Source organism: Sprattus sprattus, assembly GCF_963457725.1.
Source record: "Sprattus sprattus genome assembly, chromosome: 7".
Classification (NCBI taxonomy): domain Eukaryota; kingdom Metazoa; phylum Chordata; class Actinopteri; order Clupeiformes; family Clupeidae; genus Sprattus; species Sprattus sprattus.
In genome coordinates, this window is record NC_137926.1 from 13,151,838 (window position 1) to 13,223,926 (window position 72,089).

Consider the following 72,089-nt stretch of genomic DNA (forward strand, 5'->3'; position numbering starts at 1 on the left):
CCCAGCTGCCTGGTACCCTCCCTGAATGGCAGGCGTCCGCTTTGCAAAAGCCCCCACAAAGTCAAAAGTGTTTATCAACCTGTATCAACACAGAGAAGACACTGGCCATGAAGGATAAATAATACATTAGTCATAAGTCGATGGGAAAGCAAGTTGCATTAAGTGCTCACCCCTCTTCCCCGTAGACTCCTGTGCTAGCGGTCGCAGCAGTGATCGCACCGACTATGCCCCCGATGACACCGGGCATGGCGTGAAGGTTGTGGACGCCACAGGTGTCCTGGATCTTGAGCTTACGCTCCAAGAATGGCTGCAAGCCATAAAGGCACGGTTTCATTTCTCCATCCAAACAAAGCCCACAAGCTAAACCAGGTCCTTAGGTGGCCCTCAGTTCCAAACATAGGCAGTGTAAAACCATGGAGGTTCATTGAATTAGTAAAATAAATATAAAATCACAAATTTGGGCAAAGCTGTCCTCTCCAAGTCCAAATATTTAGACTGTAAAGAAACAGAGTGCATTATCCCAGTATACAGTCATGGATGGAACAACATGAGGTTTAGATGGAGCCCTACATCAGAACTCACTGAGAGGTAGATATAACCTAGGGTGGAGATGATCCCGCAGCAGAAACCCACAATCAGAGACCCATATGGCATCAGCATGAACTCTGCTGCTGTTCCCACGGCAACTCCACCGGCCAGAGTGGAGTTCTGGATGTGTACCTGGAAGGTGGCAGAAGGAGAGGGGTTAAAGCTGTGCCCCACCTGTTCCACCCTTGGAGACAATGCTGCAAGCCAACAGCTTGGATTAAAGCTCCAGCAGTTTGTGTTGGGTACATGGTTCAGTGTTTGTTTCACATGGGTATTAAGAATCAAGGCAAATGTCTTCACCATGTCAACTTTGCCCTTTTTCTCGAAGAGGCTGGAGATGGCATACGCAGTGAGGACCGTGGAGGCCAAGGACAGGTAAGTGTTGATTGCTGCACGATGCTGCCCGTCGCCATGGTCTGTGATTGCCGAGTTAAAACTTGGCCAGAACATCCACAGAAACAGGGTTCCTGAAGAAATTGGCATATGAATGTTTGAAATTCAAGGGTTACCAGTTTAATGTACCCATGCCATTAGTATCAAGAAATAAACAGGGATGCTACAAAGGTTCTCTAGTGATGTTAAATATGCTCTTCATTTTCAGTCCAGTAATCTTACCAATCATGGCAAAGACATCGGAGTGGTACACAGATCCTTGGAGATGCTTGCTCTGTTCCAAGTTTGGCCGGTATAAGACCCATGAGATGGACAGACCATAATAAGCTCCAAACGTGTGAATCACCATGGATCCCCCAGCATCTTTGGCCTGTGCATCAAACATATCCCATTACACTTTGATCGATTTCTTTTGTAATTAAAATATAGGAAAACAAGTGGCAGTAAAATGAGACATAAGATCCATACACAGCTCTTCATGTGACATGTGAAAAGAGTAAATATTTGTACAACTTATTAAATTACTCAATGTACAGTCTATGCAAGTGCATTTGATACCTATGGCATATTGTTTATAGTCATTCTGACAATCACTATGGACTGTGTGCATAATGAATATGTAACTGTTGGCACTTACATGGATGATGTTGAGGATGATATATTCCTCTACGGCAAACAATGTCACACCAAATAATGTCATCACCAACAGTTGAACAGGGCTGACTTTTCCCAGGACGGCTCCGTAGGCAATCAAACAGCCCGCCACACAGAAGTCAGCATTGATCAGGCTTCATAAAACACACAATTTAAATGAAAACAAGCTATTATCCTTGTAAACATTCTTAGAAATGTTTTATAACCAGCTAGAAATATTTCAAATGAGCTGTTACCAATAGCTGGAGATCAGAAAGAGGGAAGGGCATCTTTTATATTTACATTTGAAAAGCTATATGCTCTTTCCCCTTTAGCCAGAGTCTTCGCTCAACAACTGTTGGGATAAGGCTTAATATTAGGACTCCGATCCTTATGGCCCAATGCTGACTTTAGTTAAATGTCCTATTGTATAATGTTCATCTTTCCATGGCTGTGTCAACACAGATCATAACATGGCATTGTGTTGTGGTACAGAATGGACTGGAACAGCCTTCTGCATAATAAAAGAGAAACTAAACCCTGATGGCTCTGATACACCACAAAACAACAGGTATATACCCGCCCTAGCTATCAATCATTCCCTTATTGTCCCCTCTTAGTGTTTCAGGTGTCAAACTAAACGTACCTTTCTACTCCAATTTTGATCTTGCCATCCGTGGGGTCGAGCGCGTGAAACCAGCCCTGCATCAACAGCGCCCACTGGATGCCAAATGCTGCGATGAGGAAGTTGAAGCCCACAGCGCTGAAGCTGTAGCGCTTCAGGAAGGTCATGAGGAAGCCGAAACCTACAAAGATCATCACATGCACGTCCTGGAAGCCTGTGGACAAGTCAAACAACCAGCTGTCATTTCCACCCTGAGCTATCATGAGTAGCGTCAGTGCAGGGGTGTGTGACAACATGCTGGTCATTCATCTAACCAGCAAGGACACATGGACCTAGCTTGACATAAACTATTCTTAACAATCAAACGCCATCACAGATATCATTATTTGGATGCAAGATAAGTTGGAAATCCATTCACTGTTAGCAAACCATCTAGATAAGCATTTGTTTAACCATATAAGGAATACAGATGACTTAAGTGATGTTTTAGTGTGCAGTTGCTGACTTATCACCACAGTACTCTTCTGGGCACTGAACACTGAGTGTTTCAGTGAGAGGGTTTGAACCTCCAGAGAAACGGAAGGCAACATAACTTAATCAGACTAATTCTATATTACATAGCACTTGTCACAGGGTTACTATGCAGTGTTACAAACTAAAAGTAGGCATCCTGTCAGACGTTGTTCTTACCTAGGGTTATAGTTACAATTAGAGTGGTGTTAGAGAAACATAAGTAGGCCTAAGGACATTGCATTTGGGTCACGTTGTCTCTGAAAACCCATGTTAATTAATAAACAAAACACAAAGAATGAACATAGGCCTACTGTAATACAAGGTTATTCCATCTTATTAGTCTTTCTTTACATTTTTTTTCATTATAGTTGGACAAGAAACATGTTAGTTTTCACAACAAACTACATGTTGCAGTTTTAATGCGCAACAAGAGCTTTGTCACAAAGACATTAACCTCCAATACGCACCCCTATCAGTTACTACAAGCAGTCACCTGATTCAGAACACCACATACAGTACGTACACACAAAAGACCACCTGTTGGGTCATGTATTCATCTAAGCATGAATGGTCTTCAGCTTTGAGAGCTTTGACTGTTTTTAACCATGTCAGTTGTGGTTAAACTTACTTCACCATATAGGATTTTTGTTTTGTTTTGCTAGGAGAATGAAGACATAAGACTCTTATATTAGGAGGTTTACCACTTACTCTGAGTTAACATACCCAAGTTTGCCAGTAAGCCATGCACTTGGAATCTCCCCCCGGATCAAATCAAATTCTGATTCTGTCAATGGGGGTATGTGTCATGTATCTGATGCCAACTCTCCATGGTCACATTCATCTTCAAACATTTGTGTGATATGGAAAGACATGATCAGTATTATTACCATTATTCTCACTATCGCATTATCAACAATCTGACCTGTTGACATAATACTCACAGGTCTAGCAGTCCCTGTCTGCGACTGACACATGAGGGAGTGGCTGCATTTCACCTTTGTAAGGTGAAAGCTATACCTCAGCATTAAATTCAGTCCCACAGACAGGTAGTTATTTAAAGTGATCCAAATAGCCTGCAGTGACCTGATGCCATATCTGAGATAGAATCATGATAATCTGACACCAGAAGATACGTTGTGGTAGAGCATAGCCCCACACCCAGTTAGATCTCGAAGAAAGGGAAAATAACACCGGCCCTCATGCGAGTGAATACACAACCAGACAGTCAAGTTCTCTTGTGTACTGCAAGCACATCATGTTTACGCCACAGTGGACTAGAATAAGCAGCCTGCGTTAAGTTTGGATAGAGGTTACTATTGGACTCATACGGCCATTTTTTTTCTGCGCGCATTATCCACCCTGAACTAACAGTTGTTAATATTGGCAATATGATCGCAGACGAGGTCTAATATAAAACATACATTTTTAAAGATAGAAATATACCATTTAGTCAGTTCATTTTCAGTTTAAAGGAATGATTGTTTTCATAAAGCTGCGTTGTCCTGTAGATAACGATCGAAGATGGTTAGGACAAATCAAGGGTCCATCGGAACAGCCTTTATCCATCATATGACCAGAGTGAAATAAATGACTACACTGAATTAAACTTTGGATTTAATAAAAATGATTTGCTTGATATGGGTGATAATTGTAGTTTACCCCAAATTCAATAACATCAAAGTGCAATTCGTGTGACTAAAAAGAAACCATAAACAAATACATTCACTTCACCTTTTAAATGAATTTATTCACATTCTGTCAACAGTTTGTTGTTGTTGTTCTCGTACATTTTTGTAGATATTTGTCTCATTGTGTTTTTATGTTTAATAAAAACTATTTAAAAATTATATATTCACATTTTAGGTATTTAATACTGTAAAATAATAACAAGGTACTCACTTGGATATCTGAAGTAGAAGTCATTCTCAGCATCACTGGTGATATTGTGTGACTTTTTATGTTCTACCCAGTGAGTGTCGGATTCTTCATCATAACGAATGAAAACTCCAAAGAGAATAATCATGGCAATTTGCCAAACGAAGCAAACAGCAGGGAAACTGGCTCTAATATTCGTATTTTTCGGCCGGTCACAACATTCTGTCGCGCTGTACAAACAATTCCCCATCGCTAATAGGTTTGAGGTACCTAGAGCAGCCACGAAAGTCCAGTGTGGGCACAGAACATCCGCACTGGCGAGTCAGGTGAAGTCTTATCACTAATGAACTCGTCAACCTTGATTGGGGCGTGGTGTCATCTTCGGGAGTTCCAGTGGTGGCGGGATGATTATAGGCGTGAGTTGTGTGAGTATCATTGTTCACTAGTAAGACTCGTGTTACCATTCATTTTCATTTTCATGATCTGATATTTACATGGCTGTTTTTAATAGCAATGGTAACGATACTAGGAGTTTATTTACTGTGGTGTATCGTTCGAGTATTAGTCTATCTACACATTTATGATATTGTTTGTTTGGGCTGTGTACAACATGCTTCTTTGCAATAATGAGAACTTGGTGCAATGCTGATCAGAGCTCTCCTTAATAATCTTTCTGCTGTCTGAATTGTGTTCAGGCCCTGGTGTGAATATAGTTTATAATTAGCCTAAAGATAAATTATTAAGCAGTTACATTTATCCAAAGCAATTGATCTCATTTTAAACCTCTTAATCTGCAAGAGTGTTCCCATGAAATGAAAAAAAAAAAACATCCTAACAGTTCATCAGAAACTGTATGTACCCTAAGCTTGTGCCACAAGGTGCCTTTTATAACAAAGGTTTTATGACAGGTGCACACATACTGGCGTGCAGCATAATCAGGAGGCCAACCACTGTTACTAATGAGTCCAGTGATGACCCAGCATGCTGTGCAGTAGCCCTACCCTGTGGGGAATGAACCAGGACTGTATGTCCCTGGAGGCATGTAGATTCTGGATCACGTACACACTCACACTCTCTGTTGGGGAATTGGAGTGGCACAGGCCCACCTCGGGCTTCCTCAGCAGTGTGGGTTATTCAGGTTTTTTTGGGGGGGGGCCTGAACATTGTATGCAGCAAAACTGGGAGGGACTAGCTGATACAGTATGTGGACAACTTCAGAGTTGGACGCAAATTGTCCCACAAATCACATAAAGAGGGAGATGTTTAGTGGTTAATAACTTATACTGTGGCAAAGGGTTACAGTTTTGGACCCCCCAAAGGATCTCATTGGGCAGGTTTAAAAGGGTTTTGTGAACTTCTTTTGGAATGGTCATCTCTGGCTGCCTCTGAGTGTTTTGTGTCTGCCATTGACTGAAGGCGGTCAAGGCTTAATTCATGTAGATTCAAAATAGTTCAGTATAGTTCAGGGAATGTGTTGTGGATTCCTTTCACTCCTTCATGAAAGCTTGGGCTTGATAAGCATTTGTTGTGGAAAGGTCTTTTTTACAGAGCAGGGGGCCTCCTTGTTCTTGGGGATGGTTTCAGTTCAGTTTCAGGAGGGCAATGAGCATTTTGGTGTCAATGTTTTTTTCTAATGATTTTGAAGAATCAAGCATCACTAGACTAGTTGGTCTACCTGATCTGTTTTGAGGGTGTGTGGCAAACTCCACAGTTCATAGCAGAGCAGGTTCCACTCAGGTCAGTTAGGTTGGTCAGTGAGATGCTGGGTAGTCCCAAAGCTTCCTTGCCCCAGACTTGGTGGAACTGAAAACCGCCTTGTCACCTTTGGTGCACGTGAACCCCATGCACAGCCCATGGAACACTGGCCAACACAGGATTCATGTCTTCGGGAGGCTTGTTTTCAGCTTGTGAAATGGACTGATTGCTTTTTGTTGGTTTTTAAATGGGGTTTTAAATAAAGGGTTAAAAGTCAAAGTTTCTCTTTCTGAATATTTTCTTCTGGACAACCAGTGATCATTAAATTGCATTCCTATTCAAGTTATAACAAACAAACACAGACAGAGGCAGTAAAGAAAATGCTAACATATTTTAACCACAAAAATAGTTATTTATTGAAACGGTGGATTCTATAGAGTTTATGCAATCAGATGTGGTGTCAAGAGTCTCATCCGGGTCAGTCAAACCTGTAAGAGACAGATACAGATAGCCAGAGTATATTGGTTAGGAGGCAATGCTCTTGTCAGAGAGCATAAACACTGATCACACTGAACCATTACTTCTGAAGTGCCTCAGCTGTGAGCCCAATGTATGGTCTGATTTCAATTTCTTCTCACCTTTTGGGTTTGGGGTCTTTGGCTTCCAAGTGCTCTGCTTCTGGCAAAACTGCTTCATCCACCAAGCTGAAGGACAGAAAGTATCTCATCATAAATCTCTTGGCAAAAACAAATCCAAGGAAAATATCATTGCAGCATGACTGGGTGTATAAATAGTGGTACCCAGCACAGTGCGAAGGACATGTAGACACGTGGGAAGTTTGCAATAACATTTTAGAGTTCACCCACAGGCGCCTGTGTCTGTGTTTAACCTGTAATCACGATCAATGTCAGTAGTTCCCAGGGATGTACGTGTCGATTCACGGTATAATCATGAACCCACTTCTATGAAAACACAAAGGGCGTACATTTAAAGCTTCAATCCTTACCCTTCCCAGTAGAACTCGTCATCAAAACAGTGCTCATCTGCCACATCCCCCCATATGGGCAGCTTCAGGATACAACCTATAAGGCAAAAACCCTTAAACATCCTACCTTTACTTTACGAAAGGGGCTAAACCAAACTTGACCCAAACTGGCACCTACCTACTAAAATACCTCCACCAATGCCAAAGACTAAGGACACACCCAGCCCAGCTGCCTGGTACACTCCCTGAATGGAAGGCGTCCGCTGTGCAAAATCCCCCTTAAAGTCAAAAGTGTTTATCAACCTGTATCAACAAAAAGAGGACACTGGCCATGAAGCATTAGTCATAAGTCGATGGGAAAGCAAGACGTTTCAAGTCAAGTGCTCACCCTTCTTTCCCGTAGACTTCCGTGCTGGCGGTTGCAGCAGTGATCGCACCGACTATGCCCCCGATGACACCGGGCATGGCGTGAAGGTTGTGGATGCCACAGGTGTCCTGGATCTTGAGCTTACGCTCCAAGAACGGCTGCAAGCCATAAAGGCACAGTTTCATTTCTCCATCCACACAAAGCCCACAAGCTAAACCAGGTCCTTAGGTGGCCCTCAGTTCCAAACATAGGCAGTGTAAAGCCATGGAGGACAGCACGTACGTTTTAATCTTGTTATACAGCATGAATGTTTCATGCAACACACCCAGCAGGGGCATCTTTCTTGAATTAGTAAAATACATATTTGGAACTTACTGTGAGGTAGATATAACCTAAGGTGGAGATGATCCCGCAGCAGAAACCCACAATCAGAGACCCATATGGCATCAGCATGAGCTCTGCTGCTGTTCCCACGGCAACTCCACCGGCCAGAGTGGAGTTCTGGATGTGAACCTGGAAGGTGGCAGAAGGAGAGGGGTTAAAGCTGTGCCCCACCTGTTCCACCCTTGGAGACAATGCTGCAAGCCAACAGCTTGGATTAAAGCTCCAGCAGTTTGTGTTGGGTGCATGGTTCAGTGTTTGGTTCACATGGGTAGTAAGAATCAAGGAAAATATCTTCACCATGTCAACTTTGCCCTTCTTCTGAAAGAGGCTGGAGATGGCAAACGCAGTGAGGACCGTGGAGGCCAAGGACAGGTAGGTGTTGATTGCTGCACGATGCTGCCCGTCGCCATGGTCTGTGATTGCCGAGTTAAAACTTGGCCAGAACATCCACAGAAACAGGGTTCCTGAAGAAATGGGCTCATGAATGTTTAATATTCAAGGGTTACCAGTTAAATATACCTGAGCATTTTTTTTATCAAGAAAAATACATGGATGCTACATAGGTTCTCTGGTGAAGATAAAGTATGCTCTTTATTTTCAGTCCAGTAATCTTACCAATCATGGCAAAGACATCAGAGTGGTACACAGATCCTTGGAGATGCCTGCTCTGTTCCAGGTTTGGTCGGTATAAGACCCATGAGATGGACAGACCATAATAAGCTCCAAACGTGTGAATCACCATGGATCCCCCAGCATCTCTGGCCTGTGCATCAAACATATTCAATTACACTTTGATCGATTTCTTTTTAAATAAAAAAAACTCGAAAAAAGTGGCACTAGCATGAGACATAAGATCCATACACAGCTCTACATTTGAAAAGAGTAAATATATTGATAGCTAATTAAAATGTCTCAATGTACAGTATATGCAAGTGCATTTCATACCTATGGCATATTCTTGTATATAATCATTCTGACAACCACTATGGACTGTATGGATAATGAATGTAACTGATGGCCCTTACATGGATGATGTTGAGGATGATATGTTCCTCTACGGCATACAATGTCACCCCAAATAATGTCATCACCAACAGTTGAACGGGGCTGACTTTTCCCAGGACGGCTCCGTAGGCAATCAAACAGCCCGCCACACAGAAGTCGGCATTGATCAGGCTGCATAAAACACACAATTTAAATGAAAACATGCCATTTTGCTTGCAAACATTCTTCGAACTGTTTTATACCAGCAAGAAATGTAACCTGCTAGAAATATTTCAAAAGAGCTGTTACCAATAGGTTGAGCTGTAGATCAGAAAGAGGGAAGGGCATCTTCTATATTTACATTTGAAAAGCTATATGCTCTGAATTTGTTTTACCCTTGAGTCAGAGACTTCGCTCAACAATTGTTGGTATAAGGCTTTATATTAGGACTCCGATCATTATGGCACAATGCTGACTTTAGTTAATGTCCTATTGTACATTTTCATCTTTCCATGGCTGTGTCAACACAGATCATAACATGGCATTGTGTTGTGGTACAGTATGGAGAATGGACTGGAACAGCCTTCTGCATAATAAAGAGAAACCGAACCCTGACGGCTTCTCTGATACACCACAAAACAACAGGTACAGTGCCACTTGAAAGTATGTGAACCCCTTGAGCACTTAAGCGTTTTCTGTTGTTTTACCATGATTTTTCATTTTTTTTATCACCAATTTTCCATAGATGAAATGTCAGGTTTATGTTTATCATTTGCATGTACTTGTTTAGAGGAAATTGTTTGAGAAGCTGAAAAACTACATGAAACATGGAATTAGTCCATTTCAAAAGTAAGTGAACCCCCAGCTGAATTGATAAAGTCAAGCAGGTAACAGATTCAGTGAAACTTATTTGGGTGAATAATTAGTCAATTGAGCAAACCGATCATCTGAGACATCCTTAGGGAAAGGTTTGGGCAACACAGATTAAAAGAGAGAGGAAACCAACCAAACTACTGTAGTGCCAAGGTGTACCCACACAGATCAACAATGCCGAGAGGAAACGAGATATCCGAGAACATCAGGAAGAAGGTACTGACAGCCCATCAGTCTTGGGAAAGCTATAAGACCATCTCCAAAAGATTCCAGCTCCATCCATCCATCCAAGACAAATAATTTTGAAATGGAGGGCATTCAACATGACCGCATCTCTGCCTAGAAGTGGACGCCCATCAAGACCATCACCAAGAAGCACCAGAAGAAGAATAAATCAGGTAAAAGTCAACCCACACATCACCTCTAAAGAGTTTCGGACCTCTCTGGCAGCATCTGGGGTAAATGTACATGGGTCTACAATCAGACGAAAATTGTTGGTTTTGATCGTGACAAAATAATTCTATCTCGGACTCATCTGTTTAAAGAAGGGACTTCCAGAAGGCCTTTGGTTTATCCAAGTGCTCTCGGGCAAAGTTGAAACGGGCAGTTTTGTTCTTTCTTGAGAGCAGAGGCTTCCTTCTAGCAACCCGATCATGAATGTCATGTCTATTCAATTTTCGTCTGATTGTAGACCCATGTACATTTACCCCAGATGCTGCCAGAGAGGTCTGAAACTCTTTAGAGGTGATGTGTGGTTTGACTTTTACCTGATTTATTCTTCTTCTGGTGCTTCTTGGCGATGGTCTTGATGGGCGTCCACTTCTAGGCAGAGATGCGGTCATGTTGAATGCCCTCCATTTCAAAATTATTTGTCTTGGATGGATGGATGGAGCTGGAATCTTTTGGAGATGGTCTTATAGCTTTCCCAAGACTGATGGGCTGTCAGAACCTTCTCCCTGATTTTCTCGGATATCTCGTTTCCTTTCGGCATTGTTGATCTGTGTGGGTACACCTTGGCACTACAGTAGTTTGGTTGGTTTCCTCCCTCTTTTAATCTGTGTTGCCCAAACCTTTCCCTAAGGATGTCTCAGATGATCGGTTTGCTTAATTGACTAATTAAGCACCCAAATAAGTTTCACTGAATCTGTTACCTGCTTGACTTTACCAATTCAGCTGGGGGTTCACTTACTTTTGAAATGGACTAATTCCATGTTTCATGTAGTCTTTTGGCTACTCAAACAATTCCCTCTAAAAAAAGTACATGCAAATGATAAACATAAACCTGGCATTCCTTCTATGGAAAATTGGTGATGAAAAAAATGAAAAATCATGGTAAAACAACAGAAAACTCCTAAGTGGTCAAGGGGTTCACATACTTTAAAGTGGCACTGTATATGCCCGCCCTATCTATCAATCACTCCCTTATTGTCCCCTCTTAGTGTTTCAGGTGTCAAACTAAACGTACCTTTCTACTCCAATTTTGATCTTGCCATCCGTGGGGTCGAGCGCGTGAAACCAGCCCTGCATCAACAGCGCCCACTGGATGCCAAATGCTGCGATGAGGAAGTTGAAGCCCACAGCGCTGAAGCTGTAGCGCTTCAGGAAGGTCATGAGGAAGCCGAAACCTACAAAGATCATCACATGCACGTCCTGGAAGCCTGTGGACAAGTCAAACAACCAGCCGTCATTTCCACCCTGAGCTATCATGAGTAGGCGTCAGTGCAGGGCTGTGCGACACATGCTGGTCACTCATGTAACCATCAAGGACACCTTGCATGACAAACTGCTCTTAACAATCCAATACCTTCACAGATATCAGAATTTGGATGCAAGATAAGTTGGAAATCTATTCACTGTAAGCACACCATCTAGATAAGCATTTGTTTAACCATTTTAGGAGTTAGTTTAAATACAGATGACTTAAGTGATGTTTTAGCATACAGCTAGGGAACAATGTCAGGAAGACATACAGTTGTGGCCAAAAGTTTAGAGAAGACACAAATATACATTTTCTCAAAGTTTGCTGCTTCAGTGTCTTAAGATCCGTTTGCCTGATGTTACTATGGAAGACTGAAGTATAATTACAAGCATTTAATAATCCTGCAGCTGAATCAACTTTAGGATACAGTCCTGGCGCCTGCTGGCCAACACATCCTCCGAGAGCAACTTCTCCTAACCATCCAGGAACAGTTTGGTGATGAACAATGCCTTTTCCAGCATGATGGAGCACCTTGCCATAAGGCAAAAGTGATAACTAATTGGCATGGGGAACAAAACATAGATATTTTGGGTCCATGGCCAGGAAACTCCCCAGACCTTAATCCCATTAAGAATTTGTGGTCAATCCTCAAGAGGTGGGTGGACAAACAAAAAAAAACAAATTCTGACAAACTCCAAGCATTGATAATGCAAGAATGGGCTGCCATCAGTCAGGATGTGGCCCAAAACCTAATTGACAGCATGCCAGGGCGGATTGCAGAGGTCTTGAAGGGTCAACACTGCAAATAGTGACTCTTTGCATACACCTCATGTAATTGTCAATAAAAACCTTTGACACATATTAAATGCTTGTAATTATATTTCAGTCTTCCGTAGTAACATCTGACAAAAAAATATCTTAAGACACTGAAGCAGTACATTTGGTGAAAATGTATATTTGTGTTATTCTCACATCTTTTGGCCACAACTGTAGGTTGCTGACTATCACCACAGTACTCTTCTGGGCACTGAACACTGAGTGTTTCAGTGAGAGGGTTTGAACCTCCAGAAAAAGGAAGGCAACAAAGTGACAGTGTTACAAACACAGAGTAGGCATCCTGTCAGAATGTGTTCTCACCTCGGGTTACAGTTGGAGTGGTGTTGGAGTTACATAAGGTCGCTTAGACTTAGAGAGTCCATGATGTTACACCTCATAAGTGATCAGATTTGTCATTACACTGTGTAGAATGCTCTGCCATTGTGTGTTTCATGCATACTTTTTGTCTGTTTAGGCTTTCCATTGAAAGAAACATGTTAATAAATAAAGAAAAACTAAAACACAAAGAATGAACATGGGCCTACTGTAATATAAGGTAATGCCTAATGCTATCTTGTTAGTCTTCCTTTAAAATTATATTATTAAAATTGGACAACAAACATGTTAGTTTTGATAAGAAACTACATGTTGCAGTTTTATTGTGCAACAAAAGCTTTGTCACAAATACATTTACTTCCAATACAGAACCCTACCAGTTACTACAAGCAGTCACCTGATTCAGAACACCACATATAGTACACACAAAAGACCACCTGTTACTTCACCACTAGAAGAATGTCTGTTTTGCTAGGAGAATGAAGCCAGGACTTTTCCATTAGATGGTTTACCACTTACTCTGAGTTAACATACTTAGGTTTGTCAGTAAGCCACGCACTTGGAATCTCCCCCCAGATCAAATTTAATTGTGATTCTGGCAATGGGGGTATGTGTCATCTATGTAATGCCAAGACTGTATCGTCACATTCATCTTCAAACATTTGTGTGATATGGAAACAGGGCCGGACCTAGCACATTTGGTGCCCTGGGCAAGCTTCACCCCTGGCGCCCTACTGCACCTTAATTTATAACAAGAACAAGAGCTAAGAAGAAATGCAAAGTGCATACTAAAGAATCAAAACAAATAAACAACTTGGCTACCAAACAATAATAATAATAAACAATAAAAGAATACATACAAATGTGCTTTCAATTAAAATTATATATTGTAAAATATGTTACACGTGTTGAAATAATCAAAAACTAATAGCAAAATAAACAAACAAATAAATAGTACAGATTAACTTTTAACTTTGTCTCAAGAACTATTTATATTCCACTCCAGTCCTCATCATCACACTTCAAGGTCGTATGCAATCTGACCACCAACCTCATGGTAAATACTGAATACAGCCAGACCACTGAGGCGTGATTGAGCCATGTTTGACCTCAGGTACGTTTTCAACCGTTTTAATTTAGAAAATGGGAAAAACTCCTCTCGGCTGAAGCTACTGTTACTGGTAGCGTTGCACTGAGCAATACACAAGTTGGGATATATGTCTGTGAGAATTAATTACTCAATAAGTTAAGTTTTTTGGTGAATTTGGACAGCCTGACATACTTTCATTCCAAGATAGGCATAGCGCTTGATTAGTTGAAACAGGTCTGATTAATCTGGCTAGCTCGCTACACCAAAACTAACGTTGTTATTAGTTTACATTTAAATTGCATGGCACAAAGTTACGCAAACTGCGGTACAGCTGAACTTGCGCTATGTTTTGCTAAAAATAGCCTGACTACAGTTTCGACTGAATGACAATAACGAACGTCAAACCCCTTCACTGGCTGGCTTGCTAACGTTAGCTAATTAGCAAGATACATGACATTATGATCTATTCGCTAAAGTTGATTATATCAAAATTGCATACCTTTCTCCTTGGCACGCCTTTTTTCTCTTTTTGTATTTTTTTTTGCGCGCATTATCCATCCTGACCTAACAGCTGCTAATACTATCGCACACGAGGTCTAATACAACCATACATTATTTAAGATTTTGTAAGGTTATTTTCAGTTTAAAGTGATGGTTCTTTTCATAAAGCTGCGTTGTCAAACATGTGACCAAAGTGAAACAAATTACTACACTGAATGAAATTTTGGATTTATTAAAAATGATTTGCTTGATATGGGTGATTACTGTAGTTTACCCCAAATTCAAAAACATCAGAGGGCAATTTCTTGGACTGAAAAGACCATAAACAAATACATTCACCTTTTAATTTAATTTAATGTATTCACATTTGAGGTATTTAGTACTGTCTAACCATAACAAAGGTACTCACTTGGATATCTGAAGTAGAAGTCATTCTCAGCATCACTGGTGATATTGTTTGCCTTTTTATGTTCTACCCAGTGAGTGTCGGACTCTTCATCATAACGAATGAAAACTCCAAAGAGGATAATCATGGCAATTTGCCAAACGAAGCAAACAGCAGGGAAACTGGGTCTAATATTCGTATTTTTCGGCCGGTCACAATATTCTCTCACGCTGTACAAACAATTCCCCATCGTTAATGGGTTTGAGGGACCTACACCAACCACAAAAGTTCAGCGTGGGCACAGAACAGCCGCACTAAGCTAGTCAGGCCAAGTCTAATCACTAATAAACGATACAACCTGTTGCACGTCAACCTTGACTGGGGCGTGGTGTCATTTTAGGGAGTTCCGGTGGTAGTGGGATGATTGCAGGAGTGAGTTATGTAGGTATTATTGTTCGCTAGAAAGACTCGTGTTACTATTCATTTTCATGATCTGGTATTTACATGGCTGTTTTTAAAAGCAATTGTTACGACCCCCTGCGCCCCTGCAGACGTTGTAGTGACCTTGCATGGCCCGCAGGCAACAGTTGGGACGACGTAACAGTCATGATTGGTTGATTGACTGATTATCCACACATGGGGAAATGTGGGGAAAAGGAATCTATGTTTAAATTGCATTTGGGGTGGCTAAATAAAGCAATGGCCTTTAGCCTGTGTGTGCTGTGGGGTCATTTGATACCAGGTGTTTATTTACTGTGGTTTATTGTGTGGGTATTTGTCTATCTATATATTTATGATTATTATTTGGGCTGTGCACAACATGCTTAATAATATTTCTACTGTCTGAGTTGTGTTCAGGCCCTGGTGTGAATATAGTTTATGGTTAGCCTCTAGATACATTATTTAGCAGAACCTTTTATCCAAAGCAGCATCTTCATAGATTTTATCCAATAAACATCTAAATAGATCTGCAAGAGTGTTGCCATGAAATGAAAAAAAACCCATCATAACAGTTCGTCAGAAACTGTATGTTCACTAGTTGTGCCACGCGGTGCCTTTCATAATAAAAGGAAGGTGCCGTGGCACAGTTTGACAGGTGCACACAGCATAAGCAGGAGGCCAACCACTGTAACTAATGAGTCCAGTGATGACCCAGCATGCTGTGCAGTAGCCCCTTACCCTGTGGGAAATTACACAGGACTGTATGTCCCTGGAGGCATGTACATTCTGGATCACGTACACACTCACACTCTCTCTCCCTGTTGAGGAGTTTGAGCCGCACAGGCCTACCTCAGCTTCCTCAGCAGACTGAACATTGCATGCAGAAAAACTGGGAGGGACTGGCTGATAAAGTAAGTGGACAACTTCAGAGATGGAAGTGGATTGTAACACAGCTCACTCACAGAGGGAGGTGTTTAGGGGTTAATAACAGCAGATTCCATACTGTGGCACATGGTTACAGTTTTGGACCCTCCAAAGGATCTCAGGAAGGGCAGGGTTAAAAGGATTTTGTGAACTTCTTTTCAAATGGTCATCACTGGCAATGAGCACTTTGGTGTCGATGATTTTTTTCTAATCCACTCTTTAAGGTGGTTTTCAAGTTCAGTAATGAATAGTTTTGTAGAATCAGGGTTCACTAGACTAGTTGGTCTACTTGATCTGTCTGGAGGGGTGTGGCAAACTCTACAGTTAATAGCAGAGCAGGTTCGCCTCAGGTCAGTTAGGTTGGTCACAGTGAGATGCTGGGTAGTCTCAAAGCTTCCTTGCCTTAGACTTTGGGTGTGTGTGCTGACCATGCCTTATGTTGTGGTACAGCTCCTATGGCTTTTCCAGCTTTAAAAGTAACCCCTGAAATTATAGAAATTGAAATAGAGATCACTGGCTGTATACTGTCATTAACAGGGTACCGTGACTTGGGTTTCTATACTGTTGGGGAAAAGGTGCCGGTATATGATGGCCAATTTCTTGGGAAGGTAGGCCAAGCTGGCCATCCTTAAACCCCATGAAACAAAGAATGAAGGACAGGATACAGACATTATATCCATGTTTAAAATATAAAATTTAAATGGTGGAAACAAGGATAGTGGTGGTATACACGTTCTACCAGCGAACAGAGAATGTGGCTCAGTTCAGGAGAAATTTTAGTAAGGGAGGCGATAGTTACCATAAAGGAGGGGGATCTGCTCTAATCCCAAAGTGTGCTCTCTATGACTGGAGGGAAGTCAAGGGCTGTTCTATTAGCTGCAAGTCGCCACAGGTTGATTGTTCATAACAGAGGGATGCCAAATTCCTATAACAGGTTTATTTATGCACACAGACTTACACTCATGGCATAGGCTCATCATGTTCGAAAGCCATGTTTCCCATGAACCTTATAGACCATGTTAACTGTGAACTCTATAAATTATATAAATTACAAACAGATATGAGTCATTTTGTACAGTAATACAAAACAATGATGAGAATTAACACTAAGGTAAATGCATACATGATGTATGATGGATAACTAATATGACTAGCCTGCATTCCGAATAATATTGTTGTTAGGAATGTGGTTCTGTGCCTTTAAAACTGTACTGCAGTGTAACGGTTGTCCTTAACATTCCGTTACCACTGTTGCCTACATTACCCCTCTCCCCAGAGATTACGTAGGCTCCGAGATTACTGACGGTTACTCTCTTCAGATAACGGAAGGAGTAACATAGTGAAGTATGATTCTACAGTGGATACATAGAATCCTAAATGACAGTTAGGTAACAGACAGATGTGGATAATTGCAACACTTCATGGAACAGCGGATACTAACTACTATTGATATTAAACAGACTTGCTAATTCCCACAAATAACAACACTTACTCTCTTATGGACAATATGTTCTGATCTGCAAATTGTCCACTAAACTGCTGATGCTTCTCTGCCCCAAGTTTTTCTTACCAACACTGGACAGAGGTGGGTCTGGCTTATATAGTGGTAACAGGATGATGTGATGGACAGGTCAAGGGGCATTCCGATAGACTATTGGTTATCAGTGTGATCTGGGGGGGCCGTCAAACTGTCTTGGTGGAACTGCAACCGTCTTGTCACCTTCTGTGCACGTGAACCCCATGAGCAGTCCATGGAACACTGTGTCCTCAAGTATCGTGCATGGCCTGCACAACGGGAGTGCACAGTTAGACTCTGATGGTCACGGCAACAGTTACCTTTAATGACTTCGGGAGGCTTGTTTTTAGCTGGTGAAATGGACTGATTGTTCTTTTTTTCAGGGGTTCTATTTGATGTTGTTAAATGGTGTTTTAAATAAAGGGGTTTTAAAAGTCAAAGTCTCTCTCTCTCTCTCAATATCTTGTTCTGGACAATCAGTGTTCATTAAATTGCACTGTAATTTTCACATTTCCGTCATTCCTGTTCATTTTCCCCCCCACATTGAAACACTCACACACACAAGCAATCACAAAGAGAGAGAGAGAGTTAAGAAAATGCTAACATACTTTAACCACAAAAATAGTTATTTATTGAAACTGTGGATTCTATAGAGTTTATGCAATCAGATGTGGTGTCCAGAGTTTCATCCGGGTAAGTCAAACCTGTAAGAGACAGATACGGTTAGCCATTATGTGACTTACTGTATTTGCTGTGTGTATATTGGTTAGGAGGCAATGTTCTTCAAATAAAGACTGATCACACTAAACCATTGTCTTGTATGGTCTGATTTCAATTTCTTCTCACCTTTTGGGTTTTCGGGTCTTTGGCTTCCGAGTGCTCTGCTTCTAGCAGAACTTCTTCATCTACCGAGCAGAATGAGAGATTGTGGTGTGATTCAGTCATATGTCCCCGACTTAAGTCCTCATAGTTCTCCTGAGATGCCGAGAGTTGAAGACTGCAACGCCACTGGCCTACAAAGCGTCCAGTTACTAACACACACACACACACACACACACACACACACACACACACACACACACACACACTCAAATTAAACTTTAAATTCCAATTCTCCGTTACACTTTAACACTGTTACACTGAATCGATCAGCTTGATCTGGAAATTCTGTCTTACTCAGTGGCAAAGTCGGTTGTCTGCGTTCCTGCTTCTCAGGCAGGGCCAGTTTGATCACACACATGGAGAGCTGACAAGACCTGGAACCCTTAGCAAGGTTTGTATGCTGCTGGCACAGTCTTGGCAAGTTGAATTGCTGCCCTGTATGTCCTTCAGGACAACTGTAGGTGGTGTCATAAAGAGGTAGCTGGGGTTGGCTGAACTTCCGGGTAGCAGTATGGCGGGGTGAGGATGTCAGCCGCATCGTGTTTACAAAGTTGGACTCCCGGATTCGTAGCCTCTGGAACACAAGAAAGTGATGCCACATAATAATAAAAATAATAATATATCACATTTATATAGCATAAGACAGGTAAACATGCATTCAAGGAAACGATCCACACTGGGTATTATGGCAGAATAAGAAATTATAAGCACACAAGAAAATGATACATTTGTGTCCAATGGTTTACCGATACAAAGTCATGAATGAATGAATGAATTAAAAGTCAATAAATCTACACAGAGCAAGAACAATTGAAGCAATCTAAATCAGCATTTTGGTATTTTGTGGAGTTAAGCAAGTGAACCGTTTGTCCTGCCACCCAACAGCACAAACATTGTCCATTATATTAGAGAAGCTATTACAAGGTAAAGAAAACATTCTTGATTATTTTCTCCAAACCTCTTTTCCTTCTTTAGACCTTGAGCCTTAATCAACAGCTGCCTATTTACCGATTTTTGGCTGATTGGGCGGTGAGTCTTTGCTGGCGTGGGGTGATACGTTTTGAGCCGTAAGAGACTCTGGATGGCATCGACCATGCCCGCCTTCCTCACAAGAATGTCCCTCTGTGCCAGACCACGCTGTCTTGCCAGCTCTTCCTCCTCTGTGATCATCCTGGGCTCGTACGAGTCCCATGCCATCTACAGCCGCAAACATACACACACTTGAAACGTGCACATACACACAGACACCCACACACGCATTCACACAAACGCACCCACACTTCGAACATCCCAGACACACCATACAAACACAGACACGCACAAACACAGACAGACACACACACACACACACACACACACACACACACAGGCATGGCTTACACAACTGCTTGACCCCGACAGAGGCACCGACCAAAGAGTTGAGGGTTGCTTCAGCACGTTTTTCCCATCCCCTCTGAGGTCAGTCTTGCTCTTCCTGTCCCCCAGTGACTCGCCCTGCTGACCCCTGCCCTCGCTATGGCTCCACCGTTTCCCTGGCGACCGGCCCTGGGCAGTCGTCTCTTTGTCCTGTTGCATCTGAACCATTCGCCTAGAGAGCATGAGATTGTACATGTGGTAAGGACATGACCGCACTATCACAATCACCTCAAATTCAACCTTTCGACAATCCAGGCACCCAGGTTCCTCATCCTACAGAACTGGATTGAGCCCATCATCAGTGCCATTACCCTGTGCCCTTGGTTGTTAATGCCACACTGACCTTGTCTGTCCCTCATGCGTCTGTGGTTTTACCTGGCATACTCCTCCCGTGCTCTAGAGGTCACCGTCTCCTGGCAGTAGCTGGACCCCTGGTCAAGGAACTTGCTGTATTTGCAGTCGTCGCCACAGGGATAGATCCTGTAGAAGCCTCCAGGATGCTGCTCCTCGTGCCATTCCGCCTCGGCCAGCCACGATGCCTGACTACTTAGAACAAGCTCCCTCCTGTGGACCAAACCATGCAAGACAGAATTTTGTCAAGGATCTAAATTGTAGAGGGACTCACAATTTAACATAAAAAAAAACATAAAAACTATTTATGTCGCTCCCTGATAATATTAGTGTTTTGAAAATGTATGCATTGAACAAATGCCTGCCACTCCCTATATCTAAAGCACTGCCAATACAGTAGAATTTACAAGTCTTTACAAGAAATGGAAAATGATGATTTCATTATCAAGAAGCTAATTATTCATGAAATTGACATGCATGAAATTGATAATAAAATATAGAATAGAATGTTACATTCCTTAAGACTCAACAATTCTACTATATTTTACTGTGACAAATGAGCACCCACAGTCATTCTACTAAATTTTTCTGTGACAAACAAGCACACACAGTGAGGAAGCCTGGTGTTTCTGTAGAAGCCGTTCTTGGGCCATGCGCTTCTCTTCTTCCACAATTCTGCGGCGGTCAGATGCTCCCAGGTTCAGCAACGTCAATGTGTCCATGAGCAATGCCTCCTTCACCTCTGTGTCTAGGGCTGAGTCTGTATTAAAGCTGGGGGAGTGGTTTACCTGCCAGCGCAAACACACCAACACACTCAGTTACCCTAAGCGAATCTTAGTATGTTGTGACAGGGCCAACTGACACAACAAATGCACTCCTCGCCCTCAGCTGGTCCCCCATCCACACACAAAACAACCTTGAACAGTCAACTTTACTCTTGCGTAACTGTCAATCCTTAATTACTGGGCTTGTCTACTTGTAGGTGATTGTATTCATTACATAGACAGCTAGTAGTACATCATAACATCTGGAGGAATTTCGCCTGAACGTGGGTAGGAATGTAAGCATCTTCCCATCATTTTAAATTTCAAATCGATCAAAGTCTCATGAAGATGAAACTTCAGACACAGCACTGATTCAAACTGAACATCAATGTTCAATGGTGCTTTTGTTAAGTTGCTTTGGTTTTATAAGACAGGTAATATCAGATATTGGAACAATCCAAAAACAAAAAGGAAAGATTGTTCCAAGAGGAGTACTCTCTCACTAACGTAGTGAAGTATCTGGCTATGCAAGAATAAAGCTATACATTATTATCATGCCACAGCGGCAGCAACCCACCTCTATCAGCCAGGGCTTGAGCTTACAGTCCAGCAGAATGTCAAAGCCCAGGAGCTCGAAGCAGGAGCTGGGTCCCACGTGGCTGGGGAAGGCTGTGCGGTAGTTCTGTCGGAGGACAGGTTCCGCAACAATAACTGTCTTTGTTATCACATCCTCTATGCTGTTCCACACTGACTGGGTATCATACGAGTGCTGTTCCAGCCAGGACCTCAGCCACGATAGCTTTCTGATCCCAAGATCAACAACGGTAAAAATTTTGATTCAACAAAACCACAGATGATTCAAAATTAGCGTCACCCTTTAGATACCTATTTTTACATAACAATCCGAAGATCCCATTTACCTCTTGCTGCCTTTTTGGAGATCATGATCAAAGTGCTCACTGTGTTTGTTGATGGCATAGTTGGTGAGATGCATGCACATATCATCCTAAAAAATTAAGAGCGTACAGCCAATTACATATAAGTCACAAAACAGCAGAGAATGTTACTGTATCTTTCAGGACAGTGTTGTAAGTCTTACTATATTGTTGCTATGAGGGTTCCTGTATTTAGATGTTGCAAATCGCACAAGTCCCTCTTTGAACAAAAATACCCTGAGTGGATCACATGACGTCACCAGGACATACAGCCGTAAATCAAATTTGTATTCATCGATGATGAAAGGCTACAACAGATGCACAAACACAGACCTTCCCTTATGTAAGTCACTGTTAGGAAGGTCACAGAGAAGCACAGAATATATACAACATATAACAACACAAAATGGAAAATGTCAACACAAATAGAGATAATTTTAATTTGTCTCAGTAGCACCTAGACACTTCCATAGCTATATACATAGTCCAAAGAAAGCATTAAGACAAGTAACTGTGTGAAAAGCCAAAGATGTAATGTCAGCAGCAGCCTGTAAACAGCTGAGTGGACACAGTGCCAGTATGAGCTTGCCTCCGGGCCATTACCTTGGAGATGTAAGTCTGGCAGATAATGTGCTCATCTGGGCTGATGCCCTGGGGCTGGCGGGTGATATAGATGCCCTTGCCTTGGCACCCATTGTCAGGCTTGCAGATAATCGTCTTGTGTTTCCACATACGACAGTATCCTTGGAACTCAATATAACTATAGTGTTAAATCAAACCATAATACTTTCAGGTCATGGTCATTTATGTCACAGTTATAGTGTTTGACAACATTTCCAGGATCCCTGATTAACATTCCTGCCCATATGGAGCATTTCAATCTGTGGAGATAACGGTTCTCTTACAACGCGATCTACAACTGACAGCAAAACGTAACCAACACAATATCTTCACAATAAAGTTTTTTTTTTTTTACCATCTCAATAGCTCAACATTTAATTATCTTCCTTTAAAAAAATAAATAAAATCCTGTGTGCTTTCCACACACTGAAGCTGTATGGGTGTCTTACTCTGTAGGTAAACACCAGGTTTTTGGGAAGATGTTGTATTCTTTGGGGAAGAGGCGTCGCATGCGGTTGAGGTTTCGAGCCAACAGGTCCTTCCTGCAGATCTCAATCATGCCAGGGAAATGGTTGATCCTCTACAGAAACACAGCTGGTGTGATTCCACAACGGTAATCAGCACGCGGCTAATGAAAAGGCTCCTGAAGTCAAGATCAAACCCTTACCTGATACCGTTTCATGTCCATGATGCGCTCCATAGAGACAGAACAGTCAGTCCAGTAGACCATCCAGTCCTCCATCCCCCCAGCCTCACGTAACCCCACTGCCAGGGCTGCTTTTCTAACTGAATATACAAATCACTTACATCTCTGACGGATGTATTACTGCAGCTACAAAATGATGTATTTCATTCTTGAACCGTTCATTTATGGCTGAGATTAAGACTAACATTAATTCCATTAAGATAGAGACTAAGATAAATTACAAATGTTTTGCTGAAAATCCAAACTTAGGTTAATGATTTACTCACCACATTCATACTTGCAATTAACAAGGTTGATTCCAAGAGCCCTAGGAAAATTGTGTATTGTGTATTTATATGTTATTATTGCCATAAGGTTTCACAAAGAAACTGAGAAAGAAAGAGAAATACCTCGACTTCTTTTTCTTTATGTTCTCTGACGATGTCTGTTCCGGTTTACACTCACAGTTTTGTGAATGTGAGTTACCTGTGCTGTTGCAGTCTGTGCCAAACACATGATTTATCAGGAATTCTTTCTTTAAAATTCTATTCATCATCTTAAACTGGTGTAGCCTTTGCTCGGTGTTCACACGACTAAAATGGTGTCCATCTTGTAGCAAATAGTAGGCCTAACTACTATTCTATAAGTATTTATCCCTGCCTTCACTTTCTTTCGACCTTTGTTACAATGTTATTTGAACTTGACAATTCTAAATCTCGACCTCCGACAGCTACAGATGACAACCAAAGATTCTAGAGCGCTGCTTACTTCGTTACTCTAGAAACTCCCACTGTTACATGGTTTGAGCAAAATATGCTCTTAACAAGTTAAGTTATTAGTAACTAATTCCAAACAATGTCAGTCAAGCAACATGATACGACACGATGTACCAATCAACCGTTTAATATAATCACGACAGGCTTTTATCCAGCAATAAATACAATAAACCGCAACCTCAAAACAACAACATAGAATATATTAAACACAGAAACACTCATGAACATTTGCCAATTTTTCGGGCACGAAGCCAACGAAGCAATACAAAACAAAATTGTCACTTATTTGCAGTGGTTTATGCCAGACTCCAGTGAGGTGAAACAGGAAATGAGCTGAGTCTGCAAGTCAAGAAATGTCTCCGGAGAGAACATATATTTTTTGATAATGCTGTGCACTTTCTGTTCCGTTGTAGTCTCGTAGTCCTCTCGGTTCTTGAAAGGTAGGTGGCCCGCGAGCTCACACAGTGCCACATTGAAGCCAGTCTCCTCCTTTGCCCCAAAAGATGACATCCTGGGCCACACAATGACGCGCACTCCAGACCTTCTGCGGTCACCTATGCCTTCTCCGTCAGGCGGGCACCCTCGAGTTAGGAAAAGGTTGTGTGCAATATTATGGTTGACCAAGAAGTCAGTGAGTGTGTGAACTGCACTGACTGTTGAATGTAGATCTCCTCCTTCTGTATAGAACAAAAAGCCTCTCGGAAAAGTGGTTAAACAATGCAAGCCCTGTGCTGACATCACAACTTCCGCGGGGGCGCTTTCTATAGCCAACTCATGTTTCAGGTAGTATGCGTGGAGGTGCAGGTGGTTGACGGATGCAAATGCGCCGAGGCTGTTGAATCCAACTCGAAAGCCCGGGTCTGAGCTTAAGAGGATACATTCAATCCCCACTTGAATAGAATGAGGTGTCAGTACCTGGGGAAAGCACTGGTTTGGTTCGGGAACTATTAGGCTATGTCCAAACTCCAGTGGGCTGACGTTTATTACCATCTTGCATCCTTTGGTAAATCCATTTTCATGAACTGCTCCACACAGTTCCGGCTTAATTAACTCGAACATAGTTTCGCTGGAATTTGCTTTGTTGAAATTGAACAGCGTTGGGTCAAAATCCTGTTTGATACTCAAGATCTCTTGAGGTTTGCGTCTCTGTTGTCCCCTCTCGATATTTAACTGAGCGACAAAACGAGAAGGGCCAGGAAGAATTCGTGTCTCCAAGTTTCCCAGGTTATACCGGAAGAGTCCACGTTGCAATCGTTCCACCCAGGCTGTTCTAACACTTATATCAAATTTTGACAGATTTGGGGTTTGATCACTTCCTATTAATCGAAACACGTGATTATCGTAATCCTCGTTACTGTAAACGAAAGTGGGACTAGAACTCTCCATGGCGTAGTTCCGTACGAAAGCCGAGAAATACGGGGTAATGCGCATGGAGTGAAACAGCAGTCTATGCTCTCGCCTCACCTCTTACCACACATTGTAGATCCGATGATTCTGTCTGGCAAATATTCGGTTGGTGTGGTTGTGGTTGCTCAGTGTTTAATTGTCCTTAATGTTCCTAAACTGACACACTGAAAAAAGTCTCCCTTGAGCCGTTATCGCGTACCAAATCAACAGACCTCGTTCAGTAGGCTACTCAACCATAGCCCCACCACTTGCATGCCGGTGCAGCGTGTAGCCAGCGACAATAACGAAAATTTCATTATGGCCGCTATTCGTATTTTCCCCCCAAAATAACAGTCGAAACGTAGGCTATTATTAGTTTTCAATTATACAATGACGATAAAGTACGTTTGTGTTAACGATTTTGTATTGGTTATATTTGCAATTTGTATTGCATATATATTTTTAAATCACAGGTCACATAATGGGGGAAGTTCAACTCACAACTCGCCTATTCATATTGAACAGTCTATAGGCTTATTTTAATAAGTAATGTATAGGATGTTCTATGACTCACAAGCAGTAAAAATAAATCGTTTTTGAATTTCAAGTGGACCTTGGGGTGAACTGCAATTTTCTGGGTTTGGTGATTTATTTGAGAGATGAATGATTAAAAAACAATGAAAAACGAAATGTTGTGTAGCCTTGCGTAGGATACCATCTCATTCCATGGTTATTTGCAAGATGGGTCTGCTAAAATTATATAAAATTATTATTATAAAATTCGCACATGCAATATGTAGTATATTTATGTAGACTAGTTGGCAGCACACCAGTCATATGTATTCCGTGCAAAACGTTGAAACATTGGTCAAACCCGATTTTCAAACAAAAATTTGAAGTTAACTTTTATCTTGACGCTTTTCGACGCCGTATTGCCACTTATTGTCGCATATTGTCTCTAGCTCAATGCACCTGATGCGTCATCCACTACGTCTCCTTGTTGTTATTCGAGATGATGGGATATTAACTCTCTTCCGTGGCATTGGCGCCATCTAGCGAAAATGAAATCTCATAAAGGACCCGGGAAGCACTGCGTTGCGTCCACCAACCCGGAGGCTTTTCAAACTCTTCCACACTTTACTTCTGTGCAATCTTTAACTAGAAATCGAGTTACTGCCCTTCATTGCACATCAGTACTTCCCTTTCCCCATCTACTAGGTGCAATATTGTATTACTGGGTGTGATAAAAGCGCGTTGTTTCCATTAATCGAAAAACAAAACATGAATAATAGCCTCCTTTGATGGAGTAAGATCAAGCCGAAGACATGAGTCAAGAGTGAGCCAGAATCAAAACATATAGGTATTCAATTATCTGACTCTCATCACCACAATATTTAGACAAATGTTTTTATTTAAATATGTCCTGTTTCCCATAAAATGTACAAATAGTCTAATGCTTAAGTTGCACAGGACTGGTAGAGGGGAACAATGTCATGAAAACCATAACCAATTTGACAACTTGAATATTATAGTAGTCAAAGATATTACTATAGCCTACCGCTACCACGTTTAAGAAGAATTGTCAAACAAATCTTGATAAATAGCAAATACAAATAGGCCTACCAAAAGTAAGCAAATCTTACACATTAAATAAATAGTAACAAACTGCACAATAAATAATTTAAATATAATAAGGAAACAGCTAGCCTGTATAAAATATCAACTTCTGCTACTCACAATTTTAATGTAAAACATGCGTTTTCATCTGCTACCTGGCAGTAGTGTTTCCGTGTATTTTAAAACAAACACAACAAAATGTGAAATATATCACTACAGTTTTTTTTTTCACTCTTTTGAAGAGTTTGTGATAAATGTCCTTAATTTAAAGACCTATGCATTACGCAAGTGCATGCGACCGGTACCCTTTTCCATTCCGTTCTGAAGGAATATTTGCCTTTTTCACTACACTCCTGTTTCCGGACGATCATCATGGTTTGCATTACCGGGACGGAGTTGTACTCCGTGTCCTCCTTTCCATTTATGATGCAGCCAGCGCACAGACACTCAGCCACCGCGATCTTCTCAGGGAACCTGGTTTTATCCTCATCGACCCTGTAATGGAAACATTCCACATTAGTCACAAGTGAAAGTCGATACATCAATATTGTGTGGTTGTCATCAGCTAAGGTTAGTTGAGATGCTGAACATTCAAGCATTTGTTCATTTGATAGAAGATCTTCAAAATCCCACTCGAATGCCTCTTCCCAGCCTTACGCCTCGTTTCATTATGCGTCCTATCAGCCCAAAAAATATGGTTGTTTTACCTGTACCGCCAGGGGGAGAGGGAGCGGTTGCTGTAATCCTGGGATGACGACTGAAGCTTGAATTCAGGGCAGCGCGTGTATACGGGTCGTTCCGGTATCCCTTTAAGTAGCGGCACATGTTCCTGTCGCCAGTGCCTGCGCAACACCTTGCAAGCGTGTGCCTCGGGATAACATCCACCAAAATCCGAAGCGCTGCATAATAATCCCATGGCAAGTGTACCAAACAAAAATCCCTGCAAGAGCAAGAGAGAGAAAGTGGTTGACATGTCTTAAAATTTCACAAGAAAAAAAATAATTTGTAGTGACCCTACCAAAAGAACCCAATTTGAAGACATACAGGGCGTAGCGAAACAAGAATCCCCCCCTTTCACTTACCATCATTGTGTTCATATCCGATCTCGTTAATCGCAGGTAATACCTTCAGGAGGCAAGTGTCTCTGTTAAATAGGCCTGCCATACTAGGTTTATATAGTGGGAACCGGGAAAACCCGAAAGAAGGAGGAAATGGAAAGAAACAACAATATTTACTTCCCACCCTCTGCCGGCGCGCTACACACAAACGTCAGTCCAGTGAGATAATCGAGTATGATGTCAAATCTTTCGATCTTTTTGATGCGAAACTCACACACCTTATTAATGAACTTTTGTAAAGATGAAGGTCAACATGGTACAGAACTGAATATTACATAACATATGGACATGGATTGACATTCTTGTCCATGAGTTCAGCCAATTACATTTTAACAAGGTTTGATAAATAGCCTTCCATATTGATGGATTATCAGATAAAATGACTTGGTGGTTTCACTTATATTTCTGAGACTTTCAAAGATGCGGTTTGGTGAATTGATGTGTATAAACCCTCAGGTCAGTGCATGTGTGCTTTTGAGAGGGGCAGGGGTACTTCTTATCTTATCATGCATGAATTAGATGTGTTTAAACCCTCAGGTCAGTTTGAGAGGTGCAGGGGTACTTATTATCATATCATGCATGAATTAGATGTGTTTAAACGCTAAGGTCATTTTGAGAGGTGCAGGGGTACTTATTATCATATCATGCATGAATTTGATGTGTATAAACCCTCAGGTCAGTGCATGTGTGCGTTTGAGAGGGGCAGGGGTACTTATTATCTTACCATTCATGAATTAGTAAAAAGGTATCCCAGTATGTTGCAACCCTTTTTCATGTCATGCTTTCCATGACCGAATGTTATTACATCATAGACTGAGTGTGACATCATGTGTGTGTGTGGATGGATTGTGGATTGAGTATATGACATTTATTACGAACACACATGCTCATTTTTCAGATCTTGCCACAATGCACGCACACACACACACACACACACACACACACACACACACACACACACACACACACACACACACACTCTTAACAATATTTCAATATTATTTGTGTAGGGCCCCTAAGGATCCATCTCTAGCTGTGAGCCTAATGAGTCAACATTACATTGAGTGTGCAGTAATTCATATAAATGTATACATCATAAATATAGCCCTACAGAGAAGTAATCCAACTCCTCACTGTATGAGATCAGTGGACAGAAAACTGCATACCTGATGTGTTCATGCCACACACCTTTGCCAATACATCTGTGGATGGCCCTGTGCCACTGGGACTTTTTAAATGAAAAGAGTCTTGGCTGTGAGCCCTAACATTGTAATCTCCCTGGATGTGAGGAAAACATGCCAGAGATGGCCTACGGGCGGTTTGTTAACTCAGATGAGAGCACACCTCTGAAACTCACTGGACCTGGATGAATGATTGTGGTCTGGGGAAACTACATAGTTAGAACAGCAGCCCAGTTCCACCCACTCCAGGTTCGGGAACACCTGGCCCTGTCTGGAAGGAAGGGAAGAGCCAGTACATTTCCATAAGGTGTTGGCAGCAGGAAAATCAAGGTGTTACATCATTACCTAAACGGAAAAAGCACTTAACCCTCCTTACAGTTTTTCACTGTTGCTAAAACCCGTTTTTCAAAACAGTAACGTCTTTCTCAAAACTGCACACAGAAAATTGAAAACCTCACACACAAAATGCTAAACCTGACGCTCCCTTTGCAAGATGACTCTTTGCTATCAAATCTCTTAACTGTTCACAAAATGGAACTCGTGTTTTCATTTGGTACACACAGCCTTATTTTCAAAACACACACACATACATTCATTTAGTACACACAACTAAGCATTAGCTGCACACTACCAAGCATTTACAGCACACAGAAGTGCAAAATTGAAAACACAATCATCGAAACACACCATATGAATGACAATGACTCGTTGAGCCCTTTCTCCTTTTGTAAAATGTATCAGTGTAGGTCTACATTTTTCATAGTCAAACATAAAACAGCAATACCGTTGTTCTCACAAACCATATTTACAATTTCAGTCTCCTGTTCCACCAGATTGTATTGACATAAAATTGTATACAAAATGCTTATAGTTTTTCTCAATTGCTTACACACATTTTTTGAAAGCATGCCTTGTTCTCAAAACTCTAAACACAAATCCCAAAGCAACTAACTGAAAATGCAAAACCCTTTATATCTCCTGGAAAATGCTACTTTGCTTTCAAAAAATATTGAAAGTGTGTTTTCTTCCTCCACCGTGTGGTTCTCTTTCAGTCCTGCAAAATACAAATACTGTGAGCACACTACGTATATTATATTGATATGCAGTATTACAGTACACAAGGCAAACAGATTTCGTACTTGTTCTCCATCCTGAAGGTTCTAATGAAAAACCATGAAAACATGGTCTACCACAGCGGCCCAAATCTCATTAGAGATGACCATTCTCCTTCTTCTTTCTCCTGATCCTCCTCCTTCTTCACCTTGTCCTCATTCTCTTCCTCCTCCTTGTCCTCCTCTTCCTTCTCTCTGTCCTCCTACTCTTCAACCTCCTACTCCTCCTCCTTCTTGTCCTCCTCTTCCTCCTCCTCTCACTCTTACCCCTCTCCTTCTCTGGTTGTCGATCTTTTCAAAGTTTTTAATAGTTTATCCAACAAAACAAAGGCTCTTTCATGGTGCAGTCCTCACTGCAAATTGGTCAAAAGACCTGAAAGTTTAGAGATTTGACTATTTGTGGCTTGCAGGTTGATGCTTTGAGATTTTACTTGAAAATTGTGTGCAACAACAGAACTTTGTGTACACTGTTTTGACAACAACGTGATGTGTAATTGACATCAGTGTGTTCACAAGGAAAATCGGACTCTAATGTAGATAAGGGAATCTTAAGTATTTCCCACTTGGGGCGAGCGATTGATACATGACGTGAAGGTTGTGCAGATTGTGCCGGATTTTCGCTTTATACTTCTTAACAATAGTGAAAAACTGTAACACTTAATTAAAAAATATTGTCGACTCGGCCATACAGATTTGTGACCGGTAAAGTACTTAATTAAGGGGGCGATCAGTTAAACATCCCTGCTGTCAACAACTGAATAGATACAGGAGCATTGACACCCAGAGCAATCAGTGTAGCTTGTTGTGACTCAATGACTTAAACGGAATGGATCTTACCCTAGGAAAAGAGGAATAAGGAATGCGCTCCTGTTTTCCCACTCACAAAGGCGTCAAGTTTTATCTCTTAATTCTCTGTCTAGATTTCCTAGGTGATTTAATAAGAACCTGTAGACACCCTGGGCATTTGAACAAAGTTACTGTAGGTTCTGACACAGGCTGCATGAAAGTCCCCCTTGGAGAGTTTCTTTTTTCTGGGCAAATGAAGTGAAACCAACATGTTTGATTGCTAATCTATTCGAGACACGAGGGTATATGGACTGGCAGTGCCGACAGTTGTTTGTGTACTGTCTGATCTTACCAGCAGAGTTTGGTAGTTTCCAGCAAGCCTCTCGGCCACACACAAACACCACGGCACATGTACGTGTTTGAGGCCCAGCTAATTTATGTATGAGCCTTTATGGCCTGGGTACAGCATGCAACACATGTTGCGGTAGTCGTTATGTATCCTGCCACCCTTACTATCCCTCTATAACTGAAATTCGCATGCACCAAACAAAACAAAACATGATTCATCAAGTGGTGAATGGACTGCATTTCTTTCTCTCAAAACGAAACCCAAATAATATTCCGATATTCTGTGTTCTCAGGGACTTAACAGCTGTATATATTAATTAAAACATAGATATCAGAGACCTGATAATGAGAGGGCCAGATGGCGCAATAAATGTGTACTTTAGGGGAAGGTGTGCATAGAACCAGCAGCACTATGTCTTCAGATCTCCCTCACATCCGTGTGAGTAGCCATTCGAAGCAGCCAGGTATGTTCATGTTCTTATTAAGTATAGTGTTTTAGACCTGTATTCTTCACTTTAGACTTGATTGAATTTACTGTATAAGTAACTTGTACCTGACATAATAAATTGTTAAATTCTGACCCACTGTGCCCTCTTAAGAAATTCTTAACTAGGGGTTACTGTATGTGTTTCACTGGACGGTGTCCCAGAGAGAGATAACATTCGTATCCAAAAGCCTATTGTTTTATAATGAAAGTGAAATAGTTGAAATAGCAGGATTTCTCCGACCAAATAGAGAGCAAACAAACGGTGGACAGTCAATCTCTTTATCAAAATAGTTTATTTAGAAGCTTTTTTTTTTTTTTCCTGTCACAAAAAAGCTAGACGGAGTTCCTCCTCATCTCCTGGCGTCCCGTATACAACCTCTCACACTTGTTTCAACTAAAAATGAGGGACGAATAAAACAGTTTATTACTGGAGTCGAGCTAAGAAAAAACAAAACAAATCCGTAAAATTAAAAAAAGGAGAAAAAAAAAAGCAATACTTCACATCACTGTCATTTGAGCTCTAGAGTAATACACTTCTTTTTAAAAGAAACTGGCTTGTCGTCTGCTTACTATAATTGTACACATTGGAAGGCCTGGAAAAACAATTGAATGATCGGGGGACAGAGTTCAGGGTTTGAACTGGGAATCATGGAAATCACGTCAGGTGACTTGGCCTTACAGAGGGGCCCTTGGCCATTTGTGGCCACAAATCGAATGCAAGTGGAAGCGAACACTTTGTCATCATTTGTAGAATCTTCAGTGTATCGTACATAGAGCACAGCGTTTCCATCCCCTCAACTCCCCTCCACATACATACAACTAGGAGAGGAGCGGAGAGAATAGGAGATAATAAAATAGAGTGAGAGTAAGAGAAAGACAGAGAGAGAAAGAGATAGATGGAGGGACTCAGATAAGAGAACCTGGATAGATAAACAGTATTTATTCTCCCCGTTATTAAGAAAACATCTCCTATAGTTCATGTTGGAGAGAGGGAGGGGGAGAGAGATGAATGAACAGGGGTCCCCCCCCAGCCCCACATCTGTGTGACATCCATATAAAATCTACACGTCCTCTACCGTGGGGACGCCCAAACGAAAATTTTCATCTCACACGCGGCTTCCATCACGCATCCTCACACCCTGGTGCTTTTGTTTGTTGTTTGTTTTTGCTGTTGTTTATTCGTTTATGTCCGTCCGTCCGTCCGCTCCCCCAATTCCCAAAGCTGCTAGACGCCTGCTGACGACTCGGTGACACGGTCAGCCGAAGGGTATTTGGTAGGAGGAGGGGGGGGGAGAGAGGAGGTGTGATGCTTCTCTTCTGTGTCTTGTATCTGTCGCGGCTGGCTCTACTTCCCGGGGATCTTGGCTCTCTTGCGGGCGATGGCGTCCTCCACGGCCTTCAGCTGCTTGAGCAGCTCCTCTCGGCGGCTCAGCGTGTTGCTGGGCTTCCCCGAGGCCGAACCGGAACCAGAACCTGAACCCGGCCCCGGGGGTTTGCCTGGGGGCATGGCTGGACCCTTTCCAGAAGCCTTTGGGGGTGGGGACATGGGCCGCTTCCTGTAGGGGGAGAAGAGAATGGGAACAATTAGAGAATTAAACACAGTGAGGATGAGTGACGGGAGTGCATTCTAAAGCATACAAGATGCTGTGCTTCCAAGTAAGTTACAATACACGCATGAGGAGTAATTATGCATGCTTTTCCGCATGAGTAGTAAAACTCTACTCTTGAGCGCAGAAATGGAGCAAGTACCGGTAAGTGTTTCCGTGTGTGTGTGTGTGTGTGTGTGTGTGTGTGTGTGTGTGTGTGTTATTTGTAACTAGCTAATTAACTCACAACCAACCAAACAAATTGGTGTGTATAAAATGGAAATGAGGCAAGCTTCTTCCATAGAAATGGAAATAGAAAGGTTGTCATCTGTGAGTGTGTGTGTGTGTGTGTGTACGTGTGGGTGTAGTGTAGAGTGTGCTTCGTTGCCTCTGTACATTGCTGTGCTGTTAATCAAAAGCAGTGATACGTCGCTGGACTTCTCATGTGATGCAATTAGACACCATTTACAAAACAATGACAGAGAAAGGGCGCTTTGTTTGAAGAAAGAGGATGTATGTGGTGGTGGTGGTGGGGGGGAACTGTGGTTTTGAACAGAATGTGAGAATGTTTTGTAGGAGACGTATGGTTGATTTATGAAACATGGGGTGTGTGTGTGTGTGCGTGTGTGTGGGGGTAGCAGAAGCATTAGGCGGCTGATAGAGAGATGACCTACCTGTCACCCTGTGGGGGCATTGGCCGTGGGCCCTGGCCTCTGGGACGGTCCATTCTAGGAGATAGGGGGGGTCTACCCATCATCCTCCGGTCCCGGCCTGAGAGTGCGAAAAGATAAGAATGATGGATCAAGTAGAAGAATAGGTGGAGACACAAGTACACTGACTTACAGACAGACACGCAAGGAGGGTTTTTGGTGAACATATTTATCCTATGTTTAGTCCAATGAGCATATGCACATTTCTGTGTGCCTGTGTGCGTACCAATTTAATTTGGTAACGTGGTTTTATGTGAGTGTGGGAATTAATCTGGTTGCATGGTCGTAGGCTTGCTGTGCGAGTGCAAGAGAAAGAGACAGATGGTCATCTAGCTCTCCTTACCTCTGTCAGGAGACATGGCTATCCTCTTGCTGAGGGGAGACGTTGGCCTCTCCTTATCGGCAGGGAAATACCTTTTCCTGTTGCCTCGGTCTGGGGGCTGCTGCTGCTCTCCACACACACACACACGCGCACACACACACACACACACACGCACACATACACACCGAGGGTTTAAGCCTCATTAATTCTATCTAGTCTGAAACCTAGTCAGAATAGAATGCCTGTCAGTTCCAGGGTTACTAGAGCTAAAGACAAGTTAGACTCGGAATGGCATTACAGACCAACTTAACAATGACCAAAATTGAAGAAAAAATTACATAATTTACTTGGGGTAAGGGACAATTCTGCCTAAATGTTTTTGTATCATAAAACATGACTTTTCTTTTGGTCCACTGAAAAAGTTAGATTTACCTCAAATGGGAAAAAAAACAAAAACAAACAAGGATGGCAAACAATAACATAAAATACAACATTTATGAACCAGTTAAAAGTAACAGTTGGCTTCAAACTATAAACTTTAAGTATTTTGCCTCTGACAGAAGTATCAGTCACGGGTCCTGGCATCAGAGATAGGGTGGAAGCGTGGTGGAGACGAGGGCAGAACAGGTAAATTGGGAAATACTTGGCATTTGTTTTGGCAAGGTGATTTGGCAGTTTTGCATGTGGGAGCCCTTGATTCCTTGATTGTACAGAGTTTGAAACACTTCCTGCACAAAATACCCCATGCTTTGTGCCCAATGGCTGGTATCGCTTTCAGCCATGTTGCGAAAGCCTAGCCAATTTGCATTGAATTGGCACCATTGCTAGCTAGCAGACAGTGCATCTGCTCTGAGCATCCTGGCCGCAAAAAAAAATAGTATGGCCGCAAAAAAAAAAGAGTATTGTTGTCCTATCCTTTGTGAGTATATTATTTTAAACAATTATCACCAATTATTTTGACAATAATAGCCATGTCATAAAATTAAACTTGCCATGTAATAGTAGTTTTAAGACTTTTGATTTCAAGGTACAATACGTAGGATTAAGTGGCACGTAGCAGTGAGGATGTGGATTGCAAACAGTTAACTACATCTTTCCAAGTGTGGAGGACAAGCAACAGTGGCCCGCAGGTGCCATAAAAACGCAAGGGGCAGTTTAGAGCCATGTTTTTGTCTCATTCTGGGCTACTGTAGAAACATGGCGGACTCCATAGATGAGGACCCGCTCCCTATGTAGATATGAAGAGTGCATTCTAATTTAACAAAAACACGTTTCATTATAGCCTAATTAAAACATATTTGCATTTTTGCTAATAGATCACCCTAAATCCTAAACACTGCACCTTTCAGGCATTCTAATGCCAAATAGGGCCTTATATTTAGCTTTTTAAAAGACCTGCTGGAACTCTTGAGTTCTCATTTACTCTGGGCATCTGAGGGTACCTTGTTGAGCAGCGTGAGTTTGATGTCCTTGTGCGAGCCGTATCCTCCCGGGGGCCCCATGTGTGGCGGGTGCATGGGGTGACCCCGGTTGCTGGGGCCTGAGCGGGGCATTTGACCAGCTGAGCCCGGCCTGAAGGGGGGCCCTGATGGACTCGGCCTCTTGCGCTCGTCTCTGAAGGGCTCCTCTTTCTTTGGGGGCTTTCCTAAAGAGGGACACAGGTTTAGGGGAAAAGGTGGAAGTAAGTATGTGCAAGTATGTTAATTAAACAGACACACAATCCAATCACAACATGCTCACACAACCACAAGCATTTCCAAAAGAGGTCGAAAAACACCCAACACCATCACCCCTTCGAAGTAGACAGCGTGATTCCCTTCTCTAGGAAGAATGACAGGGTCACTCTGACCACAAAAATGACCACACTTTATGACTCTGTGTTTATGTTTACACCTGTGAGTCATTCGAATATAATGGACTTGTGTGACTTCCAAGGGGAAGTAAAAAGTTCCTGTGGTAACTAACCAGCCGCCTAACGATGTGACTAACAGTGGAGCTTGTAAGGCTAGGTGGTGTGGTGAGTTGTGTGGGGGGTCAGGTGGTGTAGTGTGGTGTGGGGGTTTGCACCTCTGTCTTTGTTGGGGCGCTGGAGATCTCTGGGGGGGGCGCGGGGCTTGCGGGGATGTCCGAGGGTGGGCGAGCGCGAGCTGGCCGAGGACACAGGGCTTGCCAGATCGGCATACATGTCGTCCGAGTCGGCGCTCCGCACCGAGCTGCTGCTGGACGACGCCGAGGACTCAGAGGAGACGCTGCTCACGCTCAGAGACCTGAGAGATGGAGGTAGAGTGATCAAAGGACATGAGATTAAGATAAGACAAAAGAGAAACAAAGAAAGTATGGGAAAGCAAAGAGAGGGAAGGAATGGAGTGAGAGAGAGAGAGAGAGAGAGAGAGAGAGAGAGAGAGAGAGAGAGAGAGAGAGAGAGAGAGAGAGAGAGAGAGAGAGAGAGAGAGGAAACAGAAGCAAGAGAGCAGGAGGGGAGGATAGACAGCACACAAAAGGAGAAAAGAGCTCGGGAACATTACAGGAAAGGATAACAAGTGAAAATATGAGGGTAATGAAATGTGCACAGGTTACTGCTGTTCGACTTTGCAATCATGTATTCTATGCTAAATGCAGTTATACACACCAATTAAGGAAGGCTAGCTCTAACAAAAACATGGCTTTCAGACATAAAGGTGTCGTACCTGGATTTTCTGGGGATTTCAACCAGTCATGGCCAAATCATGTGAAGGTGAGATAAGAGAAAAAGCAAGGGAGAGAGAGAGAGAGAGAGAGAGAGAGAGAGAGAGAGAGAGAGAGAGAGAAAGTAAAAGTTCAAATGTAGTCTTTCCATTTCAAAATAAGTACACAGTAGAACTCGACAAACATCTTCACAATCTAATCTTAACTCAATACAAGTCAGTGGAAATGTGGGAAAGGGAATGTGAATCCCAGCAATTATGCTTGTGTGTGTGTGTGTGTGTGTGTGTGTGTGTGTGTGTGTGTGTGTGTGTGTGTGTGTGTGTGTGTGTGTGTGTGGGTGTGAAAGGGAGACATTATTTCTGTTTGTGTGGATATGTGTGACCAAAAGTACACTGAGGTGTAACTTGTGTGTGTGTGTGTGTGTGTCACCTAGACTTGCGTGATCCGGAGCGCGAGTGGGAGCCTGTGGAGGAGCGGGAGCGAGAGCTGGAGCCTGAGAAGCTGCTGCCAGTGCCACTCACACTACCACTCAATGTCCGCCTGAGAGTGACAGAGAGAGACGAGGGAGTGTGAGAAAAATAGAGAGAGGGGGAGTAAAGAGTCAAAGCCAGAGAAATAAGGATAGGTAAGGAAGAGAGGGAGGAAAATGATCAGACAAAATCAGAGAATACTTATAAGTGAAGAATACTTCTCAACAAATCACAGATCTTTTTTTTTGTTTTGTTTAAACAGTAGCAATATCAGTCATAACAATGAGCACAACCCAACAGAATGAGTCAAAACTAATAATAATTAAACAGAGCAACGAGTGCATTGCACAATACTAATCTCCTGAGCACCCACTCCTGTCTGTCACTAATGATATATTTCCTGCCGGAAGACAGGACTGACAGGCTGAACGAAATCAAAATAACTTTGAACTTTCAATACAAAAGACACTTTCCATTCTGCCAGAGGCAGGCTGATATGCGGTTGTGAACACACACGTATATCACATTTCTTGCATTCTGCTAATCATTTCTTAGATCTGAACCTCCAAAAATTCAAGGATTCAAGGTCAAGCCGCACCCATCAACAGAAACACTCTACATGACCTGAACTACTGCGTGATGTTTGCACATGAGTAAGTTATGAGTAAACAAGTTTGGTCCATTAGCTTATCTTGCCGCAAAGACACTATCCATTTTGCTCCCTCAATATAGCCTCCTCAACCCTGGGATCTTCAGTTTTAGGAATTTAATTATGATGTCTTGGATAGTTTATTGGATAAATAAAAAGGATGAACTGTCTGTACATGTCTATGTGTATAAACTATATCAACAATGACCAGAGATTTTAACTTGTCTTAAATGCAATGTCTTAGGCCTGATCATTGCAATCAAATGTACAGCAGTACATTTACCAGTTTAATGGGTTAATGGTGGGGTCTGCAACTCAAATTCACCTAACTGCTCCTCACAACACCATAGCTGTCCACTCTGGTGTTCCTACACAGCCTCTGTAAACAGGAAACAAAGTAGCTTGAACTGAGCCATCCATCCACTCTTTCTTCCATTACGGAAATTCTGCCATGGAAAGCACATGGGGGGGGGGGGGGGGGGGGGGGGGGGAATGGCAGACCTCTGACCTTCCCGTCTAAAAGGGGCTCTTAAAATCCACATGCACCTTTCCTCACCTAGAGGCAACAGTGCACCTGAATGGAATACAACTCCTGTCTTCCAACCCCAATGCAAACCTAGTTAAAGGGCACATTGCCATGTATTCAAACTCTCGTAACCTCCTGTAGGGCATATTGGCATGTATTCAAACTCTCGTAACCTCCTGTAGGGCATATTGGCATGTATTCAAACTCTCGTAACCTCCTGAAAACCAACCCATAGACTTGTGTCCTCTGTAGTTGACATTAGTTTCCATGCATACCCTCTTACTCTTTTGAGGTTTTATGTTAATTTGTATTGGTTCCCAGGAGGATATGGTGGCTGGAACATCCACGTGGACAAGCCTGTTTTCCCTCGTGTGGGGGACTCCAAAGTGAAAGGTCGGCCAGAGGGACGCTTGTGAGGACGTGTGGGTAGGACAGCTCGTGGGAGAGAGGACAACAGCAACCCTGTGTCTGGAGTCCAGCAGTTTCGGCTTCCACACAGGGCCTCCCATCCATGTGTGTGTTTGTGTGTGTGTGTGTGTGTGTGTGTGTGTGTCTGTGTGTGTGTGTGTGTGTGTGTGTGTGTGTGTGTGTGTGTGTGTGTGTGTGTGTGTGTGTGTGTGTGTGTCTGTGTGTGTGACTGTAGGTGGCCTTTTCAGCGCTTCCTCTTAATCTGACCACAAAATTGTGTTATGGGTTCTCCCACAGAGGCATAAACATGCGCGCACACACACATACATACACACACACACACACACACACACACACTGACACACACACACCCACAGCCTGAAAAATTAATGACCAGAGGCTGTGAAACCCCTATCTCACTAACAAACACCCACCGTAAAAGAACATAAACACACAGCTTCTTTATCGAAGTGCCACTGATGTCATGACCACCTACACTGTGTATACAAATTTTCTCAGCAGGCGGGAAAAACATGCAAAACGTATAGCTTGGCCCATTTCACTGACTGAGCAGAAACATAACTTGTCAAGTAAGGAGCACATTAATGGCCACTCACATGTGTGAGCTCAAACACACACACACACACACACACGTTTGAGCTCAAACACACACACACACACACACACACACACACACACACACTGCAGGCTCTGTACCTCCGTGGCGGATGCGGCCTATCTTTCCTGCGACCCTCCCTGGCGTTGGGGGGTGGCTTGGCGGGGTCCCTCGGGGCCGGGGGCTTAGGGACTTCGCTAGGGGGCTGGCTGGGCTGGTTGGGCTGGCCAGCTTGCTGGGTGGGGCTGGGCAGCTTTTTGGGTGGGGGTTTCTCTCTGCGAGGGGGGGGCACTGCGGCAGGCTTCTGCGGGGGGCTGTGGGTTGGAAGGCAAAAAGAGGTCAGCTGGAGGGGCAGCAATGGAGCTGTTGTGACATTCAGGCAACACACTCAAAACCTCAAACACTTCCCTGCTACCTCAGGCCAACAAACACTAAATCATGTATTATTCTCACAAATAAACCATATCTTATTTGCATGGGGTGATGCACACAAGCAAGATGACAGAGTGGTACATTCAGTATTGTCCATTCTATTTGCACACACTTGTAATGTAAATTAACATTGAAAAGGTGCAAGCACAACAATTGTTTATTCAGTTTTAGTGAACGCTGGGGATGTAGCCTACTTACAATCCTGACCAGAGCAGCCATTCTTTGAGAATATGATGGTTTTGTTGAAACCAATTGAAAATGTTTGAATGGTTGGTACTTGAATATGCATGTGTACATACATGTGTTCAGGCATATCTGTGTATGTGCGTTTATGTGTGTACCCTTTAGAGACCACAGGAGGCTGGTCTGGTTTAGCCTTGGCTGCGTTTCTCTGTGCCGCCGGGTGGGGGTGAGGGTGGGGGTGGGGGTGGGGGTGGGGGGAGGGCGAGGAGGAGAAGGATCTGGGAGAAAGAGAAAGAACAGTTGAATTGGGCTCAATACAGCTTAGAATATGTCTTGAGCACACATCTTATGTGTGTGTATGTGCACAACCATATATGTGTGTATGCATTACTATCAGTAGCAACCGCTGAGTAGTGGGTGAGCTCAAACACACACCGTGTGTTACCGTGAGCAGCTGCAGCTGAAAGAGCCTTGTTGTGAGGGGTGTGTGTGTGTTACCATGAAACACTGAAAGAGATGTGCTGTGAGGGGTGTATCTGTGTGTGTGTGTGTGTGTGTGTTTTACCGTGAGCCACTGAAAGAGCTGTGCTGTGAGGAGTGGCTGGAGTAGGAGCTGAAGGAGGAGGACCGGGATCTTGAGCGTGAGGAGCCAGAGCCTGTGTATGACGAGGAGCGGGACGACGACCTAGACACACACACACACACCTGATGTGTCATTGTTCATTGATACATCAGTATTAAATGGATCTTGAGGTATGAACAATTGAGATGAGTCGGTGTGTGTGTATGTTTGCATGGTCAATGAATACAGTGAGAATCTGGATGAATGAGCTCAAGTATTAGACCATATGTGGCCAGGGGTGCTACAGAATATCGCTGTATGTGTGTTTGTGTGTGTGTGTGAGTGTACAGGTGTGAATAACTGTGTGCACACACAGTCTTATATAATAATGCTGTGTGTACACATGTGTATGTGTACACATTTATGTGTGTACACACACGTGTTATGAAGGTGACTGCAAACCTGTGTGTGTGTGTGTGTGTGTGTGCGTGTGCGTGTGTGTGCGCACCTGGAGGAGTTGGACAGTGAAACGGAGGAGCCCGAGGGACGATGTCGCCGTCGGCCACGTGGGGGAGAGCCGGTCATGCCCGGGCGTCTGCGGGGAGACTTGGACCGGCGCCACGGGTCCTTCCATTCGTCTGGACGCTTGACCATCGGAACCATCTCCTTCTTCACCGGGGGCTCCATGGGTCGGAGACTGAGTGAGATAGAGAAAGAAAGAGTGAGTGAATGAAAGAAAACAAGAAAGGATAGCATGGAAAGAGGGGGACACAGGGGTTAAAGGAAAGAAGAGTGCAATGTGATTATACTGATTTAACATTTGAGCCATTACTATTACTACCTTATTATAGAGTGCAGCAAAGAAGCATTCAATTTGACAACACAACTGTATGGTACTGCAACATAACTACACTACAACGCTATAACGCTGAATAACACTACAAACTCATCAACTCATACAAATAGTCAGCGTATTTTCATTTCTAGAACAAACCACATCATTGATGGTGGTAAAATGATTGAAGAAAATAGTATTTGTTCCTTCTACCCATAAGTACTGCCTATGGCTTGTTTGACTGATGACAAGATGCAATTTTTCATTTAAGCCCTGGCTCCACTGACGTCTGTGTGACTTCACAGCTCAGAAGAACTTTATGCAATTGGAAATGGAAATGGAAATGGAGACCTAGTGATTAGTGACTGTGTGACTTCACAGCTCAGAAGAACTTTACGCAATTGTGGTCTTCCCGCGCCTCTTCAGCAAGAGAGACTTGTTTTTATAAGGAAACACTGTGCAAACAACACACTAGGCTACATTCCACAGTGACAGAAGTCCTTACAAGCATTCACTTAATAATTATTTGACTTCAAGAGAACAATACTGCAATTGTGAAATGTCAATCATCACCTACGTGTACTATTTATTTACCCACAGTGCTCTTCTGTGACTGTACTGGTTAGATTACAGAGACATTTCTCATGCGATTGATTGCCCTTTAAAACCTTTAAAAATAGTCGTGATGTCCTGAAGGCATGTAGTGTACGTGTGTGTGTAAATAAACACATGTTGTATCCTTACCACGTAAATTGCTTTTGTTTTGCAATGTATGGAAAACCACATTTTCAACACCACTCCTTTTTATTGTACCTTCATTGCTTTAGTTTTGCAATCTATGGAAAATCATATTTTCAATTCTACTTCTTTTTTTTTTAATTGTAGCTACATTCATGGTTGGTTTTAGGCTTTGTATGGCAGTGTGATGGAAGATGCTTTGCAATGTTACACTATTGATTGGAAAGTTTGGCTGCGGTCTGATTGTCTGTCCTATAGTTTTTTCCTAACCACTTTTGCTTGACCTTGATGGAAAATGTCATGGTCAAGGAGAGATGTGAAGTAAAATTCATAAGGACTTAGGAAAAGACAATGGTACTACACTAGGCTACTACACTAGGCTACTAACTAAGCGATTGCGGAAGTTATTGACTTGGGTCAGGTTGATCGGTTGCTTATTGGGCTGTTGTAGTTGCTGCTGCAAGGAATTGTAGTTCCTTACCATCACGCAAAAAAGTCTATCCAAACGGGGCCTCTGTCTGTGTATCATCGGAAAAGTATCATCAACCCCATTGGCCCTTCAAGAGCCCAAAAAAAACACCCCATAGTTAAGCAAGAGGGAGATACTGAGAAAGCCAGCATTCTTCAAATTCAGTTTAGGCCATAACGCAACAAATCCACCAGGACCAGACGCAAAAACTGAAGATGTACAAAACATTGAATGATTCTACTGAACTTGTTTAAAATACATACAAGCCTACGCTCTGAATTTCACTGATGCTTTATGTGGAGCCTAAAGTTGCATGTGGGGACATAGAGGACCATGGACACAGGTGGCTCTTACAGCTCTGCTTCACTTGATGTTCAACACCCAAAGCAAGTCAGACAGTCACATGATATGAGTGCAATTGAGGAAGCATTTTAATAGGAAGAAGCTAAGGATGTGGAACTGAAGCAAGGTTGTCAAGTGTAACAGTAGCCAGTGGTACAATGCTGTGCAGTGCGTCTCCCATGGCCGAGGTTGCGAGTTCCAGTCTGGTGCGGGATTGTGCTTGTCCACACAATGCAGGCTACACAAGCACACACCAGACCAGTGGAGAAAGGGTGGCTTTGGAGCAAAATCAGCCACAATTCTTCTGTTGGATTTTGGTTTGAAGACAATCACTAAAAGGAGCTTTAAAGGAGTAGTCTGCGGCTGCTGAAAAAGCAAGTTCTATGGTTGTGCAGTCATGATGTTGTGTTTAGCAGGTGTGGGCTACAGACAGCGCATGTTGCGGCGGTCACTAGCCAGTTGTGCGTTGTTGTTGGATCTATGGTTGGGGAGTTGTTATACTGGATAGGTTAAGTTGTTGAGTATGAGTCCTTGCATGTGACCGTGAGAGGATTGGCCGCTGTGGGAAGTCCCCAACCAATCGCACAGTTTAGGAATTTAACATCTTTTCCTCTGTATTACTTCAAAAATTAAGAGTCAGTGTAGACCATGTATAGCAATGTATATGCCTGCACGCTCATTAATGATACATGTTCTGCTGTCATCTATTTAAGCCATTTTTATAGCTGTATTCAGCAATACAGATCAAGTTTAAAATTCATTGACATTTTCTGGAGGGAGTTATTTACAGCCTGCATGAACTTTAACTATATGCTTAAAATTTGAGGCATTCATTCGAAACATGTGGATTCGGACCTGCAAACATGACTGTTTACAGCCTGAGGAATCGACTTAAATCAAACCTATTGGGCCCTCAGTTTTAAGATTTAAGCTACATAAATGAAGTGGACTAGGCTAATTCAAAAACTTAAATACCCCATAACAATCCATGAGCCCTGTGAGGCTCTAGATGATTTTTGCGTGGCATGACTAGGATTGGATGACTAGGGAAAACATTTTTCTCCTTTTTGCATCCATGACAAAAGGCACAGCAAACTGTTGGAGGGCCTTTGACAGTCATTTACTGTCCATCACTAAGACATCTATCTTCAAAAGGTCAACATCCTGTGAGGTACTTTCCTTGCACAGGGGGCCAGGCATCTGAGCTCTCCACTGCTTTCAGACGGACTTTCCCTCAAGTTGTTCATTAAACTATTAAATATTCGACTAATATGGAACAGTTCAACATGGAGCACTGTGTCCCTGCAGTAGTCAAACAAAAGTGACGTCAAGGCATCGTAACCTCTTTACATTCATGCGTGCAAAACACACATACATACACACACGGTGTTTGAGGATCTGGGAACTAAGTAATTGCAAGCTCAAACAGGTGAGGGAAGTGTAGCTAAAAATAGAAGGTAAGGTGACAATACTTGAATAGTTAGATGGTTTAATGTGTCCCTGTTGCTAAAAATAGGCAAGGTGCGTGAACTTCATAATGCTTCCCTTTTTACGGAAAGAGCACACCTAGATAACAAGCAATACAAAGGGGGAAAAACACACACTTTACAGCATGTGGTGGAGAGCTTATGTTGCTGGATTTTCCTCTCTTGAAATAGTGAGATGTAACACCCTACTCTTTACAGCAAGTCTTAGAAACTAAATCTGAACTTGATATGACCTGAAACTTGATATCTGGAATCAAACCCCTCTGCATCAATAGCAGGTTGCAGCCAAGTGGCTATGATACAATAATAGAGGAGATATGATAGAGCATCAAGGCAAAAAAGTTCCTCAAATTTTCCCACGAAATTCCCATGAAAATTAAAACATGCAGCAGCTTTCCACCAGGGCTGCAGTGCAGGTCTATTTGGAAGAACCTCACTCCTGGTTGTTCTATGGGACGGCATGACCAGCAGCATCTAACTTTGTGTCGTGCCTATACCAACAACTAAAAGATGAAGATTCAGAGCAAAAGACTAGACAGTCTGCGTCAAACCCTCAACGATGTATCTCTAAGAGCCAAGCCCAACCATGTTATTGGCTCTATACACAAGCATGTCATAGCAACATTACAGGCTATATACACAGGCATGTCATAGCCACATGCTATACACAGGCATGTCATAGGCACGTTATTGGCTATATACACAGGCATGTCATAGCCATAGGCTATATACACAGGTATGTCAAATCCACAGGCTACATACACAGGCATGTTAAAGCTAGAGGCTACATACACAGGCATGTTAAAGCTAGAGGCTGCATACACAGGCATGTCATAGCCACATGGTATATACACAGGCATGTCATAGCCACGTTATTGGCTACATACACAGGCATGTCATAGGTACAGGCTCTATACACAACACAAGCATGTCATAGCCACGTTATTGGCTACATGCACAGGCATGTCATAGCCACATTATTGGCTACATACACAGGCATGTCATAGCCACGTTATTGGCTACATACACAGGCATGTCATAGCCACGTGATTGGCTACATACACAGGCATGTCATAGCCACGTTATTGGCTACATACACAGGCATGTCATAGCCACGTCATTGGCTACATACACAGGCATGTCATAGGTACAGGCTATATACACACAGGCATGTCATAGACACAGGCTAGATACACATGTATGTCATAGCCATAAGAACATGTGTTTTGGGACAGCTGTGAAGTGGTGACGCACACGCACACGCACATGCCTCACTTTGGTGCCTTGGCTTGTATACAGGAGAGTGTTGAGTGATCCCGAGCTGATGCAACCCCGAGGTGTCAAGGCACAAACAAGTATGTCTACAGGAATGCACCACAGCTGGAATTTCAAGTCATAAACTTCTCAACACAATGTCTAAGAAATCAAAAGGTAAAGCCTAAGTGTGCATTCAAGGCTGAAAATGATCATTTAATAAAGAAAGATCACCAAACAAAAATGCTTACTGAGGTATAGTATTAAATGAGTACTGCTATTGATTGTGCAGTTATTTGTGAAAAATAACCACGGTTTCACAGTTATATTCATTAATTCCTATTTTCAATGATTCAGGGACCGCACGTATCCAGCACTCACTATGCAGCCTAAGTTTAGTCAGCACAATTTGTCCAAGCACTCAGCACGAAAAGTAAACTGACACACTATGGGAGTCTAGTAACATTCTGAATGCATGGAGTACATTGTATAGAGTAGGATAAGCGTTACATTCGAGAACTAACTTCAGAAATCAAAGGATTCCCAACAAAACGCTGGTCACGTGGCGCTTCATAGACACAACAGGGTTCCCCCGACACACAAAGCCTGTGGCACGCCAAAGAGCCATTCGCTGGAATTCTGTACATGCACTGAATAATTTCCTTTCCTCATGGCTAACATTGCAGCAAATTACTCTTTGGCGTGCCCCAGGCTTCTCGTGTAAAGGGAACTCTGTTGTGTCTATGAAGCGTCACGTGACCAGAAAGGATTCCCAACAAAACACTGAAGTGGTATAAAAACAATATTTTACTCTGTCCTATTTATGGATGCCATGGTTTGAATTAGATGGTGCAGTTATTTGTGAAAAATAACCACGGTTATCTTCATTAATTCCTATTTCAATGATTCAGGGACCGCACGTATCCAGCATCCTCACTTTGCAGCCTAAGTTTAGTCAGCACAATTTGCGGCAGTGTTAGCCATGAGGAAAGGAAATGATCCAGAGCATTTACATAATTCCTCCTGTCCTTTCTAGCTAAACCACTCCATTTTGGTTTCAACCAACAAAACTGTCAGCATACCAGCCTTAACCCCCCAAAGATCACAAGGAAGGGGAGACGGTGCCAAAAGGGCAAAAGAAAGCAGAGGCGTGTGACGCCATCCCCGGCAGCTTATCAGCGAGTTCTGAGAAGAAAACTACAGAACTGCGTGGAAAAGGAATTCTTAAGCAAAATATATACTACTCCGATTTCACGAAGCCAGACACAGGTAATGCCTCTCCGATTTTAATCGCTCTCTCCAAACCCTCTCTGAACCCCTCGGAGTGGCTGTTGTGTGCCTCCTAATTTTTCTAACTATACCGGGTTAAAGCAAAAAGAAATCCTGAGCCTGAGGGGGGAGGGGGTGGGGGCAAGGAATACTTTAATCCCTGCGTATGAGAGCCTTTGTGAGAGGTTCGCTCGAAGAGGGCTCGGAGCAGTATAAATGTAGACTGAAACTGAAAATGCTTTTCTTTATCTTTTTACAAACTCTGCAGACAGTGTGTGTCTTTTCACTCTTAGGAAATAATTTTTTGTGTTTCCCGTTTCCCGACCGACCCTAAAAAAAACTGCCGACCCTAGACTTTTTTTTGGGGTGGGCCGCGCTTCCCTGTCGATCTCTTTAAAAAAAAAAAAAAAAAAAAACATTTTCATTTTCTAACTGTTTTCTTACGGACTTCGGAAGATCATAGTCAGAAAATATCTCTGAACACAGCTGAAGTGTTCTCAGGAGGATTCTAAAATTAAACTTGGTGGATTGATAATTGATATAATTGAGAACCCCTGGTTAAATGTGTTTTTGGTCACATCAATTTGAAAGCTGGACAAAAGTGTTTGATTTAATTCAATTACAACTAGGCCCAATACAAAGATAAGCTGTAAGTGCAGTTTGGAGTCTGGACAGTCTTTTTTTTTCTCTCAACGCCTCAATAGGTAGATCTTGCCTTCACCAAGGCAAAGGTCAGTGATCTTGGGCCTAAAAAGTTTGGGGACCATTGCTTTAGAGGCTTAACAGAATTATGTTCTTTGTGAGCTTTGTGAATGCCTGATGGAATGGAATTAATGAGTTTGTGAAATAACTTTTGGATACTTGATCTTTTGAAAAATAATAAACCAAAAAAAACCTGGAAAACTTTACTCTGACTCTGAGCTTGTGGCCATACCCACGGATAGACGGTTACCGGGGCCTCGGTCCGTCACTATTGTTTAAAAAAATAATAATAATTAAAAAAAAAGATAATCCTACCTACCCTAATTTTTTCAGGGCTGAAACAGGAAACACAACATGTTTTTACCTAGGCCTTAGGGCTACCGAGATAACGTGTGAGTGAATGACCGGAGCAGAAGCCCAGAAGAAGACACTAAAGAATGAGGGGATGAATGAATGAATGAATTAATTAGTGAAGAAATGAGTGAGTGAGTGAGTGAGTGAATGAATGAATGAATGAATGAATGGAAAAGGTAATTGAGTGAGTGATCAAATATGTGAATGACCAGAGAAAGGACCAACACCAGACAAACCAATAAAATAATAAATGATTAAACAAATAAATAAATGAACTGATGACAGAGAAAGAACCCTGTTGCCTCAAATTTTGGGTACAAATCAAATAGTGGATGGATGTAATTAGTGACCTTCATACGTTAAACAAGAGCAACGGTCTTTGGCTGATTTTGGGTGTGGTGTATGAAACACACGCACCTGAGTGCCGCACACACACACCAACACAGACACATCCGTAGTGCGTGGGTGCAGAAGCTCACACACACACAAAACACACACACACGCCCATTAGTAGCATGTGGCTGCTGGGAGACGAGGGCACGTTAGTGATGAGGTAATATCCGCTGACTAATCTTCTGAGCTACGCACCGGAATAAAAATGATGCAACTTTCACACGATACTGGCAGAAAATTGACCCTTAGAGGTGTGTCCGCCTCACTGATGTGCTCATTTTTTCCATCCAGGCCTCCTTCAACCTGACCCTCCATGTTGATCTCTCCTAGGGTTTCCTACAGAGACCCATGTCCATTCAGATTTGCAATTCTTCATGTAAACAAAGGTGGGGATCACTTTTCTGCAGACCTTTCTGTGCCAAGCGGGGCCTTCTTTCATGTTCCGGTCACCATCTCAGCAAAATTTCCACTGTGGCAACCCCAATTTAGAATGTGTGTGTGTGTGTGTGTTCTATGCTACAATAAACAACTAACACCGATAGCCTGAGTCTGTGAAACCAGAAACCTCAGTCTCCACCAAACACGATGGACCAGACACGTTGTGGTACTGTGTGCGTGCGTGCGTGCGTGCGTGTGTGTGTGTTCCCCCTGAGAGACTAAAGAGAGGCATAAAATGTTGCCATTGTTTGTAAGGGTTTGTCTCACCTGGGCGGGATGCCCCCAGGCGACCTGGGTGCTTTGGGCTGCTTGTCCTTGTCCTCCTTCTTGTCGCGGGGCTCTCTGAGGGGCCGCTCCCGTGGGCGTTCTTTCTCATCCCGCTTCAGCCGGTCGCGCTCCCACTCCTCCTTTCGCCGCAGTCGCTCCTTCTCGCGCTCCCTCTCCCGCTCACGCTCACGCTGCCGCCTCTCGCGCTCACGTTGGTCTCGCTCACGTGGGTCTCGCTCACGTGGGTCACGGTGGCGCTCACGTGGGTCTCGCTCACGTGGGTCTCTTTCACGTGGGTCTCGCTCGCGCTCTCTCTCCTCCTGAAAACACAACAGTACACACACGTTCAGCTATAAACTAGAATCCACATTGAGGTGACTGAAGTATTACATTTCTGGACAACATTTGTTTCTGTACATCAACACTCTTAGCTGCTGTGGAACGTGTAACAGTATATGACCAGTCATACATTGAAGGTTTGTGTTTGCAAGTATATTTAGGGGGGGGGGGGGGGGGGTGTTACTAATTAGGGGTTAGAAGGGTCCTTTAAAGTATACAGAATGTATGAGTCTTTAGGAGGACACTGGGAGTTTTGGAAAAGAGTTCAGCAAGTTCAGCACCATTATGATACACTATTGGGTGAATATGAGGGAGTAATCGATCAACAAGGAACTCTACGTCAGGGTACTCACTGCGTAGTGGTATGGTAAAGGTGTCTCTGAGTACTCCACTCTGAAGTTCTCATACTGGCCTCCTCTCCAAAGGGCCTCCATCTCATAGTCATAGTACGGGTCGGCGTAAGGGTCATTTCTGTCCAGGAGCCACACACACCCACAAAGACAAAACACACACACACACACACACACACACACACACACACACACACACACGCGACAAAAAATACCCACACGCCCAGATTAAGCCCAAACATTCCAAGATCAATCATGATGCCATGGAAAAGAAGAGGTTGCACTCACCCATAGCCTAGCTCTCTGAATTCCATATCCCTAAGAACAATAACACACATCACACATTTATTTATTCATTCATTCATTCATTCATTCATAAAAATAAAAATGAATAAGAACAAAATGAGTCACCACAAGGTGTGACCAAAACCACTGAATGCAATACATTGTGTTTTGTCTCCTAATTTCCTCTACAAACACACATCTCGTCATCAACCTATAAACCAATCATTAAAAAATAGAGACACAGAGACATAGACCGGCTAAATCTAGAGCATTTCCCACAGCAGCCTACAGGATTACTGCAGTAACGAACCTCGCTGGGATCATTCAGAGTAATCTTAGTACAGACTGCATGTGCGTGTATTGAAGGCCACAGTCACAAACGTCACAGTACCTCCCTTCACACCTGTTGGCATCCTCAGGCAGCCCACTGGGACATGGCTACCTCTGATTATTTTTACATTGAACCTACATTTACTAGAATCCAACAATTCACTGCAGTTGAGTTTATCGTAGCATCTTAGAAGTGTTATGCCTCTGTACAGCGTGGCATGGAGGTCAAGACCATTGGCATGGAGGTCAAGACCATTGGCAAAGGCATGCTCCGCCATGTTGCCTTGGCAATGCCATCCTCTACGATGAGTCTAACTGAGTGCGGCCTGAGGTCTCACCCTGGCTCTCTGATCTCCCGGGTGATGCGGTAGCCGGCGCGCTCCCTGAAGAACTCGTTCTCCTTGTCGAACTCCCGCTCGTCCTCGCCAATGGTGACGTTGAAGCGCTTCTCCTCGAAGTCGGGCTCCTGCTCCTTACGGATGGTGGCCTTCTTCAGTACCTGGGGCAAACACAGAGAGAAGGGGGCTTGGGTCAATCCCACCAGCAGGAGACAAGAGAGCTTGGCTCAGCAGATAGCCTTGGATATGCTGGGATGATTGCAAGAGGGACAAAAAGAAATCTATGACACCTGATCACCTGACCCATATACGAGTCGCACTTCTAAAGCTGGTTTGAAGTTGGGTATAAGAACCCAACCGAACATGGCCATGAATTATTACAGTAACGGATTAAGCAATCTGCATTTGAGAACATTAGTTACTGGATATATAAGACAATTGTGTAAATGCAACAGCATAATGATACCAGACCAGAGACATGTATAGGTCAACACTTTGTCTAGAAAGCCACAGATGGAAATGGAGGGGAAATCCCTTTCAGACGCGTCTATTGCATTAACGGTTGAAACAAAGGATAAACAGCTGGAAAAGTACTCATCTGCACCTTTGCATTCTCTACCCTTGAACTGTAACACCCACAATGAAACGCTAAAATATGTTGGACCAATTTTTAAAAGTTACGACAGGAGAGAATTCCTTCATTCAATACCTTTATAGGCAACTAGCCAAAGTTAATTATATTTGGCTTTACATCATTACATCGACCTCTCGGGTTTGACGGTTTTGAAATTAATACAGAGTTGGCCACAGTGACGGTGAACTGACACATCTCTACGTGTCGTGAACCAAACAGGGAATATGGTCCCTCGTCGTAGACGGACACAGGAGACTAAAACTGGCCAATGGGACAGCATCTGAATATTCTCAGAATAACCGTATAACCATAATACTCATAACAAAAGCGGTTTACTGACTCAGTGCAAGTCTGATAAAAGGAAACCAGGAAGCAATCTTCCCTTATATGTTTTGGATTTTTTTCTTTCTATAAAAAATGTTAAAATGATGAAATGAAACTCTATTTAAATTTGGGGTTATACTACCATTGCTGCCCTATTCTACCTACCCTATTATAGGCCAATCATCTAGACAGACTACAGAAATGTGTGTAAAAAGCACAGCTCATCGCACATACAATTTAATGACAATTGGGAAAAATCCTCCAAAAAATGTAAAAATGAATGAAGTGTAAATAAATAAATAAATTAAGTGTATTTCAGAGAGCCCCAGTAGATGAGAGGTATACTAACCTCTTTGGCGTGTCTCAGGCCTCTCTCCCAGGCACTCTCTACTGGAGGCTCCATGGGAGGTGGGGGGGGTGGAAGCTCCTCAACAGCCGGACCTCCCTAAGTAGGAGAGAGAGAGAAAGAGAGAGAGGAAAAAGAGATAAGGAGAGCAATACATGGATTTAATTAGGATGTGCCCTTCTGAAAACACACATTCCATTGCAACACATTCCAACATATACCTACATAAACACACAACAACACAAATACCCCTCTGGACTGAACACCTGCCTAACTGTCCAAGGGGTAAATACCCACCCATGGGTTGGCAGGCATGAGAGGGTGGGGTGCCCCGGGTGGGCCCCCGTTGTGGTTGAATGGGTCTGGTTTGCTGATGAGGGAGTAGTTGCCCTTATCGTTCACTCCGGGGTGGATGAATCTGCAGTTCATACCCCAGGTGCAGTTCCCTGCAACACACACACAGACACACACACGCACAAACACACGCATACACACACATGAGCGAAAGGAGGGGAGAAAATGCATTGCTCTATTCACATGACAAGTAACTCTTACGTAGAACCAATGTAAAGAACTAAACTTCTTGCTAAATAATATTCAAGATATCAAATTTTCTTTGACATTAAGGGTCAACAAATAAACTGAACGAAAATACATGTTATACACTATACTGTTTCATGATGATCCAAAGGAAATGGGGGCATATAAGCATGGGTTTTATCGTTACTACATGCTTAAAAGATATTCAGAATATATCCTGCAAAACTCAAAAATGTAGATAGTAGAATATTACATAAGTAGTGATCATCCCTGGAAGTGACAGAAACTAATCTGCAATAGCAGACACCACAGGTTCATGTAGTTTTGATGGTAATTTTGTACCACAGACACTGGCAATGGTAAAAAAAAAAAAATCAGGAACAAGGTTTTTACAATGCTATACATCAAGGGAGAGAGAGAGAGAGAGCAAGGCTTCACATAAAGATTTGCCTGCTTCTCTGATTAGAACAGAGGAAGTCTCAATTAAAATATATTGACAGGTCACACGAGTCAGGGGAATCACCAGGCTACCATCATCAATTAATCCTATAGATGTCTAATGGCGCAGTGAATACAGGTAGTGGCACACTGACTTCAAAACTAAAAGAACAGGGACATTCCGGTATTCTTGTACTTAAAACCAATTCTGAAGATAAGAAAACGAGGAACTACACGTGTCAGAATCATAAGACATTAATTCTGATTCAAACAGTTTATATGGCCTCAGGTGACTGTTGGTCAGATGTTAGCAATACCTGGACAGACTACAGTTGAGTTTTTCCACCTTCTTTAGTTTTATCACAGCATACATATCTGTGTTCTCAGACTGAACAGTATGGCTAGTAAATCTGAAGTGGGGAATATTAACAAAATGATCGGCAGTTTTAGGAGCCCGATTAGGTTAATATTGCATACAACTACTAACAAACGGCTTTACCTTTTGCTTGATTATAGCATCCCCTAGTGGCAAAATACTACTATGCACCTTGAATGGCAAGACAACAACAACAAGTAACACAGCTGAAAAAATACTTTTTGTTGCTTTTCAAAATAGAAAAGTGGAATCGTAATATTGCTGGAAACAGACTGTGTCTTTCTAGCATGGGATATATTACTTCAGGTCTTTCAAAATTACTGATCTTTTTTTTTTATCTGCTGGAACATTACCTTGTAAATATTTTTTGCTATTATTGTGGAATTCACAACGGCACACCAGCCTCAGTTTATTGTTTCTGGAGTCAGGTGTTATCAAGTCACACAGCCTCTCCAAACATCCATTAACAATGTAAGACTCCCAACATACACTTCTGAAGAACCTACCTTTAATAAAGAACCTGCAGGTTGGGCGGGGCCGAATCTTGCGATCCATGGGATCCTTCACCTCACCCTCTTCCAGATCATCATCCTGGAGATGATATGCACACAGAGACAGATAGAGAGAGATAGACACAGACAGAGAAAGAAGAATTTCATATGGGGTATTCGTATTTAAATGGTATCTGAATCTGAACCATATTAATTTACTGCAGAATGGTTGGATTGAAACAATTAAGTAACATTTTCTAATTTTGTTTTCAACTGCCGCTGAGATGAATTCATGGACTGGCTGATTCTAGCATAGTGTTGCACATAAGTGTGAAATAAGTCCGTCATGTGCATTTTTTGGTAAAGCACCAAAAAGTCATATCATCACGTAATGGCACATTCAAGACCACTAGGAATTCAGAACGAACTTCCCAGCTACGACTTTAATGCATTTGAACCAAAATGTGGTGATGACTCATCCATGGATTTTCCTTCTATCTGCTGGCTATCAGGCTTTCTTGTTCATTTTGACACACAGTCCTTCATAGAGGATATCGCACATTTAAAAAGGTTTTCGACATTTGATATAGGCAAGGTCTCTTAAGTTTGTCACAACATCGATAACAATAACAAAATGATTTAATGATACGCCTCAATGAAGCCAGGGATTTTTTTTGTCAGAGTTTCTGAATCAGAGCTACTTCAAGCAATGTTCTAATGCAAATGTTACGAATTGGAAATATGAGTTCAAGGCGGTATTGAACACTGCATTATAGGTGACGCTAGACACTATGTCAAGCCTCTGGTTCTGCACCACCAGATTGCTATGGAAATGGACACACTGGGGCGCCATTATGCCGCATCTGTTTGTTTTAATATAAACAAGCAAAGGCATCATAAAGAGAGGTCTTAACGTGATCATTGAAGGATCCCAGTGTCAAGACAGCGACAAGACAGAGTGACAGTGCATTAGTCACTGATAGAATTAACTGTAAAACACTGTTCAGGAACTGTGAGCAGGAACATGGCTTTTCTGTGTTTCTGCGTGTCACCTAGATTATTAAGTTCCACTTAGTCTGTAAGCTACATGCGTAAAAGAAGGCCCTTTTTTATTCAGCATCAGTGTAGTAACCCAGAGCAACACAGCATGAACACACCTAGGTACTCACACCTCAGATGAATAATCCAATGTACGGCCATTCCAGTCTGATATGCATAGGGCAGACATGGCACTGAACTACAAGGACAGACCTCCGCCGAAGGCCAAAAGTCCACTCTTAACAACAAATGCCCTCTCTTCCAATGCTAAAGAAAAATGGTAAAAACAAAGAATTTTGCTTGGATCCAACCCCTGATCTGGATTCTCTCCAAAATTGAATGGGTTCTTCTTTGGCCCGTGTTTCATAAAAACTGTCCGGGTCGTTTTGAAAACATAACCTCCTTGGCAGGGGTGACGAGCAATACCCCATCTGATCTGTGCTCTTAGTCCTCCATACCAATATTGAGCCTTGTACTATTTCGTTGACTGGTGAATTCCAGCACTTTTCCTTTGTTACAAGATGATGCAATATACTACCATAATCCTTATTGCCCGACTAGCAAACAGAGCACACTGGGCTCATCGGGAGGAGAGGCTTCACCAGCCAGGGTGCCAGGGACACACCAAACCAACATCAAAGAACTAGCGGCGATAAAGGCAGACTGTTGCGCTGAACAAAAATGTTGCACTTAAACACACCGCAGAGTCTACAGCCAACCACCAACTTAAATGTATGCTGAGAGGAAATAACTCTCCATACCTAACCTTAAACGAAGCAGCATTTGCTTACCATTTTCACACCTCTTGACAATATGTCTGATAAGAAGTAGCAAATGGCACTGGTGTTGTCAGCTCTTGGTTCATTAGGTTGTGGAAAAATATAAGTAAGAGGCCACGGTCATGCAATCATGGAGATAAATTAAACCTCCACACCACACCACTAAAACCAGGGCCACAGAGGCTCACTGATGGCAGTTCAGGTGAAAAGACATTTAAAGTATGAGGAAAATAATATGTTTTTGGAAAATGTAAGCATTTAAAGTATGAGGAAAATAATATGTTTTTGGAAAATGTAAGCATGTAAATCTATTGTAGAAGACACCCAAAATAAAATGATTAATACTGAAAATTAGCATGAAAGGTCCTCTTTAGGCACCTTATAGAGTAAGGATGAACACCAAGACACAAATGTACTGAATATTACAAAAGTAATTAAAATGGCAAACATACAGGCTAGGACACATCTCAGGACACATTCATACGATTCATAAGAAAGCAAGCCTGGAATTTAAGTTGATTAAGATCTTGTTAATAAGACCTCAGATTTCTTAGAGTAAAAAGTGAAACAGATTTTGAAACTTGCTTCACTGGAATTCTATTAGCCAACTGACCATTTGAAGCCCAATCAAACATGGACTTTGGGTTCTTACTGGTGGTCTGATTGGCCCTAGTCTTCACAGTAAACAACCTCAACAGCAGCATTGGCTATTCCATCGACCAGTATGACAACGAATACTTGACAGGTGAGCTGACCAATCAGTTTGCAGTTCTGAGTATAATCAAAACACACCATTATTCACAGCCCAGTAAGACCAAATGCAAATACATACTGATGTTGTTTATGCAGCTGCACAAATAAAAACAAAACATAACTATAATTGCGTAAGGTGCTGCTATTTCCATTACACAGTTCAGCTTTAAATATATATCCAGTCTGAATACGGACATGGTCACAGTTTTTTCATAGGATATTTTGCCCCTACCTTAGCATATATAGAGGTACATTTGATGCTTAGTACATCCATGTGATTCATATCAAAGTGCTCTCAGGTGGGGAGCCTAAGGCAAAGGGAAACATGACCCACACTTTCACATAGTGTGGGCTGAGAGCACCTTGATTTTACCCTCTTTGGAACTTTGTAGTGATTGAATAAGGTATGCAATTAATGTCCTCTTTTGTCATACAAGCCATGACAGCTCAGTAACATCAACTGTACCTGCAGTAATAAAAAGTGTTAGTCAATAAACACAACTAGGGCTGCCAACTCACATCTATCTCCCCCTCATCGATCTCTCCATCATCCTCATCCTTCTTCTTGTCTCGGAGGGATTCTCTCCTTCCTCGCTCTGGACCCCTGGATTCGTCTTGCTTTCTGGGCTGGGCGTCCTTGTCAGACGGGGGTGGCAGGATGGGGATCCGCTCCTTCCTCTGCTTGATCCCCTCATTGCCCTCCTTCTCCTTCTCCTGGTCTTGGGGGAGTGGGGGCATGCTGGGTTCCTCTGGCACCTCCTCGTCATAGTCCAGCTCATGCTCATCCAGCTCGCGAGAAACTGACGACTCATCCTTCATGTCGCTCACCACCACCACGCCTCTCCGGCGCTGAGCTTCCATCATCCTCATCTCCTCCTCCTCGTCGTCGTCCTCCTCTTCCTCGTCCACCACTGCCGTGACAGGACCACCAGGTCTTTCTTCCTCATCCTCATCTTCCTCCTCTTCAGGTGGGCTGAGGGGCCTGTGCTGCTCTGGCTCAAAGTCAGGCGACTCAGGACTGATTCTCTCCTCTAGCTCATGATCTTGCTCATCTTCTTCCTCCTCCTCTTCATTGGCCGATTGTCGGACATTAATGCTGGCTCCCATAATGGCACCAAAGTGTCCAGGCAGGTCAGTGGCACCCCTCTTATGCCCATGGTCTCTTCGATCCATTACATCTTCCTCTTGGTCAGAGACTATCTCCTGCCCTCCACCACCTCCTTCTCCTCCTCCTGTTTCTCTGAGACCTTCATCCTCCTCCTCGTCTTCCAGTTCTGAGTCTCTGCCGACTTGTTCCTCCTCCTGGCCCTCGTCATCCTCGTCATTTAGAAGCTCGCTGTCTGAGATGACCTGGTCCACCTCAGTCGGTGAATCCAACAACTCACTATCAGAGATGCCCTTCTCCTCCTCCTCTTCTGGTGACTGTGGGGATTGAGTAGGGCTCTCCGGGGTATCCATCTGTGCTTATTCTGAAAAGTTATCAGAAGAGAAACGTCACAATTCTGTCAAGTTTTCTACCCATCATTGCCTTACTTAGACTTTGGGTCCCTTCTATGCCTTCTTAAGTCAACGTGTGCTGTTCAAAAATTATGAATGGTTAATCTTAATGTTTCAAATGAAGAAAGATAGATTAAGTTACACTGCAATGAAATCCAAATAATCCACAGTGCTATCTTATCTCCAACGTCTTACCTTACAAAGTAACGTCTAAGTTAGTCGAGCATATATGCGGGGTAAAATGCTAGCAACGTTTGTGCTTCCTAAACCAATCCTTAACAACATAACCAACCCAATGTTACACTAGAAGCTATCAAGCAAACCTCGCCACGGTCGACACAAGTAGCGAGCTAACTTATAACATTTACGCCTTTTGACAGAGGTCTCTTGGCTATGGGCTTGATATAAAATAGCTAGAACTGGCTAGCTAGCGAACTATGCCAACCATGTACAAATTCAACCGATGTGTGAGGTCTGTTTTTCGCCAACCAAATAAAAACCAAATATAAAACCGGATATCCAATGCGCAACTAACAAGTTATTGAGCCAGTGAGCGGTACCCAGTGAGTTGGGTTTCGTTGTGGCAGCTAGCAAGCTAACAGTGGCTAATGATAAATATCGTTGGCAAACTAGCTAGCCAACCATACACCTAGCTAGCTAACTTCGCAAGCTAGCAACACAAGGCCCAAAAATGAGCACCGCAGACTGCAAAAACAAGTGTGACTATTGGTCACGCTCGCAATGTGAAAACAATCGTAAAAACGACCTTCCATTTCGTAAAAACGTTGGGATATAGCATTAGATCCTTAAATGCCACTTTGAAATAACCTACGAAGCATGGTTGTTCGATCTTCATTAACAATGCAACCCTCCTCTTTTCACCAAGCTCAAAAGTACGCGTAAATATAACATTTATTCACCTTTCCAACCTGAACGACTTGGGAGACAGGGTCTCGGTGTTAAGAACTACCCAGTCTCACTCTTTCTGTGTCTGACAACGATCTATATATATCCGATTTTCTGTTATTTTCTTTACCGGAGAAAATTGTAAACCCTGCACGACAAAGTGAGAGCGGCCATTACCTTGACGTCATCAAGACACGACAGTGTCACTTAACGGGTGCAGTTCAAACTTCAGTACAGGCCAACGTTATCGAAATCCATAAACTGAAGCTGTCTGCCTATATAACTAAACTTTGCCAGCTCAAAACGACCCAGGGCAACGCAATAGTGCTGGTTGTTCTCGTGTAAATAAAACTTGTATTCATGAATTGAATATTGGCCTGTTGTTATTATGCTTGCTTAGACTCTCATAGACATTAATTTAGGAGTGTAGAGTAACTTTACATCTTGTTGAAACAAATGTAGCTTACTTTGGAATATTAATAGTATATATTATAAATTAACAAACAAATTTATTTGAAATACACTCACCATGAAAAATAACACACACACACACACACACACACACACACACACACACACACACACACACACACACACACACACACACACACACACACACACACACACACACACACACACACACACACACACACACATTGCTTTGCTTGAAAGTTGGTAGAGCCATTTGACAACACATTAATGTTCAAATCTATCCCTGAAAAGCCTATCTGCAGAATAACCACATGGATATGGACCTTGCAGATGTAGCCTACTCTCTGTTATGGTAAGGGTTAGGGTATTTTCATTCATGCATGGTCAGCAACTTTAACACTATGATGCTTGGGATGCTACCACAGCATTATTACAGTGCATGAAATGGACTAACCGCTTAACTTAGAAACTTCGTTCAAACTTTGTCGTGTAGGTCTTGTAAAGGACACTTATGCTATGTATTTTTCACTTTTCTAAACTTTATACTTTTTTAAGATATTAAAGAAAAACTAATATACATTTTCCCATTTACTTACATTGGGCCATTATGACATCATAATAGGGTCATTAAACTGGCTTGCACCTGTGCTTCACTGACACCTATGCCAGGATCCAAGGCTCCTCTTCTCTCTGTCCCTCTCCGTTCAACTGTTTAACTAGGAATATTAAGAGACACCTTCCATACTCTACTTTTTTTCCTCTCTCCATCTTTCTCTTTATCCCTCTCACTCTACTTTCTCTCACACTCCATCTCTCTGCTTCACCACATTTTCTCTTCTTCTTTCAGTATTTTCCCTCTTCACTCTCTCTTTACTGTCTTTATACGGAGCCACTCTTGTTCACTCTTCTTTCCTTTCTTCTTTCCTTCTTCCACTCTTCTTTCCTTCTTCCAGTCTTTCTTCCTTTCTTCTTTCCTTCTTCTACTCTTCTTTTCTTCTTCCACTCTTCTTTCCTTTCTTTTTTCCTTCTTTCACTCTTCTTTCTTTCCTTATTCCCCTCTTCTTTCCTTCTTCTACTCTTCTTTCCTTCTTTCACTCTTCTTTATTTTCTTCTTTCCTTCTTCCTTCCTTTCTTCTTTCCTTCTTCTACTCTTCTTTCCTTCTTCCACTCTTCTTTATTTTCTTCTTTCTTTCTTCCAGTCTCCCTTCTTTCCTCTTCTCTCCTTTCCTTCTCCCACTCTTCTTTCCTTTCTTCATATTATTTCCTTTCTTCTTTCCTTCTTCCACTCTTCTTTCTTTCTTCTGTCCTTCTTTCACTCTTCTTTCTTTTCTTCTTCCTTTCTTAACCTGTGCATTTCATGCACTGGTATTTCCTTCAGAAAAGGCATATTCTAGTTCACCATTGTTCTTTTACCATCACTTGAAAATGTCAGACTAGGTTACTCATTTGCTCTGCTAGACAACCTCCCACAATAATATCCTGCTATTCTGGGTTCCAATGACTTCCCAATAACAGTTGGCTTGCTGGGTTTGTGAAGATATCCTACATCCTTCCTGCCCAGCAGTTTGTACTGCAAGCCACTGCCACAAAAGTCATATTACAGTTTTTCTCGATTGCTTTGGCAAATTTTTCCATTCACTGTTTACTTTTTCAAAACAGCTCACACACAGCCCTTAACAGAAGCTGAAACACTATGATGTTTGCAGAATGACACTACCTTCTCAAAAACGTATCACAAACCCATCAAAACCAAACATTTCCCTCAAAACCTACAATTTGTGCTCAATTGAAAATGTATGTTTTCCCATTTATTTAACAATGGATAACAAAACTCAAACTACAGCTTTCAATATCAACCTCTGAAACCATCACTTCAGCTTTTGTGCAACACCCTCACAGTATTGACTATTTTACCACTGACAACGTACTACAATTTGGGTTTTTTACTGAGCACTCTTACTTAGGGAATATACTGTCAGAAAGTATTCGAAATCTGAAATTTTGTATACAGTAAAATATTGTAGTTCTGTTTTTGTATTGCTAAACACTATAACATATATTTTGAAGAAGGACCTATCAACACCAATGAATACGTAACAATTTGTTCTACTGTGTACGAAATGGCAAAGATTCTGACACAAAAATATTCCATGCAGTCCTTTTACCACATTACTTGTATATTCTGTACGTCAAAATGACAGGTTTCAACATACAGTGAAAAGGTCAAATCTGTTCTGCAGTGAACAATCTCCCCCTGCCACCAGTGTGGGCCAGTGTGTTGATTCTGTAAAAATAGTGCAATAGGATGTAAATACTGTAAATATACATAAAGTAATCAGAATTTGACTTTATATGTTGTAAATAACTTTAGTGAAACTAGAGTATACATTGTATTGTGACAACATACTTTACAAAAGTATAGAAATTGTTGTTGCCAAGAGTGCAAATACAGTGAGACACAATACATTACTGTATATTGACTGTAAAGGCCAGCGTCATTGTCATTGCTTAATGTACAAACAATTGATGCCACAGTATGACGGCTAAGGTTTGAAAGAACCCTTTGGCCAGGCTCTCTCATGGAGAGGTCATGATTCACTATGGATCAATGACTCTTGCCCTAATTTCATTAGAGCATCTTACACGAATGCCACGTCCCCTGACAGGGCCCCTCTACCTCTACCACAACCTCTTCCTTGTCCTCATCCTGAGGTTGTTGGTGGTGGCCCCCTCGATACATGCTTGGTATCAACTTCAATCTATTGACACTTTTTTAGAGGTTGAGAACTGCTTGATTCGTTTTGCACAGAGAGTTCACACAGGTGCTGACGATATTTAGAATATAGAGAGCAGTGTCAGTAGGCTACTACTAAGTGTCTGCAATGTGTTGACATGGTTATTCAATTAGGTTTAGTGTCTTTCTCTGAGAAGTGTGTTAACTGTTTTGAAAAGTGTGTTAAAACTCAAAGAAATTTGTGTGAAAGCAATGAGAAATAGTTAACCCATTCGCCAGAGAAGACTCTTGCTGTGCAAAGAAGATGTGCGCATTATATGAAGTTGACCCATGATTCACTAAATGCCTGAAAACAATTGAGAAAAACTGTAATCTGAGGTGCTCCAAACTGAGTTTAAACCTGAGTTTCCAGCAACTGCAAAGAGCTGCAACAACACTACTGGATACTGATCTTATTGCTGTTTTTATTATTCAGTGAGACATCCTCAATGCGCAGTATGATCTGTAATAATATCAACAGGTAAACGATCAAAGTATTTTTCAATCGGTTTAACCTCACCGTTATAGGAAACAAGAACAGACTGCTTAATATCAAACTGATGCATGCCATGATTTACTAAGGAACGAAATGTTAAAGTAACGCTAGGGGGAGTCTTGGCTTCGCAACCCGGCAGACTCCAATAAGCTACACCTGAACTCAGATGAAGCGGTGCGCCTGTGTGCGCGCATCCAACATGCATTCAAGCTCGACGCAGTAGACGCAGCTGTGTTAAGTGTTAAGCAAGAATAAGGGTGCAACTTGGAAAGGGTTTCCAAATGCTATCTGTCGACTACTTTTAACACCGAGAATGGACAGGTAAGCAAGATCTTTATTTTATAGGTTTATAACTAATGGAAGTTGAGGCATCAGGAGAAAATCATTTGCTTCATCTGACCGGCAGATTGAACGTAATTTGAACAAACGCAGATGCAAAAACACAGATAAACTTCATTGATACTATTTATTCACTTCAAAGGTGGCTGTAAAACATTTGGCACAGGAAACAATCAATGGAGTATGAAAGTAAGTGTGAAGAATATAAATCAACATTGCTGATCGAATGAGATAAAAAAAAGGCATGGTCGGTTATGTCTTGACGGTTGGGCGGTTTGTCATTTAAGTTATCCTTGGACGCTGAATTACTCCACGGATTTGGCTAATTTAACTGACTGTGTTTTTCTCACCTACATTCGTAAGGATTAATTCACGTAAGAATTCACGTAAGGATTGTTGGAACCGGATAGCAGTGTGGTTTTCTATCCCAACGTTCTTCAACTCTCAAAGCTTGACCTTTTCTTTTACGCGTGACTTATATATGGATCGAACCAGGACTATCGAAGGCTTTTAAAAGTAACCTGATGACAATAAAGAATTATGTAAAATACACACATACACAGATAAAAGTTTTCTTCTTGCACAATCAGTACTGACATCATTTCTACATTATATCAGTTGCATTCCTCCATAAGCAGTGCACGTCATTACCCACATATTCATCATTCTGTCTGTTGTTTATCATTCTGGCTGCACACGCAATCAGAAATTGCAGACACTGAAAATGAGTGACAGCTTAATTCGTATCAAACAGTCATCAGTGCATGTGGCTCTCGCTGTCAATGCCAATCGCTCTGAATCAGACTCTCTCCCTCCACCACCCTTTCACAACAACAGGGCACAAGGCAGAGAGCAGCTGTCGAGTCCAAGATCGCTGTCTGTTACACGATTGGCAATTTCACTGCTGAGCGGCACAGCAAATAAATATCATCAGAGTACCTTGCTCTCAATTTATAATATCTTTTCAATACCCTGTATCTGTGTACTATTTTTAAACAGGATAACTGAATAAGATATCATCATGACCTCTGGATGCATTTATCCTACTTCTTGTTTGTGGGGTTTTCTTTTAAATACAATAGGGCCATAGACTCTATAATATGCCGCTGACTGAAAATGACAGACAAACAGCAACAACCCAGACAGTATTGTTTCCAGTCGAAGTAAATAAATTGACGATAAAAACATTATACAAAAATACTTACACTTTCTTTAAAGGCTTAATGGCCTTTGAAATGAGCACAGGGCCATGCTGTGGGAGCCTAATGTGTGTGTAAATGTGTTTTCATCTCTCAAATGAAATGTTTCAGCTCCACAGCAGGGCAGCAAAGCTTCTGTGGTCCCTAAGCAACTAAATGGAAAAGCAGAGATGGTATGCAGTAAGTGTGCGAGGCAGCAGTGAGTCTTGACTTATAGCGAGGCTGGCTGGAATTAGTTTATTATTACGTGTCTGCTGGCATTTGTTGGAGGTGCTCGGGTCCAATGGTATTGGTTAAGGGTCTAATTGTCAGGGCACAGGGACAGCCCAGAACCATGCAAACCTCTGTCCAAATGAGTAAACAGGTATTTTGGAAATTGTATTTATCATTGAAGGAAGTGTGCAAGTATAACTGCTTATGTCCTTTGATCCCACCATGGAATTCGTTTCCTTGCAATATCTGTAGTTCTTCAATATCCGTGGTCTGCTTTCAGACATTACCCCTCATAGGAGTTCTCTCTCTCTCTCTCTCTCTCTCTCTCTCTCTCTCTCTCTCTCATGAACTCTGCACAGTGAAAGTTAATCGGTGGATTTTATTCAGCTCTGTTGTTTCTGAGAGGGTGGAAAAGTTTATTAATTGAATTGGCTGCTGAGTATATTGTGTTTTTAAGTGTCTACACTGGAAATACTCAAACACCCAAAGTGCAGGACATTTATTTCATTAAATATTTTATTCCAAGTTCAAAGGTGGACTTGACACTCACTGAATAATGTCTCACACTACTTTCTGTCACTGCAAAGTGGTGTAATAAGCCTGTATTAAATTACTATGATTGTCATTGTTGGCACCATTTAGATTAGTGATCCCTTAGCATACCAACAATGCACTGCAAACAATGCGTTGAGAATTGCAAGATAAAAAGTTTCAATGGTTGTCATGCTTAAATGTGAAACATGAGGTTGCACTTGTGAGATACAGCCATGATTTTGGAATGTTTGGCTTGTAATATGTCTTTCCTTTCTAAAAGAGAAGAACTGTTATATACATGGATGTACCGGAGTCATCACTATTAAGCTGGACTGAAGATCTCTGCAGTCTTATAAAACACACCCTAACACACACTGAGACAGACACATACATGCATGCACAAACATTTGCAGTAGCCCAACTGTATACCTGAAGATCCAGATATTGAATTGTCTAATACAAGTACATTTTGGACATATTCAAACAGTGCGGGTGAATTTGACCCATAACATAATGGATAGCATTTTAGCATAGTAGGAGGGTTAATAATGCCTCCGATATACATGCAATGTTCACCCTTGAAATCACCCTTGTCACAAAGTGCATGAAAAGCATTTTATTTTTATATCGGTTTTACACTGTACCCACATTAAGGCTTTAATCGTGTCTATACATGTCTGCAAAACTGTGAAAACTGTCCGTATAATCTTGTAGAGAGAATTTGTCTACCTCTTAATACAATTCAGATGCATTTTGTAACTTTGTTTGGGCCTCTATATGTATTCAGCCAATCCATCCAACTTAAAAATACAGTTTTGGAATCTGGGGAAAATATTGAATCAGTGTGCCAAATTCTAATACTCTGCTCATATGTATGGCCAAGTTACTAAGCTTCAAAGATAGCTCCATAGATCAGAACAAATGCTTGTGAGTGACAAAATGTTTGTAGGTAGTTTTAAATAAATACATTTTAAACAGAAAGGTTTTTGGAAGTAGAAAGCTAAAATTTTGGAATATGTCATGGAATGTGTTTGAAATATGTCATGGATTATGTTTGAAAAATGCCATGGAATATGTTTAGAATAGGAAGTGGTGGATGCCCATTAGTTCCAATGACATGCCCCCGCCCCCCCCCCTGAGATGTCTTGATTAGTGTATAATGGCATGGATCCATTTGCTCAGAGAAACACACTAACAGCTATAGAATAATTATTTTGCTTCGTAATGTCGTCAACTCCTGAAATGTCTTATTTGAATAATTCGCTGTAAAAGCCTCTCAGCGTGGTGGCTTGATTTCATGTTTTGTGAAAAGCCATATCTCCTCCGAAGGCCACGAACAGAAGCAGGTGTAAAGAAACGATTTGCATGGAGAATGAGAAGAAACTTGGCCTTGGTCCCCTCACTTTGTCTATTCTGTGTGAGACTCTTCTTGGGCCTCAGGTGTTGGTATTCACTGTTGCGCAAACAGCAGTTATCGTCCAGGGCCAGGCGAGACAGTCATGTTGGCAATTATTTAGCAATTAGTGCTAGACTGTGAATCCTCTTGCTAATGGTGGCACAGACATTCTCCCTGTTCACTAATGCAATCCTTATTTTCAGGAAGATCGATAGGATGGACAATTGCATTACAAGAGGATTCGCATTTGGTAGAGAAAATCTTGTTAAAGCCTCCTGAAATTAAGGAGTTGATGACAAAGAAGAGTACAACTAAAATGGACAAAACACTTTTGAGAAAAAACATGGCAGTTTTTTTCAACTTGATAACATCAATACACAGACAGCAGACAGAAGTACAGAAGTGTTAAATGTGGTTCTATTAAGAAAAGAGACACTTAGATATATACATACTGTAAACAAAATACAGACGCAAACACATTCATACACACCAACAAACAAAACAAAACAAACAAACAAAACAACACCATGGCGGAAAACGCCAGTTCCAGATCAGACAGCCCTACCAATGTGTCTCTGGCGGGCTCGGTTGATCTGGTCTCACAATCTCTGGAGTACAAGGCCGTCTCAGTGTTCCTGGTTCTGCTAGTCTGCACTATGGGCATCGTGGGCAACATAATGGTGGTCCTAGTTGTCGTGACTACACGACACATGCGTACCCCCACCAACTGCTACCTGGTGAGTCTGGCTGTGGCAGACCTGATGGTACTGGTGGCTGCAGGCCTACCTAACATCTCTGACAGTCTGACTGGTACCTGGGTGTACGGCCATGTTGGCTGCCAGGGCATCACCTACCTACAGTACTTGGGCATCAACGCTTCTTCCTGCTCTATCACCGCCTTCACTGTGGAGAGGTGAGTGCCACCTAGTGGTATCGCGGTGGAACTGGTGCCTACTTTTGAATGATTTAATGAATGTTAATGACAAGCTTATTAACTGTCTATTAGCATTTATATAGACATAATTTAAATGGAGAGTGTTACTTCTACTGTGTGTTTTTTCAAATGGATAAAATCTGAAATTGAAAGGGAGATTCTTCATAATTCATGAATTGTGTAAAAAAAAAAACACATTTGCAATACAACTGATTTAATTCAAACCAATGTATGTATTGCATTTTATCCAATGACAGGTACATTGCAATCTGCCATCCGATGAAAGCCCAGACAGTGTGTACGGTCTCGCGGGCGAAGCGCATCATTGCAGGCGTGTGGGCCTTTACCTGTATCTACTGCATGGTGTGGTTCTTCCTGGTTGACATCCAGGTGAGTTGGGCCAGGATCTGCCCACTCCTCTCAATCTTCTGATATACAGTACCAGTCAAAAGTTTGGACACACCCTCTCATTTTTTGAGAAGTTTTTTCTTTACTTTTATCATTTTCTACATGGTAGTATTGCTCTTAGCTTGATTGCTCTCTCCCTTGTACGTCGCTTTGGACAAAAGCGTCTGCTAAATGACTAAATGTAAATGTAAATGTAAATGGTAGATAACACTTTTTTTGATTAGAACATCATTCTATATGTGTTCTTTCGTAGTTTACATGTCGTCAGTTTTAATCTACAATGTAGAACATAGAACATAGAACAAGTAAAGAAAACACTTCTCAAAAAAATGTAAGGTGTGTCCAACTTTTGACCTGTATCTACTGCATGGTGTGGTTCTTCTTGGTGGACATCCAGGTGAGTTGGGTCAGGCTCTGCCCACTCCCCTCAACCTTCTGATATAACTAACATTAAAAAACAGTGATTTTCCAGTTTCCAGTGATTACGGGATGGGATTTGTGTCAGGATCTAAAAGGTGTCTCATACACAATGGAAAAACTAAATTAGTCTTTTTCCCCAAAGAGCATATCCATTTAAATCAATATAATAAGATTCCACTGTATTAAAGAGGACCTAGGATGTTATTCCAGTTTTCTCCCTTCCTAGAGTGTCAAATTGATTTTTTTTGTGCACATAAATGATCTGCAAAGTTACAGAACCCAAAGTACACACCAGAGGGGGAAACTCACTCCCACATTTCCTCAGCTGCCTGAAACTCAATTACCTCTTTTTATAACTGATTGGCACGCATATAAGAACTGTTTAGACTCAACATAAATGATTTACAGATATTAAAATCGATCTCCATAGTGCAGTCATTTTCACCTTTTTTTCTAGCTGTCACGTTCATTTGCCTTCTCTGATGAAACACCCCAAATCCTGATTTGATTAAATGTGCATCTCTTTCTGCTTCAGGTGAACCCTGAGGGGCATGTGCAGTGCGGCTACCGTGTGTCTCGCGATCTCTACCTCCCCATCTACCTCATTGACTTTGCCATCTTCTACGTGATCCCGCTGCTGCTGGCGATTGTGCTGTATGGCCTCATTGCTCGTATCCTGTACCTTAACCCACTGCCCAATGCCCCGGGCTGCAGTGCTGCCACGGCAACCACGCTCCGCAGGAGCTGCAAGGAGCCTGCCAACAACATCAGCAAGGGAGGGCGACCTAAGAGCACGCTGTCATCCAGGAAACAGGTGTGTGTGTGTGTGTGTGTGACTCTGTTCATCACCATGAGGGAATGTGTGTGCGTGTGTGTCCTTTCATTTGCACACATGTGTAAGCATGTGTGTATGCATGTCTCCGTTAATGAATGCTGTTCATCTTCATTTATTTATGGCTGCCATCCAGAGATTTTGGTCACGCCTCTGCACCGCCAGCGGGCTGTGCTGAGCCACCTGCAGCTCCCTCCAGCCAAAATATTCCCCATTAGCCAGTTAGAGGAGACATAAATCTGTGTGTGTACAATGATGTTTTTGATTTTGGTCATGGTTAACATGTTGGGTAACAAAATGTCTGCTTTTTCTGCAAGTCAAAGAAGGTTCCACTACAGGAAATGTCTACAGGTAAAACCTCAATATGGCTAACAGGAACATCTGGTTATCCTTTGCAATTGAATATGTGTGAGTTGAGGTTTTTCTACAAGTCAAAGAAGGTTCCACTACAGGTAATTTATTTGCCCTATAAAGGGTAAAACCTCAATATGGCTAACAGAAACAGCTGGTAATCCTTTGCAATTGAAAGTGTGTGAGTTGAAGGAATGCAATTAGGAGGGTGGGCAGGCTGAGGTCCAGTGCCTATGCGGTGTGAATGATGTCACGTCAGAAAGCAGCAGCTCTGAGATGGGAAAGGGGATGAAGACAGATGGCGAGTGATTACTACCATAACCCTCCAATTCACACATCACCAGACATACATATACACATACACACCTACGCAGAGACACTCACTCACACACACACACACACACACACACACACACACACACACACACACACACACACACACACACACACACATACATATGCACAGACACACACACACATACACACAAGGCTGCTGTCAGTTGATGTATATGACTCTTGCCCATTAAGTTTATACCTCTTTCAAAGCCTTTCAAGGCCTCTTGTTTATGGGCGTTCGATTTGAATGAACACCGTCATCACTGACAGACACTCTGCTAGTTCCTGACACACGCACATTCATGTTGACTTGTTATATGCTAATAACTACCCACATACCCTCTCTCACGCACCTAAAATTAAAATATTCTTGAGACATCAGTCACAATTGTGAACTTCTTGCACCAGATGCGCACACAGAGTCACTTTAGATAGAAGCATCTACCATACTGTATGTATAAAAGTAACATGCAAACTTACAGTGTAGAACAGATACTATTTTTTTCTACCAGTATGTGTGCTCCCAGGATGACTTTAGTGCTGACTACCTCGTTATCACAAGTTTGGTTTGGTCTTGTTATTACCTGGCCCTACCAGTTGAGTTTGGTCTTGTTATTACCCGACCGTACCATTTGAGTTGGGTGTTGTTATCACCTGCTCTACCAGTTCAGCCACAGGTGTAAAGACTACAGCAGCCACCCATCCACAGGAATACAGATCTACACCCACACCCATCCTCAGGAACAAAGATCTACCCCAACACCCATCCACAGGAACAAAGATCTACCCCAGCACCCATCCACAGGAACACAGATCTACCCAAACACCCATCCACAGGAACACAGATCTACCCAAACACCCATCCACAGGAACACAGATCTACACCCACACCCATCCACAGGAACAAAGATCTACCCCCATTCACAGAGAGATCAGAAAGGGGAATTTTGCCTTGTTTTTTGAGGACACATTCTCAATTTTTTTGATGTCTTTATTGCTTTGCGGCAATGGATATTCATTAAGGGAAATACAATCATAAAATGCCAGATTTAGCCTGATAGGCTAATTTACAAAACATAAAATCTTAAATATAGTGATTTCATAGAAGGCATATATTGCTATTTGATGTGTGAACACTGCATGGAGTAGGTATCCGTGTGGCATAGGAAGGAAGATTTTAAGTCCAGTGTGCATCTGCCATCTATGCAGTAATTCAGTTATGAAGCACATTTGTAGCTGAATGTGGTGTTTCAAGGTGGGCACAGAGATAACGTATGGAAGTAATGTATGTAGATACATGCTAAATTACATAATATATGTCATATGTAGTATGTGTATATCTCAAAACAATGTGTGTATCTCCTACAATAAGGAATAACAAGTAATTCTAAGTGTTGGAAGATCATAACACTGCAGAAGAATATTCACTTTAAAAGTTAAATTCTGATGGATCTCCTCTCCCCAAGTTTAATGTATTTTGGTTTCTTATGGATTTTTGCTCATAAAGAAAAAAAATCAATATCACGGTCAATTTGAGACGGGTCATTTGTAGTGAGATATGAGCTGAGTGCTGCATTTTGTCTTCTTTTAGGGCTTAGTGAGGGCTTGGTGTGTGTGTGCATGTGTGTGTCTGTGTGCATATGTGTGTGTGTGTGTGTGTGTGTCTGTGTGCATGTGTGTGTCTGTGTGCATATGTGTGTGTCTGTGTGCATGTGTTTGTGTGTGTGAGTGTGTCTGTGTGCATGTGTGTGTGCGTGTGTGTGTGTGTCTGTGTGCATGTGTGTGTCTGTGTGCATATGTGTGTGTCTGTGTGTGTGTGTGTCTGTGTGTGGGCGCACACATGCTTGTGTGTGTGTGTTCATGTTTTCTGTATGTGT

The 72,089-nt window shown here is 42.2% G+C and overlaps 6 protein-coding genes across 6 annotated transcripts in view; 1 reads left to right on the forward strand and 5 right to left on the reverse strand.

The window, feature by feature from the left end:
* The window catches only part of LOC308368466 (ammonium transporter Rh type C-like), a gene marked incomplete at both ends in the record, with an annotated part of 5,777 nt that extends 900 nt beyond the window's left edge, over positions 1–4,877 (reverse strand). The window contains 8 exons of the mRNA XM_080842635.1: positions 1–79; positions 171–307; positions 583–720; positions 889–1,055; positions 1,204–1,351; positions 1,619–1,769; positions 2,261–2,453; positions 4,652–4,877. The exon at positions 1–79 is cut by the window's left edge and continues 46 nt beyond it. Coding sequence (XP_080698761.1) covers positions 1–79; positions 171–307; positions 583–720; positions 889–1,055; positions 1,204–1,351; positions 1,619–1,769; positions 2,261–2,453; positions 4,652–4,877 — 1,239 coding nt within the window. The remainder of the gene's footprint in view (positions 80–170; positions 308–582; positions 721–888; positions 1,056–1,203; positions 1,352–1,618; positions 1,770–2,260; positions 2,454–4,651) is intronic.
* Positions 4,878–7,324: 2,447 nt separating this feature from the next.
* Positions 7,325–14,992, reverse strand: LOC308367671 (ammonium transporter Rh type C 1; the record flags this gene model as incomplete). The annotated part of the gene is made up of 9 exons (XM_080841649.1): positions 7,325–7,404; positions 7,486–7,610; positions 7,696–7,832; positions 8,050–8,187; positions 8,356–8,522; positions 8,674–8,821; positions 9,084–9,234; positions 11,381–11,573; positions 14,767–14,992. 9 exons carry the CDS (start codon positions 14,990–14,992, stop codon positions 7,325–7,327), a joined length of 1,365 nt encoding a protein of 454 aa, XP_080697775.1.
* A 3,329-nt stretch (positions 14,993–18,321) lies between these two features.
* Positions 18,322–23,649, reverse strand: LOC308368467 (tubulin polyglutamylase ttll6-like; the record flags this gene model as incomplete). Its single annotated transcript, XM_080842636.1, has 14 exons — positions 18,322–18,327; positions 18,470–18,654; positions 18,800–19,001; positions 19,514–19,702; positions 19,886–20,093; positions 20,297–20,485; positions 20,882–21,060; positions 21,614–21,839; positions 21,957–22,042; positions 22,136–22,279; positions 22,575–22,731; positions 23,042–23,172; positions 23,260–23,378; positions 23,565–23,649. 14 exons carry the CDS (start codon positions 23,647–23,649, stop codon positions 18,322–18,324), a joined length of 2,106 nt encoding a protein of 701 aa, XP_080698762.1.
* A 686-nt stretch (positions 23,650–24,335) lies between these two features.
* gdpgp1 (GDP-D-glucose phosphorylase 1) lies at positions 24,336–25,484 on the reverse strand (the record flags this gene model as incomplete). The annotated part of the gene is made up of 1 exon (XM_080841525.1): positions 24,336–25,484. One exon carries the CDS (start codon positions 25,482–25,484, stop codon positions 24,336–24,338), a length of 1,149 nt encoding a protein of 382 aa, XP_080697651.1.
* A 6,869-nt stretch (positions 25,485–32,353) lies between these two features.
* On the reverse strand, positions 32,354–59,708 carry zc3h18 (zinc finger CCCH-type containing 18). The gene is made up of 19 exons (XM_080842678.1): positions 59,564–59,708; positions 57,666–58,615; positions 54,592–54,676; positions 53,029–53,177; positions 52,735–52,830; positions 51,428–51,588; positions 50,763–50,792; positions 50,478–50,595; positions 49,786–50,105; positions 41,746–41,934; positions 41,241–41,360; positions 40,834–40,953; positions 40,162–40,374; positions 37,821–37,931; positions 36,774–36,973; positions 36,149–36,351; positions 34,728–34,830; positions 34,349–34,445; positions 32,354–33,644 (listed from the first exon to the last, which is right to left on the reverse strand). Exons 2-19 carry the CDS (start codon positions 58,602–58,604, stop codon positions 33,434–33,436), a joined length of 3,465 nt encoding a protein of 1,154 aa, XP_080698804.1. The 5' UTR covers positions 58,605–58,615; positions 59,564–59,708; the 3' UTR covers positions 32,354–33,433.
* Positions 59,709–67,458: 7,750 nt separating this feature from the next.
* The window catches only part of trhr2 (thyrotropin releasing hormone receptor 2), a gene marked incomplete at both ends in the record, with an annotated part of 7,134 nt that continues 2,503 nt past the window's right edge, over positions 67,459–72,089 (forward strand). The window contains 3 exons of the mRNA XM_080842637.1: positions 67,459–67,844; positions 68,123–68,255; positions 69,229–69,507. Of these exons, the coding sequence (XP_080698763.1) occupies positions 67,459–67,844; positions 68,123–68,255; positions 69,229–69,507 (798 nt within the window). The remainder of the gene's footprint in view (positions 67,845–68,122; positions 68,256–69,228; positions 69,508–72,089) is intronic.

Coding starts and splice junctions, on each gene's coding strand:
- zc3h18 (XM_080842678.1), bottom strand. CDS start 58,604: ATGGATACCCCGGAGAGCCCTACTCAATCCCCACAGTCACCAGAAGAG. Junction 37,932..40,161: donor AGGCCGCATCCGCCACGGAG/GTACAGAGCCTG, acceptor TGTCACTCTCAG/GCGGACATTGAGTGGTAGTG. Junction 34,446..34,727: donor AGCCATGTCTCCTGACAGAG/GTAAGGAGAGCT, acceptor TCGCACTCTCAG/GCCGGGACCGGAGGATGATG.